The sequence below is a fragment of the Cervus elaphus genome, chromosome 24, assembly GCF_910594005.1.
Source record: "Cervus elaphus chromosome 24, mCerEla1.1, whole genome shotgun sequence".
Taxonomy (NCBI): Eukaryota; Metazoa; Chordata; class Mammalia; order Artiodactyla; family Cervidae; genus Cervus; species Cervus elaphus.
Genome location: NC_057838.1, coordinates 33,368,518 through 33,440,606, shown reverse-complemented (window position 1 = coordinate 33,440,606; position 72,089 = coordinate 33,368,518). Strand labels below are relative to the sequence as shown.

Here is a 72,089-nt window from a genome sequence, read left to right as displayed (position 1 = left end):
CTGTGTGTCAAGGGTTTGGTGGTGGTCATTCTGAGAAAAGGTGGGACCAATATCATTACCCAGAAAAGACAGTGAAGTTAGCATTTTATTAGGTTGACCAAAAGTTCAAATGACTCTCTGAGAAGTTCCCTTCGGGAATAAGGAGGAAGCTAGTGATGTCATTTCCACCAGATTGCAGAGCCCTCACAGAGGTAGCCCCTTTGAGGAAAGGTGATCTCATGGGAGGATGTCTGTAAGAACTGCATTCAAATATTGTAGAGTGCAGTGAACAGCTCCTTGGGTCACGGAAAGGAACACACATAATCTACGTTTCTTCAAGGAAGTGCTGTCTAGGGCATGAAGTGGGGCAAGCAAAAATCCACTTCTGCTGTCACCAGCCCCACTTGACAGACAGGCCATCAGTGGGGCTAGGGACTGTATGGGTGGTTGACATATTGAAATACTTCTGTAATGGTGGTTCCCGTAGCCACTGCTTCAATCCCCTGTCCCCTCCAGTGTCCTCTCTATTCTGACAACTCTGCCCTGGCTGCCCCCCTCACCTCCAGTATCGATGATCTAACGAACAAAGGTTAAATTCAGGAATGATGGGGGTCCCAGCACCTGCCCTGGCACTGCAGCTTGCTTGTCTTCTGATGGGTTGGTGCCATGCTACCCAGATGGTTCATTATTTTGGGTCACATTTGTAGTGGGTGATGAATTTCTGACAATGACATCAAGCAATAGCTTGGAACATTTGCAGCTCTGGTCAACTCTGGAGTGAGGATGCTTCCTGCTGGAAGTTGAGCAGACCCCCTTCTTGGATTCTAACGTCCCCTCTAGAATCTTGCATGCCAAGGCCAAGAGAGCACCCCCAACAGACAGATACCAGACTCCCTTCTAAACTTGATATATAGGCCTGTGAACAGCTCCTAATTCTATTTTAAAAATAAAGACATAGAGTCACTGCAAACCCCAGGGTCAGGAAGCAATTCATACAGGTTAAAGAAGCATAAGGAATTATTGCTTTTATTAAATTACCATGTATGTCACAGAAAGGTTACTGAAAACAGATCATCAGCCTGTGGTTTTCATGGCCCATTGGAAGTTCAGACCAGCAGAGCAAACATTCCAAGAGGGTTTTCTTTTTTCTGTTTTGTTCACTGAGATCCCATTGCCTAGGGCCTAGGACAGTGCCTGGCACATAATAGGTGCCCATCAAATGTTTTTTGAATGACACTACAATTTCAAAGGATACTCTGTTGTTTTGTTTCAGCAAAGGTAAGAATAAATAAGCAGGAGATAACAAATCTATTTTCTAGATGGAAATATGAGAATTTAGAATCCCTACCACTGTAACTGTGGAATCCTCTATTAGAACTTAAACATCCATGGCTTTGACTTGCAACCTCTGCTTTTGAGGCCAACTGCAATTTACTATATAGAGTAGTACTCTATATGTGTGCTCAGTTGCTCAGGCGTGTCTTACTCTTTGTGACCCCATGGACTGTAGCCCACCATGCTTCTCTGTCCATGGGATTTCCCAGACAAGAATACTGGAGTGGGTTGTCATTTCCTTCTCCAGGGGATCTTCCCAATCTAGGGATCAAACCCGTTTCTCTTGCGTCTCCTGCATTGGCAGGTGGAGTCTTTACCACCTGGCTACCTGGGAAATCCTGTGGTACCCTAAAGACTTGACAAAAACAAAAACAAAATAGGGATGTCCTCATTATTCCAGATGTGTACTTGAGCTCTGTGAGAGAGGCTCTCAGTAAAGGCTCACTCAGTGATGGGCTCTGGGCAGATCTAGACTCAGGAACCAAGCTCGAGAGGCCAGAGGGATTGATGGATGAGATGAAAGACTATTTTTTAATTAATTTATTTTTTAGTTGAAGGATAATTGCTTTACAGGATTTTGTTGTTTTCTGTCAAACATCAACATGAGTCAGCTATAGGTTTATAGACTTTTAAATTTTTATTTATTTTAAATTATTTTTTAAACTAAAGTATAGTTGATTGACAATGTTGTTAGTTTCAGGTATGCAGCAAAGTTTTATACACACACACACACACACACACACATATTATTTTTCAGATTCTTTTCCCTTATAGCTTATCACAAAATACTGAGTATCGTTCCCCACACTATACAACAGGTCTTTGTTGGTTATCTATTTTATATACAGTAGTGTGTGTGTGAATCCCGACTTCCTGATTCATCCCTCTCCCCTTCCCTCTTTGGTAACCATAAGTTCGTTTTCTATGTCTATGGGTCTGTTTCTGTTTGGGGATGAGGTGACAGTTTTTTTTTTTCTTTGATTTTATTAATTTTATTACTTGGCTTCTCTGGATCTGAGTTTCACCACATGAGATCTTTCAGTTAAGGCATGTGGAATATAGTTCCCTGACCAGGGATCAAACCTGGGCCCTCCACATTGTAAGCATGAAATCTTAACCACTGAACCACGAAGGAAGTCCCTGAGGTGAAAGCCTTTGGACTCGACCTCCTGTTGTCAGATTTCTTCTTTGCATTTCACCTGTTTTGCATTTTCTGTTTGCTTTTCTGAGCCTCATTAGAAAGTAGCTTAAACATTAGTTAGCAGCTATCTATTAATTCCCTCCTGTTACTGAGCCCACAAAATCAAGCCCTCAAAGCAAAATACCCAGAGAGAACTGGCAAGCCCTGTCAATTCAATAGATTTTAGTTGCATTAGGATGATTGCATTAAATGAAAACAAATAAACACACACATACACACACTCTTCTCTAATAGTGGTACACCTGACCATTAACTAGGAATGCTAATCAGGATATTAACAGTTGTAATTTCTTGAGTACTGACTATGTACCAGGCAGGTATATCACATCCATAAGTGAACGGTCATGTTGGTGAAAACATGGAAACTGAGGTTTAAAGAGATTATCTTGTTCAGTGAAATGAAGCCAAATTACAAGGTTACTTATAGGTTTTAAGTATAATATGCTTTTGTGAAAGTAGCCAAATTATAAGGCTACTTCTGGTTTAAAGGTGCCTCTAATGTGTTTAGTGAAAAAAGGCAGATTTCACAAAAGCATATTATACTTAATTTCATTAACAGAAATTGTACATAAACACATACACATGCACTCACATATCTTCATAAACACATGAGAAAAATCAGCAGAAATTTGCCCAAAACGAACGCAAATTACCCACCTTCCCTATGCCTTGGTTTTTACATCTGTAAAGCAGGTGTAGTAACAGTATCCATCACACGGAAAGGTCATACTGATTAATGAAGCAGTCTATATAAAGCATTTAACACAGTGCCTGACACATAAGTGAGTCCTTGATCCGTTTTTGCCATTATTATTTTTACTATCACTACTATTACTAAAGAGAACTCAGTTCAGTTCAGTCGCTCAGTCGTGTCTGCCTCTTTCCGACCCCACGGACTGCAGCACTCCTGGCCTCCCTGTCTATCGCGGAGTTTACTCAAACTCATGTCCATTGAGTCGGTGAAACTCACCGAACTGCCAATAGCGATTACCACCGCTGAGAGGGAGTGAACCTGAGGGTGCAAGGGGGCGAAGGTGATTCACAGACCAATCAAAGGCTGCTTCTAATTTATGCTTGTGTGTGTGTGTGTGTGTGTGTGTGTGTGTGTGTTAGTGGCTCAGTTGTGTCCGACTCTTTGCGACCCCATGGACTGCAGCCCACCAGGCTCCTCTGTCCGTGGAATTCTCCAGGCCAGAATACTGGAGTGGGTAGTCTATTCCTTCTCCAGGGGACCTTCCGGACTCAGGAGTGAAACCGGGGTCTCCTGCATTGCAGGCGGAGTTTTTACCAACTGAGCTACCAGGGAAGTCCTATATAATTTACATTATATATAATATAAATTATTTTATAAAAAGTACCGCTCATGTCAAAATGTATTTCCCCAAGAGCTTTTATCTTCCCTCACAAACATCCCCTACAATAATAATGAACTCTTAAAAAAAAAAATCTGAAAGGTCTATTCAAGTGTTTCTGTTCCACAGCATATTTTTGGCTCAGAGCAGTGTGTGGAACCCCAAGTCATTAACAAAGTTTTCCTTGGCTGCCTAGAATCAGTCTTCCCCCAGTACATCCGCAGGGCAGGCCACCTGCCTGAGTCTGGTCAACGCCGGGGGTGTTTTGGACTAACGCGTCTATTCTGAAAGCTTCCAGGCCGCCTTTGAACTTGGCTTGACAGCCGATGAAACTCTCCCGGAGCATCCCAGACGATCCCGCGGCGCTTGGGAGCCGTGTTCGTCTCTAGCTGCCAGAAGGAGCCCTGCAGTGCGCGCGGCAGCCGCCAGCTGGAGCTCAAAGGCAGCGGCGCGGCTCGGAGGCCGCGGGGAGCCTCGCGGTGGGGGCGCCTCCGCTCCCGCCGCCCGGCTTCCTGCGCGCACCCCGCCTGCGGGGACCAAGGGCATCCTTTCCAAAGCTGGACGGAGGTTCACTTACATCTCCCTTTTCTACGCCTGTCTATTCCATTATCACAGGTTGTTTTAGCGGTTTAATACGACCGAACTGGAACGTTGTCAAAGGAGAGAGATCCGAATGTGGAGAGGACTGGAAGCTGGCCATTACTTCATTCACTGGCAAACATTTACAGTTTCCCCTGCTAGGTCTCAGGGAAGATTGGATCTTGCCTGGTAGCTCAATCGGCAAAGAATCTGCCTGCACTGCCAGGGACACCGGTTCGATCCCTGGGTTGGGAAGATCCCCTGGAGAAGGAAATGGCAAACCACTCCAGCATTCATGCCTGGTAAATCCCATGGACAGAGGAGCCTGGCGGGCTACAGTCCACGGGGTCACAAAGAGTCAGACACGACTTTGGGACTAAACCACCCATCAGGTGTCAGACCTGAAGCCAGGGACTGGGAATGCCAAGTAAGGCCAAACCCACCTTCCCAGACAGTCCTAATAATAATAGGGTTAAAGATGGTTTCGATGAAACCGTTTGGTTCCGCTTTTGGCTGAAGCACCAAAAACAAAATTCATGTCACTTATCAATGAGATATGTGTGAGATCGCCCTGCAGGACTGCAAAAAGGGATGGCTTGGAGGTGCTGAACTCTTCACCCCTACTGAGGGTAGGAAAGGGACCCAGAGAGGGAAACTGAAGGAAAAAGTATTCAGAGACAGAGCTGTTGATGAGTTGAGTCTCCTCCCAAGTTTACATCCAGGGAGGAGGCATGTGAGGCTAACTCTCTTAACTTAAAACTGAGGGAAACGGGCTTTAAAGGGACCATTTAGAGAGGCCACCTGGGAAATCTAAAACATGTGGCCCTGGGTTGGCTAGCTGTTCTGACTGAAGAGGAAAATATGTTACCACGCTGGGGATGATCTTACCCCCAAAGTCTGTGAAGGCAAAGTACAGTGAGTGTTCCCAGGGGAGCGGATGTGGATCCCCAGTGGAGAGAACTGAGCTGGCGCTGCCTTAGGTCTTGTCCGTGGAGACCTCCTGGTGGAGTGAGGAGATCTCAGCAAAAAAAACGATAAGACTCCTGGGTGCTCTGATTCTAAAGGAAGGAATCCTTAAGGCACCTGCTAACACAGAGATGCATTTGCCTGAATCCAGTGAACTGCAAATAAGGTACTTCCAGTGTACCACGAGGGACACCATCAGCCTGAAACACCCCCACGCCCGGAGAAGGCCGGAATCCGCCATGGCCGTGTCAGTCAAGTCAGCAGTTTCTGGTCCCCACGCCTGGCTCCCTGCCTCCACTGGGTCTATGCTTCATGGGTAGGGTGACTATAGACCCCAGGTTGACCAGGGTGGTTCTGATTTACTTTCGAAGTTCTGGCATAATTATTAACAGCACCCCCTTTCACTCTCAAAAGGGTCCCATTTGGATGAGAAATTTCATGTTCATCCTATTGATGGGAGGTAGCCCCTTAGGCAGGTCTAACCTCCAATGCCTCAGACTGTAACCTTATTTGGAAATGAGGTAATCAAGTTAAGGTGAGGTTATTAAGGTGGCCCTCTATGACTGGTGTCCTTATAAAAGGAGGGAATTTGGACACAGAGTCAGGCATGCGCCCGGGGAAGATGCCATATGAGGATGAAGGCAGAGATGGGGTGATGCCTGTACAAGCCAGGCAACACCAGGGGCTGCCAGCAACCTACCAGAATCTACCAGCAATCTACCTCTCCTGCGGGAGAGGCCTGGACCATGCTCCCTTACAGCTCTCAGAGGAACAATCCAACGACAGCTCGATCTGAGACTTCTACCCATCAGACTGGAAAACAAAGCACCTCTGTTGTCTAAACTCCCAGTCTGCTATCCTTCTTTATAGCAGCCTTGGGACATGAAAACACCAGGAAACAGAAGCAGCCAATCTCATCCCCTTCCCAAAGGTCCAATCTGCAGCTCAAACTAGGCAGCAGGAGAAATTTTGCCTAAAATAATTTGTTTTTCCAGTTTTCTTAAAACTCCATATATTCATTACTGAACCTGAAGTATGTGCAGGTTATTTTGATGGTGTAAGAATGATGGGTGTTGGGGGAGAAGCCTAACCCTAACTATGCAGACCAATGGCATAGTAGCAAGGGGGTGCTGGGTGTCACCATAAAGGGGCTAGTTGTCTGGAGAGAAGACAAACCCAATAGCAAACCAACAGCAATTAAGCTGTTTTTAAGTTAGTATTTCTGTGCTGCAGTATTGAGCGAGGTTGGTGATAAAATAGTCCTCCTACCTGGGTGCCACTGCTGCAGCTCCCACCTCTCAATATACCATTGCCCCAGGTTGGATTTGAAAGACAGGACAGTGGGAAATAGGAAAAAACAAACACAAAAAAGTAACGTTGAATCCAGTGGTTTTTCAGCTGGGGGCAGTCTTGTTCCTAAGAGATGTCTGGAGCTATTTCTGATTGTCGTATCTGGGGTAAAGGTTTGCTACCAGTGCCTAGGAGATGGAGGCCAGGGATACTTTTAGAGATTCTATAGCACACAGAACAGGTGGCCACAGCTGGAATTCTGTGGCCCCCAGATGCCCACAGTGCTGAGGTTGAGAAGCTCTGGCTTTGACACTGAAACCACAAGATGTATCCTAAATGCTTCCAACATGTTCCTGCAGACAGACAGGATCCCCAGGACATGTGACTGTAGAATGGGAAGCCTTAGGAGGGGACTGTGTTGGTCACTTGCTGGGTAGCATGCCTGTCACAGGAACACACAACAGGGAACTTCCATGTTAGGCATTGGGATCTCAGACGTGAGAAGCATCAACAGTGGCATTTAAGGAGCACCTTCTGTGCGCAGAGCTGTGTGCTGAGAGGCAATGTTGCATTGTTTCATTCGACTCTTGTGACAACCCTAAGTTGTTGTTTAGTCTCTAAGTTGTGTCCAGCCCTTTTGTGACCCCATGGACCTGCCGGGCTCCTCTGCCGGTGGAATTCACCAGGCAAGTATGCTGGAGTGGGTTGCCATTTCCCCCTCCAAGGGATCTTCCCAACCCAGGGATCGAAATTTTGTCTCCTGCATTGGCAGAGGATTCTTTTCTGCTGAGCCACCGAGGAAGTCCAACAGCCCTGACAGGTAAATATTATTTCCATTTAGGCTCAGAGAGGTGCAGTAATTTGCCAAAAGTCAGAAGGGAGAAAACTGGGATGCAAACCCACTTCTCTTGAATGTGTGCTTTTCTTACCTTACAACTGGATTTGCCTCTTGGTGAGTGTTGAGCCCAAAGACACAACTAAGCCAAAGAGCCAGAGAAAAGAGGTTTTATTACTTGCAGCAAGTAAGGAGAACACCGGGATCTTTCTCGAAGCGGTGCCTCCTTGAACAGCAAAACTTTAGTTGAGTACATGCATAATCATGAAGGAGCTTGGACAGTGTGTGCATATTCATTAAAGGGCTTGAGCAGAAGAGAATTCAGCCTAGAATTGGGGCAAAGGTTGCCAGGGTCCACGTTTTGGTTGATTAAAGTCTCAGGAGTCAGAAAAGATCAACATCATCATTCCTTAGGTTCCCACCAGTCTGGGGTCTTAGCACGTGGGGACCTTAATTCCTGCAGAACTCAGAGATTTGTGTCAGATTGTCATGTATAGCTCTTGAAGAGGAACTGGACTCTGTTTTTTCCCTGAACTATTGTTTCTTGACTGCTTTTCCCTTGTTCCTGCCTTCCCTTGTTTCCTTAAGACCCTTCATTACTGAGACTTGCTCAAAAACAAACATTGTGGCCAGGCTTAGATCACAAAATGACTTAGGCCAAAGAATGGCTTCTCTTGCCACAAGAAAGAAAATAGACTGGTTCAAAATTGGGAAAGGAGTACATCAAGGCTGTGTATGGTCACCCTGCTTATTTAACTTACAGGAAGTGTACATTATGTGAAATGCCGGGCTGGATGAAGCACAAGTTTGAATCAAGATTGCCGGGAGAAATATCACTAACCTCAGATATGCAGATGACACCACCCTTATGGCAGAGAGTGAAGAGGAACTAAAGAGCCTCTTGAAGAAAGTGAAAGAGGAGAGTGAAAAAGCTGGTTTAAAACTCAGCATTCAAAAACGAAGATCATGGCATCTGGTCCCATCACTTCATGGGAAATAGATGGGGAAACAATGGAAACTGTGAAGACTTTATTTTTGGGGGCTCCAAAATCACTGCAGATGGTGACTGCAGCCATGAAATTAAAAGACACTTGCTCCTTGGAAGAAAAGTTATGACCAACCTAAACAGTATATTAAAAAGCAGAGACATTACTTTGCTCACAAAGTCCGTCTAGTCAAAACTATGGTTTTTCCAGTAGTCATGTATAGATGTGAGAGTTGGACTATAAAGAAAGCTGAGCACCAAAGAATCGATGCTTTTGAACTGTGGTGTTGGAGAAGACTCTTGAGAGTCCCTTGGACAGCAAGGAGATCAAACCAGTCAATCCTATGGGAATTCAGTCCTGAATATTCATTGGAAGCACTGATGCTGAAGCTGAAGCTCCAATACTTTGGCCACCTGATTCAAAGAACTGACTCATTGGCAAAGACCCTGATGCTGGGAAAGATTGAAGGCAGGAGAAGAAGGGGACGACAGAGGATGAGATGGCATCACTGACATGATGGACATGAGTTTGAGCAAGCTCCAGAAGTTGGTAATGGACAGGGAAGCCTGGCATGCTGCAGTCCATGGGGTTGAAAGTGTTAGACATGACTGAGCGACTGAACTGAACTGAACATCAGGAAAGTCTTGTTGGTTCTCTTTCTCCAGGACCCCTCCCCTTTCTTATCTGGTTAGACTTTTATCCCCGAAACCATAACAATGATCAGTAATCAACTCCACCAAAAAGCAGTGATGAACTGGGTGAAGGAGAGATCCATTTGAAAAAAGTTAATGCTTCTATCTTGTACCTATAGTCTTTTCTTTTTCTGTTTTTTTCCTACTTTGTTGCATTTTATTTCATTTCCTTACCTCCCTTTGTACCTTTCATAGGTAGTGGAAACTAAAGCCCAGAGAGGGGACATGACTTGCCCAAGGTCACCATTTAGTTTTAGCCAGAAGAAGAACGTTTTATTTAAGGCTTTTTCCTGTCATCAGAATGCTCTTTTCATCACCCAGGCTGTGTTGAGTAGCCTTGAAATTCTCTAATGATTGATTTTTCTTACAGTGAGGTTGACTAGCTCAGTTTTAAAATAATGAAGAGTGTTCCTTCTTAAGAGAACTCCCTGGGACTTCCCTGGTGGTTCAGTGGTTAAGAATCTGCGTGCCAATGCAGGGCATGCCGGTTCAGACCCCAGTGGGGGAACTAAGATCCCACATGCTAGGAAGCAACTAAGCCCTTGGGCCACAATTGCTTGGCCCATGTGCCACAACTAGAGAGTCCACATGCTGCAATGAAAGATCCTGCGTGATCCATCTAAGACCTGCTGCAGCCAAATAAATAAAAATAAATAAATAGAACTCCTAACTGGTTCTCGCTTCCTGTTCCTAAGGCCTACCCTCCTTTTAAAAGACAAAGCTGACATTCTTCCCCTTGTCAATTTCGAAGGACTCTCTCCATAACCTGGGCTGACATCCATGGCTAAGAAAGGATTCTGGCTCCTTGACTGACTCCGCCAAGATGCAGCCATGTCCTGTGGAGAAGGCTCAGGTGTTGGCATTTTAAGATGCTGTGAGGCTGATAGTCAGGCCAGTGGGAACATATGGAATGTGTCACACCCATCTTCTTCTTTGTCCAAAACCATTATCCTATTAGACAAATGTGAGGCTGACAAAACAGCTAAGAGATGAGACACTAACCACTCATTTTCTCAGAATGACTTTATTGGTTTAGATCAAAATGGTCCTTGTTCTTAGGGCGATTACAACTTAAAATCATGTCCCTAGCTCTGATATTTCCTCCTCTGTGTCTCACTTTTCTTTTTTGCCTTTTTTCTTTTCTTCTTGGTTATTTATTTTTGAGATTGACACAGTGCAAGCTTTGTTCAGTGGCCAAAGAATCAACTTCTCAACCACCTGGCAAGAACGATTCATTCTGTTTTTATTTTTAACTTTTTATTTTATATCGGAGTAGAGTGGATTAACGATGTTGTGTTAGTTTCAGGGATACAGCAAAGTGATTTACTTGTACATATACATGTATCTTCTTTTTCAAATTCTTTTTCTGATAGCTAAAACTAGAGTGGTCTTCAAGGATGCCTCTAGCTCTGATGCCATAGAATTTTCCTTTTCTTATACAACAGTTATATAGCAAGCGCATGGATCATTCTGACTTGCCTAGTTCTCTTCATCCATGTTCTCAGGACATTGGGATTCCTGACCTTTATATGTGACCTGGGAATGTATCTGAGCACATGATCTGGCAGTCCCATTTTTAAAACTTAATTCTAATACACACATAGGACTTTGTACACGATATTGGTTAAATATCAGATAAGGGTGGTATCTTTGCCCCTTATTTTTCAGATGAGAAAATGAGTCCCTATATTGTTAACTAGATGTCCAGAGTCTCTGTGTCCCAGGAATAATAACTAGCATTTAGTGAATGTGAATGCTGCGCCAGCTTCATATGGACTCATTCATTTGCTCCTCACATAACCCTTAGAGGCTGGTAACAATGATCTCACTTTACAGTGAATAGAGGCACAGAGAGGTTAAGCAACTTGCACAGTTCACACTGCTGATAGGTGGATGAGGTCGTATCACAAGTTTCCTTCTATACTATAAACGCTATATACGGTAAGTATATCATCTTGACTTTCATTACCTTACTTAATCTAATCCGCAATTATTTTATTTCATTCTCATTTTAATGCTATGAATTATGTGCTTACTATCAGTGCCAATAAATGTCTAATAACTGGCTCACTGGGGAAGGGAAGAGCCTAATTTGTAGTGTTTTCCAATTTCAGTGGTGCAAATATCCCCAGTAGTTAATCTCCAATGAGACATCAATGAACCCAGAGTTTTGAAAAGAAATGTTCTCCGTTATATGGTATTTCCATTCTGTGGATACATGTACATAGCTTCAAGAATAGCTAATAGTAAACCGTATTAAACTAATTAGGAAATGATGTTTTGAATATTTGACTATTTATGGTTTTATTTTTCATGAAATGTATTTAACTGTAGGTGAACAAAGGAAGCTCAGAATAATACCTACAACATGTTCCCATTTTTGTGCTTAAGAGAAAATTCTCTACCCCATATATGTGTATAAATGTTTGCTGGTGCTGGGTGCTTAGTCACGCAGTCGTGTCCAACTCTCTGCCACCCCATGGACTATAGTCCACCAGTCTCCTCTGTCCATGGGATCCTCCAGGCCAGAATACTGGAGTGGGTTGACATGCCCTCCTCCAAGGGATCTTCCCAACACAGGGATCGAATCCAGGTCTCCAGCATTGCAGGCGGATTCTTTACAGCCTGAGCCACCAAGGAAGCCCATAAATGTTCATTTGATCAATAAAAAAGTAAATTCTTCAAATGGGTTACATCAGAAATGAGGAAGTGAGGATGCCCAGAGCCAGATTACCTTTTTCTTACTATACCTCTGTACTAGTTGGCTGTTGTACAACCATCATACTGTGCTTTTATGACAAAACATAATTTATAAAGTTTTTTTTTTTTTTTTGGTTTTCTTTTGTTTTTGCTCCCACTGCACAGCTTGCGGGATCTCAGTTCCCCACCAGGGACTGAACCTGGGTCGCAGCAGTGGAAATGCCAAGTCCTAACCATGGGACCACCAGGGAAGTCCCGATATAAAGTTTTTTTTTTTCTTTTAACGTGAAACTAGAATCAGGAAGTAAGAAGTGACTCTTCTATTAAATGGAAAAGTGGTGGTTTGTTGGCCATTTCTTGGTGGTCCCTGGCTTGCAGCTGCAACGCTTCAGTCTCTGCCTCTTTGTCTGTGGTTTTCTACCCTTTTATGCCTGTGTATCTTCTCCTCTTCTTATAAGGACACCAGTCACTTTGGATTAAGGCCCTACTGTAGTCCGCTAAGACCATCTTAACTTGATTATATCTGCTTTGGTCCCTGTTTGCAAAGAAGATCACATTCTGAGGTACTGGAAGGTCGGACTCCAACATATCTTTTGCGGGGACACAATTCAATCCATAATGCCTTCCTACCATCATTGCTGCATGGAGCTGCCAGAGCAAACTTTTAAAAATATAAATTGGTTCACCTTCCTAGTTCTGTATCACACTGAGATCGAACTAGAGCCACCATGCCTTCCTTCTTCTGCTCCCAGCCTCTGCCTCCATCCGTATCACTTCCCACTCCTGTTTTATTAATCTGAGCTGACCGTACTGACTGTTCCTAGAGCATTCCAAACCCCTTTCCCTTCAGAGTCTTTGCTGTCCCTTCGGTCTGGAATGCGCTTCCTCTGGATGAGTGCCTGGCTCTCCTCATGCCCTCCAGGTCTTCACATGCCGGACCACCTCCTCTGAGAGGTGTAGTCTGACTAGAACAGGGGCCACTCCCTGTTTCTCCCTTCGTGGAAGGTAAGCTCCTCAGGGGGAGGGTTTTCTAAAATCTGAAAACCTTGCAGACATTTTAATGTACCTTTTAATTAAATTAAACTTTTGAACAGGCAACTTATTTACATGGCTTAAGTGAAAATGATATAAAAAGATATTCAGAGAAGTCTCATTCCCATTTCTGCCTTTGACCATCGAGTTTACCTCACCCCAATAGAAAACTGTTTTTATTAGTCTTCCAGTATTTCTTTATGCAACTATAATATGTGTTTGTATATATGTACATATGTATTCTTGTTTTCCTATATTATACCGAAAACATAATTTAATGCATAGTTGGCGCCTTGGTTTATTTACCTTGAAAATACTTCCTAGACATCATTCCATATCAGTTTACAGAAAACTTTCTCATTTTTTAAAAAACAGAATTCAGTTTTAGGAATGTGATAGTTTAATCACTTCCCTACTGATAAACACGTGTGGCTTCCATCTTTTGTTACATAGGACAGGGATTTTCATGATGAAACCCCCAGAGTTTTGAAGTCTTTCTGCGCAGAGCCGACAGTCAGTGAACAATCGTAGAGAAAATGAACGATGAATGAATCAACAGGAATGAGCCAAGGAGTAGAGTAGGAAACGAGCCCAAGGGCGGCACGCTGGTGCACGGTGCTGCGCAGAGGCTCCACGAGGTGGCGCTGTAGGCGGCGGGCGCGCCTGGCCCGACGGGCCTTGCCGCTCTTGCCGTGGGCGCCGGCGGCGGCGCGGGGACGAGCGTGGGGGTAGGGCGAGTCATATGACCCGCTCGGCTTCCTGGCTCCGGCCGCCGCCGCCCGCCAGTGTCCGCCTGTGTCGCGCCGGGGCCCAGAGGAGCCGTTGGGGGGGGGGGTCCGGGCCGAGGCCCGCTCGTGTGGAGGTCGCCGCCGCCGCTGCCCGCCCGCTCGCCCGTCCGTCTGTCCTCCCTCCCGGCCGCCATCATGCTGGCGCTCATCTCCCGCCTGCTGGACTGGTTCCGCTCGCTCTTCTGGAAGGAGGAGATGGAGCTGACGCTCGTGGGGCTGCAGTACTCGGGCAAGACCACCTTCGTCAATGTCATCGCGGTGAGCGCCCTCCCGCTTGCCCTCCCGGGGCGCCGCAGCCCGCGAGTCCGGCCCGGCGTCTGCTCGAAGGCCGGGCTGGTGGTGGTGGGGGAGGTCCCCTCAGCGCGGCGGGGCTCTGGGGAGTGTGCGTGTCGGGGGAGGGGGCAGCTGTGCTGGGCGCCTCCCCGAGCGTCAGGACCTGGACTTTCTCGCGTGTTGGTGGCTCAAGTGTATCGGTGAGGTCGGCAGTTGAAGAGTTATTTCCATTTAGTCGTCTTCTTCCAAGCACCGTGTCCTCGTCGCGGCCGGGGTTTGGAAAGGATGTAATTGGACTTGTCACATTTTTAAGGCCCTTGGGGGGACTGGAATTTCCTTCGTTGTTTGATCTTTGCGGGCCGCGGAGGGGTTAACCAGCTTGTCACTTTGCCGAAGGGTGGGATTTGGCGAGTTCGTGTGTCCCGTGAGAAAGCCTAAAATAATTGAGATTGTCTCAGCTAGCCACTCGGGACGGAAAGCACCATTGTGAGGAAAGCAGGGGACCAGTGTGGGTTCATCCCTGAATTCTTGGGGCAGCTTGTCTTGGGGCAGTTAATTGGCTTTCTCGCCCGTCCCCCGAGGGGCCGAGTGGATTGTGCTGCGTTCGCCGGTAAAGCTAAAGACAGGCATTTCCAGCCAGCCCATAATAGTGCACTACTTTTATTTTTTAAATTAGTTTGTTTATTTGAAGTATAGTTGACTTACAAGTGCACAGCTTTTATTAAGCGAAGAAGGTGAGTGGGTGGGGTCTCTATTTCTAGAGCTAATTGTCGTCGTCTAGGGGATAAGATTTGCAGTCAGCATAAAGTTGGAAAAGAGGTGTTGGTCTTCTGTAATGGTTTTTCTTAACATAAAGAGAAAGGAAGCGACTGGGTAGAAACATAGCTCATTCCACGCCCAGGGAATGAGTATCTGGGAGGGAAAGAAATTGCCCTGGGAACCTATATACAATGTGGTGTTTATTCATCGGTGATTGCGGGAAGGAGGATAATTAAATTTTGCTCGTTTGGTTGGCAGGGGAAGGAATAAGAGTGAACGATTCTCGTCAGTCTTCATTTAGAGCCCAGGAGTTGCTGTGACTCAGTCTTAGCTGATAGGGACTTGAGCTTGTCAGGGATGAACTTTCGAGCTACTCCAAAGAGAGATGGCAGCAGTTTCTCCACCGTTGAGATGATGGGTGAAATCCTTATTTTATAGGCGACCAGCTGTCCAACTGGTTTGGTTACTGGAATGATTCAAACACGCCTGTCTTGTTGGAGAACACAACTTGTGTAACTTGTGACTCTTAGTCCTTGCAGTGATAGAGCAACAGGAAGGAGAAGTAGAGATGAGCAGACCTCAAACTTCCTTTGAGGAATATTGCATGTAAGCGTAAGGAAAACTTGCCTACTTGTTTGGCTTTTGTAATGTTATTGGGCCGGAGGCTTGAGTCTTTTCAACAGGACTAGAAGAGTGGAATGGATATCTAATACCACTAAAATTAGTAAGAAAAAACTTCAGGCTTTGGCTAAATATCCATATTTGAAGTCTTATATGATGTGGAAAAGACAAGCTGAGCTCATTTAACTGTAAATTTTCTGATACTGTTTTGGGATAAGAATTGGTGTCTCTTCCTAAATCCTCTCTTTTTGAGAAGACTTACTTACAGTGTTTTGTAGGTTTATTACTACAATCAATTGTATTTGTTACAGGAAGTAGTTATGGTTGGGAAACCTAGAAAGATTTTAATAAATCTCGAGGAACTTCTGAAACCATAAACTCGATTTTCATGCTTGTGTTTTTAGTAGACGGTTTAGCTTGACATAATAAGCATGAACTTTGAAGTCAAACAACCCTGGATTTGCAATCTGGCTCTGCCACTTAGCAGCCTTGTATCCTCTTTCAGTTCTTCCTTTCCTGTCTATTAAGAGGAGTTAATAATAGGTTTCTTACAGAGTTGCTGTGAGTGCATGAAATGACAGATGTTAAGTGATCAGCATCATGCCTGCCCATAGAAGGGGCTAGATAAATGGTAATGCTGTATTATTTGTAGTGGATACAGTCATTTAATGCAGAAACGGTATTTTGAAAAATATTTAGAAGGGAATTAGCAGGGGTCATTCCTTTGCATTTGTGTAGGTATTCAAATGTGGACTGCTGTAGTGGATTCATAGATCACGACAAGTAATTGCAGCGTGTCCTCCCTCTCCCCCGATCTGTTAACATCTGGAAAGCTGTTGAACTCAAAGTGAACTATTTTTTTTAACGTTAGACTCTTATTTTTGTTTTGTTTTGGGCAAGCTGTGCAGCTTGGAGGATCTTAGGTCCCTGACCAGGGATTGAACCCTGATCCTTGGCAGTGAGAGCTCTGCATCCTAACCACTGGACTGCCCAGGAATCACTTAGACTCTTCTTTCTGAATGATGTAATGTGGGTTGCAGATGCAGTGTTAGTCACTCAGTTGTGTCTGACTCTTTGTGATCCCATGGGCTGTAGCCTGCCAGGTTCCTCTTTCCATGGAATTCTCCAGGCAAGAATACTGGAGTGGTAGCCATTCCCTTCTCCAGGGGATCTTCCCAACCCAGGGATCGAACCCTGGTCTCCCACATTGCAGACTGATTTCTTTACCATCTGAGCCACCAGGAGAGACCATAATGTAGGACTAGACTCTCATTAAGAAAAAAATTGTGACTGTGATTGCCTGTGGCCTTTAAGATGCTGGAAAAAAGTTGTCAATTACTAAGTCCTGTCTGACTCTTTTGTGACCCCATGGACGCCCACCAGGCTCCTCTGTCAATGGGGTTTCCCAAGCAAGAATACTGGAGTGAACTGCCATCTCCTTCTCCAGGGGATCTTCCTGACCCAGAGATTAAACTCACGTCTCTTGTGTTTGCAAGTGGATTCCTTACTGCTGAGCCACCAGGGAAGCCTGGAAAAAAGAGACCTCAGTAAATTTTATGCCTTTTTTATAAACCACAGGCTTTAACCTAATCTGTGGTTCTTATATATCAAGGGTTAGGAAAAAGTTAGTAATCTATAGTGAATTTACAGAGTTTTAGATAGAAACACTATGTCTGAAATAGTAAATTTAGCTTTATTTTTAAAAAATCAACTGCATTATTCTTTATATAAAATGTTTGATTTATAGATTCAGAGATTCAGACGTGTTGAACACTATGTGTCACTTTAGAAAGATGACCATTTATTTTTTCCAGATATGAAAAGCTTCAGGTGAAACTGGTTTTCTTAGGTAAAAATCAACTTTTTGTGAACATCACATTAAAATGTGGCTATATTTACTGCCTTAAAAGTTAAGAAAACTGAGAGATGTTATTTAACTTACTGTAGAAGTTTGTGAAGCTGAATTACTTACATGTAGGATTTGGTCTACTTTGAAATGAGGCAGTTTGCTTACAGAGTCTTAGTCCTCAAAGTCATATTCTTATGGTTTCAAACCCCAAGTGATACTTCATGAAATGTGATTTTATGTAGAGACATTTAATATATATCGTGTTCTCTTTGTTTTGAACCTTAAGAAAAAACACCTCCAAGTCTTTTAATTTTTTGATTAATGCTAGAAAATGAAATACTGCCCATTGCTAAGTATTACGGCAGTTATTGCATAATAAATCATGTGTCTTGTATGTGTAATTTATGTTGAGAAACCTCTACTATTAACTGAGACTCTTAGATGGGTTATAGGATAGTTACGAAGAAATGTTTGATAGGATTTACCAAAAGTTTTATAGACATTGTGTATTTTTGAAAGTAGTAGTATTATAAAAACTTCTCTACATTTTTGTGAAGTGTTGATAGCTCAAAGGTTAATCAAAGGAAAAGTTTATCACGCCTGAGAATTATGAAAAGGAGATACTTGGAAAGATTGTAGAAATTTGGACCTAGAATAATTTTTTTAAGTTTGTTAAAAAAAATTAAGTGGTCTCCTTTTATCCTCATTTTATAGATGTAGCCAAGAGATCCAGAAAGGTTAAGTGAAATTCCTAAGGCTAATTAGTAGCAGAGATAAAATTAGAACCCAGGGCCAGTGCATTTTCTCCTTAACTGCCTCTGTAGATCTACCTGAGATTAGAATCATAGAGCTGTGAATTGGGAGATCTTAATTCCTTAAATATCTGTTTTGAATGTAAGCATGCTCCTCTTATGAATATGAATGGCATTTTAAATCCAGCATCTTAAGCGTATTGACTACCATTTGAGGACTACACATGCATGCACACACACATACACCGTGTGTGTGTGTGTGTGTGTATTTGAAGACATGAATTAGGGGAAAGAATGATCTGCCCATGAATTAGGGGCAAGTAGGCACACAGGGACAGTGGAATATTATTATGTTTGGACATTTAAATAACTGGCTAACAGGCGTCACTGGGTTATTGAACGATGTTTGTTGTTAATGTTTAGTTGCCAAGTCCTGTCAGACTCTGCAACTCCATGGACTGTAGCCTGCCAGGCTCCTCTGTCCATGGGATTTCCCAGGCAAGAATGCTGGAGAGGTTTGCCATTTCCTTCTCCAGAGGATCTTCCTGACCCAGGAATCAAATTTGCATCTTCTACATTCGCAAGCGGATTTTTTACCACTCAGCCGCCAGAGAAGCTGACCTATGTTTAATGTCTTCAAAAAGGACAAATAATTCTGTGATCAGAGTGTTTCTTATTGAATTACTCTGGGGTAAAAATGCCAAAAATAGTTTTTATATTCCCCTGTAAAGTTTAGCAAATTTGAACCATGACTATAGGAGTTGGCCTTCCGGGTTGCCTTCAGATAGAGATTCAGAATTGTGGAACAGGAAGCAACTTGCTAAGGAGCTTTTCTTCAAACTTCTTTAACCTCTTCCCCTCACTCATTATTTTTTCCAGTACAGGCTTAGAATCCCAGAGCAAAATGTTCTTGTTAAGAAGCTGTTAAGAGTGCATTAAGGCATTTTAAATTACTACCTTAGAGGATATTTCACAACTTAAAAGCACTTACTAAGTTTCTCAAATGTTAAGTTTCTTTTAAGATAAAGAATGCCACTGAACATGAATACAAAATTCATTGTACTATAAAAAAATAGCTACTTACTATTTTTAGAAGATTTTTTTCTAATTATCAAACTATCGCAAAGTCATTAGTAGAAATTTGGAAAGAATACTATAACATAGAAACCACTTGTTATCCCCACCATCTACGGTTAACTACTGTCAGCATATCAAAGTATTTCCTTTTCATCTTAAAAAAAAAATTATATATCCAGACACTTTTTTTTTTTAAGTTTGAGATACTATTTATAATGTTTGTATCCTGGTTTGTTTTAATTATCATGTACACATTCTTCTGTTCTAAAACCATCGTTAATGCCTTCACAATTTGTCCTGTTACAGCGTATCTTGTGCACATACCATAACGTGTTTGATCATTTCCTCATTATTGGACATTTGAGTGGTTTCCAAGATTTTGCTGTTGTACATCAATTTGATCTGTATTTCCTGGAGATGGGTTCCAGAGTTGGCATCACTGAATCAAGGGCATGAACATATTTCATGTCAAATGGCCAAAATTGTTTTCCAGAAAGTATGCACTCCTACTTAGAAGGTCTTCTGGACAGATTTTATATACTATGTAAACTTGGACTTCATTTAAGCACTCTGTCCTATGGTATTTTTAGGGCATACTTAGTTTTGTTGTAAAGTTAACCAGCAGTATTTTTAAACTATCCTATCAGATAATTGCTCTGTTTTAACATTTTAAGAAGTACCATTTATGCTTCAGCAACTGCTAAGACTAAGGCTGTAGAAAACATAATTCCTTTTTCAATTTTCTTTTTTAATTGAACTTTTAGGCAACCCATAAAAATACAGCTCATCCCCTTTAGCTATCACACTAGTTTTAAACTTACTGGTGGATTGCATTAGGAGTTTGTATTCCAGAATTATGATGTATTTCTATGCAGTCCTTACCTAATCTTGACCTGTTATAGTGGGATGCTGCTTTTGGAAGGGAGGGGTGTTAGAAATATTTTTTTCTAAACCAGAGTCTAGAGAAGTTTGCTAGGTAGATCAGTTTTTGAAACTATAGTATATGAAATTTTTAAACGTATAACTTGAGTATCATTTATACTTGTAAAAGTTGATTCATGTCTTTTGAGCTCTTGTATGTAAAAAACAAAGGGAAAAGTATTAACCTGTTTGCTGACAAATGACAATTTAAGGATTTTAGTTTTTCTGAGATGGGACAAATCAAAATTGAAATCTGTAATGGAGTAATTTGAGTTCATTTCTTTCTTCAAAGTCAAAACCACAGGTCTTATATATTGTGCTATTTTTTTTTTTGAGGTTACACTGTTTCTTAAATTAGACATTGGATCTGCTATTTGGATCTGATTTCATAGTTTGCCCAGTTTTATCTAATAGAGTAACATTCTTATTTCATATCCTGACAGGAACTTAAAAAAATTAAAATAGTAATAAAGCTTTAGGGTTCATTTAGAAATGATCGTCACAAACACCGTAATTTTAAAAAATTGTAATAACTGGCAAAATAATTTTAGGATTCAGGTATCTTAAGTAGTGATACCTATCTTGAAAGTTGAGGCCTTTTCTCCTAGACTGGGGTTAGAAAAGTATTTGTTGTTAAAAAGGAAAAATTGAATGATGATTGGCAAGCTGATTCTAAAAATGTCCTTTGTACCAATTTACTTGATGGGAATTAGTTAAGCATCTGCCAGAATAGTATTACTATAAGAATATATTTTGAGCCTAAATTTGTTGGCATATGAATGTGGTATAGTTGAGTTTATTTAGAGTACGTTTAAATTAAGTGGCTACTTGAGTCAAAATGGCAAAGAGGTTAGGAGTTGAAAGCCAGACGATCTAGGTTCACATCCTGACTCTTGTGTTATTTTTGGTAAGCTATTCAACCATTCAGTATCTGCTTCTTTATTTGTAAAATGGGAATAGTTATTTCTTAGAGTTACTGTGGGTTAATACTTGTAAAACACTTTGAACAGTGATCAGAATAAGGCATGTTTTAGCTGCTAGGTTACTGTTTATATAATGTGATCCCCTTGGAAATTCTCTTTATTTGTTCTCTCAAGTATAAAAGTGCCTTAAACAGTGCCCGGCACATGCTAGGTACTCAAATGTATTTACCAGTGGACAAATATTGCATTTAAAATACAAAATTAAGAACAAATGTCTTTATGAACCCATATGCATATTTCAGTGTGTGAAGTGTAGCATAGTCAGGAATGAGAGTTCTGGAGTCTTGACAGATTTGGATTTGAATACTGACTTAGCTCTACATCACTTTTGTTAGCATCTGTGTTTCATTTTTTCCTTCTCTGTAAAAAGTAGATAGTCAAAGAACTGCCACCTGGAGTGGCTTTCAGAATTAAATGAGTGTTTGTGAAGCGCTGACCTTGTGCATTGAGAGCACTCAATAGATGTAGCTAAAGAGACGGGACTGCCGTGTGTGTGTCGGAGGAACGTTGGGTGTAATCGTCAGCTTTAGGTTAAATTACTGGTTAGATTTCTCTTGATTGTATTTAACTGTAGCTTTTGTTTAGGAAGTAGGCTTTTGTTTTGTTTAATTGTTTGAAAAATCTTGAACATGTTATATTTTATCATGATGAATATTTTTGATAGCTGAAGTGGGCTGGTAGGAAAATGTTTCAGCCTCCTGAATAGGCTAGTAATTTTTGATGGACCTACTTGTATAATTCTGTGTGTGTATATGTGTGTGTGTGTGTATGTAATTGCAGTTTTTGTTGTGACAACAGTTTAAACTGGAAATTGGAAATATGAGTTGTTCTTCTGTTTGTGCTACCACTGACTGATAGCAGGACTGTGGCCAACTCATTTAACTTCTCTTCTTCAATTTTGATGCTTGTAAAGAGTGAATAAGCACCGAGAACCTTATTATTTGAGAGTGCAGTGGTGTTTTCTTATATCTGGAATTGGACCTTTTACTCAGAAACCCGAGAATAAAATAAAAGCATAAGGCTCCAATATAAGATAATTATAAGATCTCAGCCTCTTCCCAAAAGAAAAATTGAGATGTAAAAGGTAGAAAGGTAGATGGACCCTAACAGGAAGAAGCGAGTGGCCCTGTTGAGTCGTACCTGCCCTCTAGGATATAGGTGTCCTGTGCAAGTGTATGCACAGAAGACTATTTTAATTTTGGACAAGACCATAGTATTGTTTCTTGCATGTGTTTGTTTTAATTTTTAAGCCAGGATTTAAGGGTCAGGTGGGTTTAAATCACCGTTGACAGCTGTAAATTTGCAAGTCCCAACAGACAGTTCTGTATCTGTGTTGGCCTGTTCCCCTAGATGAGAAGTGGGCTGTGTAGACTGCATGCAGACTGGGCCAGAAAGGGCTTTTGGCAGTTTCCTCTCTCAATGTGCCTTAAGGTCTGGTTTAGACACTCATCGCTAGGCCTACTTTTTCTTTATGTTTTTCTTGAAAGGTCATTTTGTCTGGAGAATGGTTTAGCAAATGTATAGATTTGGTCATTTCTGAATAGAAGGAAATTGAGTGGAGGAAATTCACTTTTTTGCCTCTTCCCAAATCTACCTGTTTCACTCCACTAGCTGTTGGTTTCCTTATTTTGATCTTGTTTGTTTATTCAGTGGCTGAATTAAAAACCTTAAAACAATGGGGAGGGGTGGGAGGGAGATTCAAGAAGGAGGGGATTTATGTGTACTTATAGCTGATTCACATTGTTATACAACAGAAACCAATTCAACATTGTAAAACAATTGATCTCCAATCAAAAACTTGAAAAACCAAGAAACCTTAGAATGTTTGTGGTTTTAAAAAAATACCCCAAATCCATATTGTTTAAATAGTGCTGATACAAATAGGAAATAATAATAATAATAATACCATTAAGGTTTAATTACTGTTAATATTAAGCCGGATATCCATCACAATTTCCCCCATCCCTTTGTATGTACAAATATATACTTTAAAAAATTGACATAGTTGACATGTAACATGAATTTTCGGTGTGTAACAATGATTCTGTGTACATATTGTGGAATAATTACCACAGCAAATCCAGTTCACATCACTAGCCTTACATCGTTACAGTTTTTTTTCTTGTGATGATTAACTCTCAGCAACTGCAAATATACAGTACAGTATTCTTAACTATTGTCACATTTCTGTACATGGCACCTCATGGCTTACTGTGTATTTTGTAATTGGAAGTTTGTATCTTTTGATCTCCTTTCGTCTGTTCCCAATCCCATCTGTTCTGTGCCTACAAGTTTGGCTTGTTTTGCTGTTTGTTTTAGACGCTGTATCTGTGTCTTCCTCTGTGTGACTTATTTCACTTAGCGTAATGCCCAGTACATGCTTTCTTGACAACAGTGATGGGATCATGCTATACAGACTGAGTGGTCTCGTGTAGTTTAGTCTGTTTGATTTACCTTCTGTCATGGTGAAAGGTGACTCAAGTTCAGTTAGTTCAAAACAGAACTCTTGATCTCTTCCCGTCTCAATCCAAGGATGGACATCTTCCCCAGTCAGGATTGATCATATTACCTCCATCATAATTTTCACCACACTTACACCACCATCAGAAGTTATCTTGCTTTTTGTCTTCATCTGTTTTCTGAATATAAGTTCCATAGGGGCTTTTTCCTTTTTTCAATGCTGCATCCCAATGCTAAGTACAGTGCCTGGCACATAATAAGCTTTCTAAATGTTGAGTGAATGAATGAATTTAACAGTAAACTAGTGTGTCTGTTCTGTTACACTCAAACTGTGTGCAAGGTATTGTGGTAGGAGATGATTTATAAATGTACCAGACAAGGTTATTTATAGTAGAATATGTGCCTCGTAGTAGTCCTGTATAGTTTAGAAATATTAACTGTCTTAAAATTTTCTCATAATACTCTGGAAATCTCCCTACCCTCATGGAAGACATCAGAGGAGTTCTAGAAAGGCAGTTTGCTGGCTTTTGGTGGGACCATGCTGAGAATGGCTGTCGAGCTAAGCTTAGATTAGAGTAGTTTTCATTCATTCAGTAGTTATTTGAGGCATTGTTCTAAGCAGCATGTGTATAATGAAGAACAAAACAGACACGTTCACTTTCCTTCTGGAGCTTCCGGTGCCCTGAAGGAACAGTAGGAGAAACGAAGGAGAAGCAGAGACATATCTGAGGGCAAAAACTTTTGTCAGATTAATTGTAACCTGTGTGAGTGTATGCTCAGTTGTGTCTGATTCTTTGCGACCCCATAGGACTGTAGTCTGCCTTCATGAAGGAAAGAAACAAAAGACTGGAAAAATAGGCTGAACTAGTTCACAAAAAGCCTTGACTAAATTTGAATCTGTAGGCATGGGGAGGCATTGAAGATTTTTGTTCAAGGGAATGAAGAACTGCGTTTCCAAGGGATTAACTTAGTGGCAGTGTAGAGACCATCAAAAAGTTATCAGCTTATTACAAGGATCTAGATGAGAGATAATGAAATGGGGATAGGGAGTCAGGGAAAGTAGTGAGCATTATTGTGAAAGTGGAGTGAGTACAGTTAAGCAGTTGAATCAGATGGGTCGAGCAAGGGGAAATTCGTAGTCAAAGACCTTTTTAAGGATTTAAGTGAATGGTGGGAAATGTGATTGTGTGATGAACAAGTAGCCCATATGGGGTAGAGAAGAGAGGGTATGGTGAAGAGAAAGGGATGCGTTGAGTATAAAATGTATTATATAATTAATGATACAAAGGGAATGAAGTTTGGGAATTAGTGCCATGTTTAAGTACAGTGGAACTAAAACTGAAAATTGAAATTTCATTCCATGTCTTGTCAATATTTTGTACACAAGGACCAAGCAGGGTATCTCCACTTCTTTGAATTGCGGTTGGACTATCTTGACTTATTTTTGGTGCTTAGGGACGTTAATCTGTGCCCAGAATGCAGGCTGTCCATAACAGGTCCTTTAGACAGCTGAATTCAGTGACTCAGACTCTTTTATAGTCTTGGAAGCTTTTGCTGCTTAATTTGAAGGGGATATTTCTATCCCTGGAACATATCTGGTTTAGTGTCTTTCTTCTGGAGAGAAAAGTCGGTATGTGTTATTTGTGTGCTTTCAGCATGCCAGGCTGGATGAAGCACAAGCTGGAATCAAGATTGCCAGGAGAAGTATCACTAACCTCAGATATGCAGATGACACCGCCCTTGTGGCAGAAAGTGAAGAGGAACTAAAGAGACTCTTGAAGGTGAAAGAGGAAAGTGATGAAGCTGGTTTAAAACTCAACATTCAAAAAACTAAGATCACGGCATCCGGTCCCGTCTCTTCATGGCAAATAGATGGGGAAACAGTGGAAACAGTGACAGACTTTATTTTTTTGGGCTCCCAAATCACTGCAGATGGTGACTGCAGCTATGAAATTAAAAGATGCTTGCTCCTTGGAAGAAAAGCTATGACCAACCTAGACAGCATATTAAAAAGCAGAGACATCACTTTGCTGACAAAGCTTTGTCTAGTCAAAGCTGTGCCTTTTCCAGTAGTCATGTGTGGATGTGAGAAAGGGAGAAGTGGAAGTGAAGTCTCTCAGTTGTGTCTGACTCTTTGCGACCCCATGGACTGTAGTCTACCAGGTTCCTCTATCCGTGGAATTTTCCAGACAAGAGTACTGGAGTGGGTTGCCCTTTCCTTCGTCAGGGGATCTTCCCAACCCAGGGATTGAACCCGAGTCTCCCGCATTGCAGGCAGACGCTTTTACCGTCTGAGCCACCAGAGAAGTGGATGTGAGATTTGAACCATAAAGAAGGCTGAACGTTGAAGAATTGGTGCTTTTGAACTGTGGTGTTGGAGAAGACTCTTGAGAGTCCTTTGGACTGCAAGGAGATCCAACCAGTCCATCCTAAAGGAGATCAACTCTGAATATATCGTGTCCGACTCTCTGTGACCCCATGGACTATATATATAACCCACCAGGCTCCTCTGTCCATGGGATTCTCCAGGCAGGAATACTGGAGTGGGTTGCCATGTCCTTCTCCAGGGGATCTTCCCGACCCAGGGATCGAACCCAGGCCTCCCGCATTGCGGGCAGATACTTTACCCTCTGAGCCACCAGGGAAGCCCGAATATATATTAGAAGGACTGATGCTGAAACTGAAGCTCCAATACTTTGGCCACCTGATGTGAAAAGCCAACTCATTGGAAAAGACCCTGATGCTGGGAAAGGTTGAAGGCAGAAAGAGAAGAGGATGACTGTGAATGCAATGGTTCGATGGCATCTCTAATTCAACGGACATGAGTTTGAGCAAGCTCTGGGTGATGGTGAAGGAGAGGGAAGCCTGGTGTGCTGCAGTCCATGGGGTTGCAAAGAGTTGGACATGACCGAGCAACTCAACAACAACAAACATATAAAGGGTATCTGATCTTTTGTGATTTAAGTTGGGATTTTTTTTTTAGGTGTCAGGTATGCTTGTGGATAATATTAGGCTCAGAATATTGTTTTTTCTCTGTTATTTTACTATGTAGTTGCAAAGACAGAATGTAATCCTCAGTCCTCATGTCTCAGGCTGTTTGATGTCTACTTAGAAACTCACTTGGTGTGGTCTGTCGTGGATTTATGGTGCTCGCAGTGTTCGCAGACACCAGTTCATTTTGGAACATGTGGACATTACCATAAAACAAGACAGGAAATGGCTGTGCCAACACCACCATGTTGTTCTCAACGGTAGTTAACATGAAGAATGTTCCTAAACATCCTACTCTTTATCATCCTTTTCCTTTATCTCCATTACACAGTGCATTCAATAAAAATCTTTTCATTTCATTTATTTAGTTAAGGAAACTTAAGAAGTGCTTTCACACACAAGGTGCTGTACTTTTTTTTTGGCTCATTTGTTGAGTGGATATTAATTATGTAGGGTAAAGAAAGGTGTAATAACACAGGTTTTAGGTAGAGCTGGGATTCAGCTCTCAGGTTGAATGTTCTGTTCCATAAAAACGGTGCGCTGTGATGAATCCATGTTTCCAGACAAATCCTTTGGGCTTGCTTTGCCGCCTGATAAGTACTGCTCTTCCAAGTCCTGCAGCTGAGACTAGTTTGGAAATTTCATGGATCTTGTGGTGGTCCATTTGCAGTTTTAGCTTGCTTTGGCTGTTTGTTGCTGTATGCTTTAAGTCTGCTTTACTGGTCCCTGTTTTATTGTTCCTAAGAGCATTTCTAAGTCTTAGTGTTGTGTTGTGCTTTTGTGAGACTTCGGAAGGGGTCTTAAATTTGCCAGTGAAAATCAGCAACGTGGATGTGGGGGAAGGATGGAGGCATCAGGCCTTTGGAGTACATGTTAGACTCTGGTAATGAAGGAGAATGAGACACCCGTTCTTTTTTGGCCTGCACCTTTCTTTGTTGGACTACAATACAGTCTTTATCTCCCAGCGTTCCTTTCCCTTAGATGACTCTGTCTTATGTGTTGCTTAGGGCCCACGTTTGTGAGTGCTTGCCCCAGCTCTTCTCCCGGGGGGGTAATTGTTTCTCGCTCTGTTCTCAGAGTACTTTGTTCAGAACTGTCTTTGTGCCCGTTATCTGTTCCTCTTTGCAGACTGTAAGCTTCCTTTTTATTATTATTTTGGCCCCTCTGTGTAGCTCTGGGCCTGACTCAGTAGGTACTTCATAATTATTGACTTAACAGAGTGAAGCAGTGTTGGGTCATGTTTAAATATGTTGGATCAGACCTGCCTAAATTTGAATTCTTGCTCTGCCCAAGTTCTGTGACCCCCTCAGAGCTTCAGTTAGCTCATTGGCAATTTGGGAGTGACCCTAGGTATTCTGTACACTCATGGTATGAGGTAAGATAATCAGCGCGGTCCCTGGCATAGAGTGCCCCACGGTTGGTAATTATCACTGTGGTTGATGTGACATTTGGGGATTCGGACAGGGGCATGTGCTCCAGTTAAATGGTAGGTGAAATGGAAACCCCTCACTCCTTACCTGAGCCCTGAGTAGGGATCCTGTTTCAGTGACTCCTGAGCTTTAGGGTAGAGGTGTAGTGGCCTCAGAGGACCAGTTTCTGAATGTTGATGTCAGTTTTCCATTATTGTGAGAGAGAAAATAACAGACTATCCTTTGCCATAATCCACTATAGATGTGCTAGGATGTTTGGAGTAACCCTTTGAAAAATTTGCTAGTTTGTTTGGTTTGTCTTCCTGTTTGTAACTTTGTGGTCACTAATTTTGGCTTGGTGGAAGAGCTTCTGATTGCTCTAAGTCGCTATTTTATTGCACATGCTAGTAGATTACTAACATAGTATCTATTGATGTTTACAACCTCTCAGTTGACCACTAAGTGTGTATTTTGTTATTGCTGTTATTGAACACCCTAACACTGGTTTCAAGCTTCTGTACAAATAATGACCCTTGTCTATCAAATAACCTTCAAATGCCCAAAGTACTTTTGTTTTAACTGGAGTGTAGTTGCCGCACTCGAAGTATTATACTGGGATAGAGAGTAACATTATGGCTTTGAAATTTAGATCTGGGTTCAGATGCCAGTTTTGCCCCTCTTTAGCTGAGTATGTGATTTTGAGACCTTGACTTCCGATTTCCTTTGCTGTAAAATGAAAGATGTTGTGCCACTATTGTTATTTTTATTGTTATTAATAGGGTAAGCCAACAGCATGTATCCTAGCTAATAACTAATGATTTCTTGATGCAGTAGACACATATAACTGGAGAATAGTCTCGTTACTTCAGTCCCTCTCTGCACTTGCGGCTCCCTGCCGCACTCCCCGCGGGATGGCAGTAAGCGGGGCTGTGGACGGCTACCGAGTAAACCGTGATGTCAGCGTCCAGAAGGCGCTGCAGGTGGGCCTGAGCAGCGTGCAGTGACTCAGTGTTTCATGGCTGGCCGCCGTCTAAGAGCTGCATTTCAGGACGAAGCAATCCTGATAATACTGACCGGGCTAGCGGAATAACTTCACAGTGTGTAATGTTTCTCTGGGGACCCCGAGAGCCAGAGGGTGAAGAATGACCAGTGAGAGAGAATGTCTTCAGACCAGGCGTTTGTGCAGCCATGCCACTATACTGCCAGACTGATAAACGTTGAATCAGAGATGTCTCTACTGATAACGCAGATAAACAGATAGCTAAAAGAATCGATACACTCTAGTTTAAAACATTGAGGCTGAATTACTGACTTTAATTTTTTAAAAGGTAAACAGTGCTGCTAAACATTCTACAGTGGGGGAAGACAAAGCAATCCCCATGTTATCAGCAGGTGAGATAAGGTTGTAAATCCACAGGCTGGAAAATTTTACAAGTAGGCAAAAAGGGCTAGTGAATTTAAATCCATGTTTTAATGTATCCTAAGGATAGGTCTCACAGTTTCTTTTCTCAGAGTCTGACATCACAATTGTGTTTAGAAACATTTTCTTGCCTCCACTACTGCTGTGAAGAATAAAAGATAAAGGAGTCTTGCCCGTTTTTTGAAATAAAAACCTGTGGAGCAGGATTTCAGTAGCTTCATTTATACTTCCAGATGGAAAAGGAAACTGATAAGAGATCATGCATGTGCTGTCATCTGTCATGATATGCTGTAATCCTTGGTTATATTTAGAGAATTTTTCATTCTAACATTTAAGGGTTCCAAGTAGCAGTAAGAGTCATGGGTTAAATTGTAAACTAGGAGACAATTTCTTGGTACTTTCTCAATAATTGGCATTTGTTTAATTGCAGATCTAAAAAGCTGCTAATGGTTATTACAGTTTCAGTGAACAGTGAAATTTGTTTCCCTAGAAATAGAATGAGGCAGACTCAGAAAATTGTGTTAAATGTTGTCAACAGTTACATGGCTCAGAACAACACCCATATAACTTCCCTTAAAGAAATGGAGATGAACAGGAAGCAAAAGTAGTTAATGGATATTACTGGACCTGGGGGTTCTGAATGAGTCAGTTCAATTCCTCACGGGTGTTTTGTCTGAGAGAAATTAGGGCGGTTTGCGACCCAGCTCGTGGGGCCCCCAGTGGCCTTCCCAGTCATGTTCTGTCAGAGGTGGCGGTGGTCACGGCATCGTCTTCCTATACAGGGCGTGATTAGTTGTTTTCTTCACTTTGGGGACCATGTGTGTGTGGCAGTTTTATTTATTTATTTATTTTTTGTGCAGTTTTAAAAATAATGCTCTCATGGTGCCTCAGGAACTAAACCTCATGGATCATTTCCAACACAGATTAATCTTGTCTTTAATTCTCTATGTAGTGAATGTTGGAACAGATTTTAACACTGCTTAAAACTGAAGCATGGGTACAGTCAGAAGAGAAAAGACACTCTCAGAGAAGCAGCTCTATATGTGGAACTGTGATTTGCTGTATTTTGAAAATTAGAATTAATTTCAGAGATGTTACCACCAGAAGCCAAGGGGCTTGGCATGCTCCCGCTCCCCGCCCCCCTCCACCAGCATTTGGTTCAACAGAACTGACAGTTTTGACATGTAGACCATTGAGCATATCATACTGGTGAGCCATTCCTCTTCCTTCTTGTTCCTGTCTTACATTTTATATTTCTTTTCGGACAGAGTATCAACCTTTGTGTATGTTGTAAACTATTTTTTGGTATCATGGACTTATAAAATGAGCTGGAAAATATTCCTATCTCTTATTTTTAGGGAAGAGATTTTGTAGAGTTGGTATTGTTTTGGTAGAGTTCCCCAGTGAAACTGTCTGGGTCCAGAGATTTCTTTTTAAGAAGATTTAAAATTAATAATTCTATTTCTTTAATAAATCACTGCTGTTGTTTAGTCACTAAGTCGTGTCCGACTGTTTTGCGACCCTGTGGACTGTAGCCCGCCAGGCTCTTTTGTCAGAATTCTCCAGGCAAGGATACTGGAGTGAGTTGCCATTGCCTTCTCCAGGGGATCGTCCCTACCCAGAGATTGAACCCCGTGTCTCCTGCATTTGCAGGCGACTTCTTTACCACTGAGCCACCAGGGAAGCCCTCTTTAGTAAGTAGAGGACTGGTAAAAAGGTTTTCTTCCTGGGTAAGTTTTGGTAGATGGTGACTTTTAAGGAATTGGTCCATTTCACTGGAGTTGTTGAATTTGTGTGCATAGAGTTCATAGTATTTCCTTATTATCCCTTAACTATCTACTATCTACTGAGTTTAGTAATATCTCCATTGTTGATGTTTGTAATTTTTATCTCCTCTTTTTTCCTTTGGTCAGTTGTTCATCAGTTTTATTTATCTTCAGAGAATCAGCCCTTGGTTCCTTTAATTTGCGTCAGAGGATTTTCCGATCAGTGTTATTAACTACTGCTCTTACTGTTTCCTTCTCCTTGTTTTGGGTGTTTTTTTCTCTCCCGCCCTGCCTTCCTGATTTCATTGAGACAGAATTGACGTAAGCACTGGGTATATTTCAGGTATACAGCATAATGGCTTAACTTTCATATATTGTGAAATGATTATCACAAGTTTAGTTAATACCCATCATCTCAGTTAGATACAAAAAAAAGAGGGAAAGCTGTTTTTTTCTTGTGATGATTAACTCTTAGGCTTTTACTCTCTTAGCAGCCTTCAAATACACCGTCCAGCAGTGTTAACTGTAGTCATCGTGTTGTACAGATTTGTTCTTTTTTTAAATTTCTCACATTGCTAATTTGAGACTCTTCTTATTAGAGAAGTATATAAACATTTGAGTCTTCCTTCTAAGCATTGCTTTAGCTGCATCCTACAAATTTGGATATGTTTTTTAGTTAGTTTAAAATATTTTGTAATTTTCCTTGAGACTTCCTCCTTGCCCCATAGTCTATATTTGGTTATTTCCTGATACTTTTGTATGAATTATTTCTAGTTTAATTCTATTGTAGTCAGAGAACATAGCTTCTATGACTTGAACCTTTTAACATTTCCCCAGTGTCGTTTGATGGCCAGTATTTGGTTTATCTTGAATGTTATATGTTTACTTAAAAAGAATGTGTATTGTGCTCTTTTTGAGTATTCTGTAAACGTCAGTCACACCTCGTTTGTTGTCGGTTATTTAACTGCATCCTTGCTGGTTTTCTTGCTGTTTGTTTTCTCAGTTAACTTGAGAGTAATTCCAAAGTCACTATGATTGTGGGTTTATTTCTCCATTACTTTCATTAGTTTTATTTTTTTTTTTCATTTATTTTTATTAGTTGGAGGCTAATTACTTTACACTATTGTAGTGGCTTTTGCCATACATTGACATGAATCAGCCATGGATTTACATGTGGTCCCCATCCCGATCCCCCCTCCCGCCTCCCTCCCCATCCCATCCCTCTGGGTCATCCCAGTGCACCGGCCCCGAGCACTTGTCTCATGCATCCAACCTGGGCTGGTGATCTGTTTCATGCTTGATAATATACATGTTTCGATGCTGTTCTCTCAGATCATCTCACCCTCGCCTTCTCCCATAGAGTCCAAAAGTCTGTTCTGTATATCTGTGTCTCTTTTTCTGTCGTGCATATAAGGTTTTAAATTTATGTATTTTGAAGCTTTGTTAGGTGCATACACATGGGGGGATGTTATATGCTCTTGGTGGGTTGATTCTTTTATCATTACTTAGTGTTCCTGTTTATCCTTGGTAATTTTTCTTGCTCTGAAGTCTGTTTTGTTTGATATTAATATATTTACTCCAGCTTTCTTCTGGTTAATGGTTGCATGGTGAAACTCTTTCTGTCCTTTTTCTTTTAACCTACCTTTGTCATTTTATTTGAAGTGGATTTCTTGAAGATAGCGTATGGTCGAATCTTCTTAAAAAATAAATATCTGACAATCTGTTGTTTAGTTAGTGTGTTTAGACTACTTTTACTGTCATTATTGGTATGCTTGAATTTAGTTCTACCATTTTGTTTATTTGTCTCTGTTTTTTATTCTTTTTCCTCTTCCCTGTTTTCTGTTCATTTGGACTTTTTTAGAATTTTAATTTATTGAGGTTTTGACTGTTATCTTTGTATAGCCCCTTTAGTGGTTATCCTTGGGATTAACATACATATACTTTACCTAATTTACTTAAAATTATCATTTCATGTGGAAAGTAGACACTTAACGACCATATAGATCTGTTTACTTTCTTCCCTGTATATGTGTCATATCGTATCTATATACGTTGAGAATCATACCAATGTTATAATTTTTTCTTTCAACTATCAAATATTTTATAGTAAAGAGAAAGTGAATAGTTTATTACATTTATCCAAATATTACTATTTCTGTTGCTTTCTTTTAATTACTAAACTCTAGGTTTCCTCTGTTAGTTTCTTTTATAGCTGAAGAATTTCCTTCAGTATTTCTTTTAGAGCATGTCTGCCAGGTGCAGGAATTCTTTTTGTTTTCCTTTCTTTGAGAATGTCGTTATTATCTTCATTCCTGAAGGACATTTTCACTTAATATACAGTTCTAGGTTGATAGTTCTCCCCCCTCCTACAGCACTTTTGAATAGACTTTTATTACTTGTGATGAGAAATTCGTAATCATTCCAATTGTTACACATAAATGTTCTAATTGCTATTTTCATCATTTCTCTCTGGGGCTACTTTCAAGATTTTTCAGTCCGATTTCAGCAGTTCAGTTATGATGTATCTGGGTATGGATTTCTTCGAGCTTACCCTGTTTTGGGTTGGTTGCACTTCTTGAATCTCTAAGTTTGTTTTTTCACCAGATTTTGAACATTGTCAGCCATTCTTCTCTTTTTCTTTATTGTGTAGTTGGCATACAATGGTTAGTTGTGTGATCTGAAGCAAAATGATTAAATATTCATATGCCTTGCAAAATGATAACCACAATAAGTGTAGTTAACCTCTATCACCTTTCATAGTTGCCAAGAAACTTTTTTTCTTGTGATGAGAACTTTGAAAATTTACTCTGGGCAACTTTCAAATATTTAATACAATACTATTAACTTTTGTCACCATGCTGTACATTATATCCCTATGACTTACTTATTTTATAATTGGAATTTTGTAACTTTTGACCCTTTCACCCATTTCTGGCAACCACTTGTCTGTTTTCTGTATCTATAAGCTTATATTTTTTGCTGTTTTGTTTTTAGATTCCACATATAAGTGAGATCATTTAGTATTTGTCTGTGTCTGACTTTTTTCACTTAGCATTACTCTTGAGGTCCACCTGTGTTGTTCCAAATGGCAGGGTCTCATTCTTTTTAAAGACTGAATAATGTTCCATTGTTTGTGTGTGTGTGTGCGCAGCACACGTGTATGTAACTGTCTATCACATTTTAAAGATCTTTTCATTTGTCACTGATACTTAGGTTGTTTCCATATCTTGGCTTTTGTAAATAATGCTGCACTGAACATGGGGATGCATGTATCTTCTTGAGTTAAAGTCTTCATTTTCTTCAGGTAAGTACCCAGAAGTGGAACTAATGGGTCATATGGTAGTTCTGTTTTTAATTTTTTGAGGGACCTCCATATCATTTTTCAAAGTGGCCAATAGTGCCAATTTACATTACCACCAAAGCAAGAGGTTCCTTTTCTCCAGATCCTTGCCAACACTTGTTATTTGTTGTCTTTTTGATAATAGCCATTCTAACAAGTGTGGTGATTTTTTTAATTGTAATTTTGATTTGCATTTCCTTGATGATTAATGATACTGAGCACTTCTTCATCTGCCTATTGGCTATCTGTATGTCTTTGGAACAATGTCTTCAGATCTTCTGTCTGTTTTTTAACCAGTTGCTTTTTTGCTAGCTGTTGAGTTGTATGAATTCTTACATTTTGACTATTACCCCTTACCAGTTATATGATATGTACATATTTTCTCCTGTTTGCTACATTGCTTTTTCATTTGTTGATGGTTTCTTTTGCTTTGCAAAGGCTTTTTAGTTTGATACAGTTCACACTTGTTTATTTTTGCATTTGTTGCTTTTCGTGTTAAATTTTAAAAAAATGTCAGCAAGACCTGTCAGGGAGCTTACTGCTTGTGTCTTCCAGGAGCCCTACAGTTTTAGGTCTTACGTTAAAGTCCTTAATCCACTTTGAATTAATGTTTTCAGTATGGTGTAAGATGGTGGTCCACTTTCGTTCTTTGGTCAGTGAGACTGGACCACTATCTGGTTTTATGGTTGTCCAGTTTTCCCAGTGCCATTGATGCTGGAGTGACTGTCTTTTTTATTGTATATCCTTAGCTCCTTTGTTGTAAATTCGTCTTGACCATGCATGGGTTTATCTCTGAGTTCTGTATTCTGTTCCATTGATCTTTGTTTTTTATGTGCATACCATTCTGTTTTGATTACTGCAGGTTTGTAACAGAGTTAGGAATCAGGAAGCATGAAGCCTCTAGCTTTGTTCTTTTTTCTCAAGATGATTTTGGCTATTTGAAATCTTGTGTGGTACCATTCTTTTTCTCTTATCCTGGGATTTGAGTGACATGAATGTTAGAGATTTTTATATTATTTTAAAGATCCTTGAGACTCTGTTGACTCCCCTCTCCCCCAGTCTTTTGTTAGTTCAGCCAATTTCTCTTGTTCTATCTTCAAATTCCTTGAGTTTTTTCTCTTTTTACCTCCATTCTTCTATTAGCCCATCCAGTGAGGTAGTTTTTTAAAATTTTGGTTATTGTATTTTTCATTTCTAAGATTTCCATTTGGTTCTATTTTATGGCTTTTGTTTACCTGTTGAAACTTTCTATTCCGTTCATTTCAAGAGTATGTACCCTTCTTGGAGTATGGTTATGATAGCTATTGTTATTTCCAATATGTTGGTCATCTTGATGTTGGCATCTGTTCATTGTCTTTTTCCCTTGCTTGTTGAAATTTTTCTTAATTCTTCACATATTTACTTACTCTGGATACTTAGAAATGAGACTCTGGGTTTTTAAAAACTTCTTTGGAGAATGTTTTTTGTTGTTTTGTTTTAGCAGGCAGTTGACCCAGTTAGATTCAGGCCACAGGCTCTGATTTGCCTTCTTCTGTGGGCTTTGGTTCTCACGTCAGTGCAGTTTGCAGTAGCACTTTTGGGATCATTCCTGCCTGTACACTGCTGAGGGGTTAGCTGGAAATCTGGCTAGTGGTCTACCTCATAGTTTAGTTCTCAAGGCCTTTGATAAGTTGTTCAGGGTTAGATTCACATATCACAGTTTGCGGATGAGCTCAGGAGTTTGTATACAACTTTATGGGGTCCATTTACCTAGTCCTTTCCTTTATGAATCTCTGATACTCTCTGACTCTACCCCCATCCCCATCCCCACCCCCTCCCACTCCCTATCCCCTGCTGTCAGAAAGTTGGAGGGGGATGGATGGGTTCAGTCTCTATGCCTTGTTATGCCCTTCCCTCAGCTGAATCTGTTCTCAAGGACTAAGTGGTAGAAGAGAGAATGAAGACCCTGCTCAAAAACCGCAACAGGGATTTCTCCTTCTATTTCTCCCACCACCTCCCTGTCCATCCCACTCCCAAGTACTATTTGGACCACATTTCCTTTGGTTAGAGAAGATTCCCTTCTCTCAAGGTACTTGCCTGGGCATAGCTGCTCTTAGGTGCTCATGGCTTCCAGACTTGACTTGTCTGGGGACTATGGCAGAAGAAAGGAAAAAACCCAGAGGATTTCCACTTTCTCTGTCCTGTTATCCACCCTCTCCCCCAGGAACACACACGCACGCACAAGCACCCATACACAGTCCTCATACCAAAATCAGAAGCCTCCTCCTTGAGCTTTTTCTGTTCATGCTTGGTACACTTTTCTGGCAATGGGGCTGCCTTTGGTCCAGGCTCTGGGAGATTGAGAGGGAGGGAAAAAGCAGCTAGGAATAGCGTCAGATTGCTTGTGTTTTGAGTTCTGATTTCCTTGTCTGATCTATCTGCTACGCTTCCTTTCAGAGTTCCCAGTTAGCTGCTGCGTGTATTCAGGCCTTGGTTTTTAGTTACATTCAGTCAAAGAGCCAGGGTGGAGCCTGTTTACCTAAACTTAACCAGAACACTGTGAACTACTTTCTAACATCACATTTCATGGACCCTGTGTGATGTTTGTTGATGGTAGCAAATATTCAACGCTTCCATTGTACCTGTAACCAATGCCTGAAGCGGGCATTGTTCTAAATGGTGTATATATTTTAATTTATTTAACTTGAGATAGAGACTTGTTATCTTCATTTTACATTGGGAGAAAGAGGGACATTGCAAAGGTAAGGAACATGCAAGAAGGACCTACAGCTAGGCAAGTGGTAAGACCAGGGTAATAACCCAGTATGATTCTCTCCAGAGTCACAGGCATAACCAGAAGACTAGCATAAACATCCATTACCTGAGAAAACAAGCAAAACTTCTTACAGTCAATCTACAGCCACTGGGGTAACTTAAACTATTCTCAAAAGATTGTTAATCAGTTACCTGGCTTTACTTTTCTGTGATGGGCCTTTTTAATTACATTCAAAATACTCTTTTTTTTTATTCTTTTGATTCTGGCTTACTGTAATAGATCTTCAATAGATCAATAAAGACTTGTCTTTCTTATTTTGTTTTAAAGAGTTCAAAATTCATTTTACCATTTGTGGATTGCATATTTGTTGTGATTTCCACCAGTGTTTTGCTTAAGACTAGGGACTCTTGTTACATACGTAACTCATTGATTTTGTAGCTTTTGGTTGGTTCTAGGAATCTTCCTTTTAAGTTTAATCATGGAAGTCTATTTCAGGATTTGAAGGAAAAATTTTTGTTTTTATACTTTTCTTTTTTTGAAACAGGCTCTATGTGCACACATAGAAGGGCATACAGTGGAAGATAAGCCTCTCATTTTAGTTGCCTAAATACCCAATTCTTCACCAAAAGAGGGAGAGAAACTTTTAAATATAGGAAATTACTTATTTGCTTAGGGCACATGTACCCACGGTGCAGAAAGTCAAACTCTTGACAGTGGTAGTTCGCAGCAGAGTTACAGGATGCCACGCAAGGGAGTAGGAGGCAGGCCTCAGATCCACTCCACTCAGTGTTGTTAGGTTTTATTTTCAGATTTCTAAAGGAGGAAGAACAAAGAGGCTGGGATTAATCATTGTCATGTGACATTTCTGTGACATTTCTTAATTGTAGATTTGGGAGTCTGGTTTATGACTATTTGGTCAAATGGTCCATGGCTTGGGGGCCTGTTAGCTCATTTTGCCTGGAGAACAATCTGAGTTTATATGTTAGTGATGATATGTGTAGTAGTAGTTTTAGGACATTGATGATGTTATCAACAATAGCAGTTTTAGTCATCCAACTCTGGTTGATTAGTGTTCAGTTAGCATAGGATTGAGGTCAGAGGTTACATGAAAGGGAATAAGGTTTTGGATAGAGAGAGTAATCATAAACTTGGTAAGTTTCAAGTGTGGGTTCATCTCTGGGCTCTCTGTTCTGTCCATTGATTTTTGTGCCAGCACCATAGTGTTTTGGTTGCTGTAGCTTTGTGGAGTAGCTTGAAATCAGGTAGTGTGACATCTCAAGCTTTGTTCTTCATTTCAATATTGTTTTGGCTCCTTGGGGTCTTTTGTGTTTTCATATAGATTTTAGAATTACTTGTTCTAATTCTGTGAAAAATGTCATTGGTATTTTGATAGAGATTGCATTGAATATGTAGATAATCTTGGGTAGTATAGTTATTCTAACATTTACTCTTCCAATTCACGACCACGGTATGTCATCTTCCATCTTGTGTCATCTTCAGTTTTTTTATTTAACTAAGCTTTTTATTTTGTATTGGGGTGTAGACAGTTAACACTGTTGTCATAGTTTTAGGTGGACAGCAAATATTCCATTTCTTTAACCAGTGTCTAATAGTTTTCTGAGTAAAGGTCTTTTACCTCCTTAGGCAGACTTATTCCTAGATATTTTATTCTTTTTGATGCAGTTGTAAATGGGATTTTTTTTTTTTTTTGCTTTCTCTTTCTGAGAGTTCATTGTTAGTGTGTAAAAACGCAATAGATATCTGTATATTAACTTTGTATCTTTCACCTGTACTGAATTCTTGATGAGTTTTTTGGTGGTGTCTAGGATTGTTTTATATATAGTATCATGTTATATGAAACAGTGACAATTTTACTTTCCAATTTGGATTCCTTCTATTTCTTTTTTCTTGTCACTTTCTTAATGAAAAGGTATTTGTTAAAAAGGAAGGTAAAAATGAAAACAGTAGGTAAATTGTCTAGAGACTTAACCAGTATGATAGTATGAAGGCCTGAAATGTGGAATTGCAGCTGAGCTATTTCAAATCCTGAAAGATGATGCTGTGAAACTGCTGCACTCAATATGCCAGCAAATTTGGAAAATTCAGCAGTGGCCACAGGATTGGAAAAGGTCAGTTTTCATTCCAAACCCAAAGAATGCTCAAACTGCCACACAGTTGCACTCATCTCACACACTAGCAAAATAATGCTCAGAATTCTCCAAGCTCGGTTTCAATAGTACGTGAACTGAGAACTTCCAAATGTTCAAGCTGGATTTAGAAAAGGCAGAGGAACTAGAGATCAAATTCCCAACATCTGTTGGATCATAAAAAAAGCAAGAGAGTTCCAAAAAAAAACATCTACTTCTGCTTCACTGACTACGCCAAAGCCTTTGACTATGTGGATCACAGCAAACTGTGGAAAATTCTTCAAGAGATGGAAGTACCAGACTACCTTACCTGTCTCTGAGACATCTTTATGCAGGTCAAGAAGCAACAGTTAGAACTGAACATGGAACAACAGACTGCTTCCAAATTGGGAAATGAGTACATCAAGCTGTATATTGTCACCCTGCTTATGTAACTTATATGCAGAGTACATCATGTGAAATGCTGGATTTGATGAAGCACAGGCTGGAATCAAGATTTCCAGGAGAAATATCAATAACCTCAGATAAGCAGATGACATCACCCTTATGGCAGAAAGCAAAGAGGAACTGAAGAGCCTCTTGAAAATGAAACAGGAGAGTGAAAAAGCTGGCTTCAAAAAAAACGAAGATCATGTCATCTGGTCCCATCACTTCATGGCAAATAGATGGGTAAACAATGGAAACAGTGACAGACTTTAGTTTCTTGGGCTCCAAAATCACCTCAGATGGTGACTGCAGCCATGAAATTAAAAGACACTTGCTTCTTGGAAGAAAAGCTATGACCAACCTAGACAGCATATTAAAAAACAGAGACATTACTTTGCCGACAAAGGTTCATCTAGTCAAAGCTATAGTTTTTTCAGTAGTCATGTATGGATGTGAGAGTTGGACCATAAAGAAAGCTGAGCATCAGAGAACTGATGCTTTTGAGTTGTGGTGTTGGAGAAGATGCTTGAGAGTCCCTTGGACAGCAGGGAGATCAAACCAGTCAATCCTAAAGGAAATCAATCCTGAATATTCATTGGAAGGACTGATGCTGAAGCTGAAGCTCCAATACTTTGGCCACCTGAGGCCAAGAGCTGACTCATTGTCAAAGACCCTGCTACTGGGGAGGATTGAAGGCAGAAGGAGAAGGGGACAACAGAGGATGAGATGGTTGGACGGCATCACTGACTTGATGGATATGAGTTTAGCAAGCTCCAGAATTGGTGATGGACAGGGAACCTTTGTGTGGTGCAGTCCATGGGGTTGCAAAGAGTTGGGTGCGACTGAAGTGAACTGAACTGATGCTAATTCCCCGCTACCCTCACGCTTCTGACTTTAGAATCTGCTTGATCCCACATGTGAAGATTATGTAGGATAATCTTTTTTTAATGTAAAGATACAAGTGTATTTTACAGATGTATAGTGAACTCTTGATGTTCATGGGAAATACATCCAGACATTAATGACTTGACACGTTAGCAAATACTGTATGTGCTGAAGCTCTCCAGCACTGATTTCTTTGGGAGCCCTTTTTTCACATTGTTATTATATCATCAGAATTTCTGACTGAGTGAAAATGCTGCACTGTGATGTGGTTGCCCAGTGGTTGACTAGGATGCTCACTATCAAATTGTTCTACAAACAGTTTGAGATTTGTTCAGCAGTTCTTTAGAGATACTGTGTTGGCACAAAAGTTCTTTTCACTTTTTCCGTAAGATGGTACAAGACCCTGAATGAACATTTTGGCCAATCCAGTAGATGTGTAAAACCATTACTAATGTGCTGTTAATGCAAGTTATGATGAAAATTGTGATGGGTATATGAAATAGTAATTAGAGACTTTTCGAAGTGAATTTTCTTCGGAAATAGAGGTTTGCAGGAATGAAGGTTTTCAGGCTCCTGATAGAAGTTGTGGGTTTGAGGACATTTACTCCTCAGGAGTCGTCTTTGTAGAGGAGATTGCTGCAGAGGTGCTGTCTCGGTATTAGCAGTGCTGGTGGAGAGGACCCGCCTGCCGATACAGGAATCATGAGACGTGGGTTTAATCCAGGAGTCGGGAAGATCCCCTGCAGGAGGGCATGGCAGCCCGCTCCAGTATTGCTGCCTGGGAAATCCCACGGACAGAAAGTCCTGGTGGGTTACAGTCCATGAGGTCACAAAGAATTGGTCATGACTGAGCAACTAAACCACAGCAACAAAACTCCCACTGGACCATGAAGAAGGGAGTGAGCAGTCACAGGTGTTTGTGAATCAGTACAACCCAGATTCATCATCTGTGTCTGCGGCTGCTGATTGGCTCATCTCTGCAGCAGAGTTTTAGAACTGGCCTGCCTCCATCAGAACATCCAGACCAGAGTTCATACGTGCCTCCTCTGCGTGGGTGAGACGGATGAAGGAAGGGCGCCGCGCTCACTGTGCCCAGGGGCACGCCGCTGCCAGTCAGGTGGAGTTGGCAGAGCAGATGGAAAATATTGACTTCTAGAGCAGAGTTTACCCAGGGGGCCTGTCCATGCCAGATCCTGAGGATGCGTTTATCTTTTTGGCTAGTGTTTTTGAAAAGTTAGAAACTTTTTTGACTGTTAGTGCAAATTTTGTCCCTTTTTGAAGGATAATATTAAAAATTTATGATTTTGCTGAAGGTTTTTATTACTTGATTTGCTTCAGAAAAATAACTTAGGAGTTTAGTTTATTTGGAGTGATAGCTGTTTTTCAGAATTTGGGCCATTTGAAGATGAGAGGCCTTAATTGACCATGCCTCTAAGAAGCCTGAAATTTGAAGATTTTGCGTGCTACTTAATTTTGTTTGGTAAGGACTGAAGAGAATCCCTCCATCTTAAAACAAACTAAAGTCGAAACCCACTGGGATTTTGAGAGATGTTATTTTTTGGTTAGTAAGATTTAACTCTCAAACGAAGCTTAAAATATGTCTTTTAAACTGATGTCCTGTGGGGAGGAATTATGTGTATAGTTGGAAGTAATTCTGGGTTTGCACTTAAAACTGATAACAAATTACAGTTTTTTTGGAAATTAAGGAAAATTATCCAAAGATTTCTAAAATAGAAAATGAACATGATATGATCTTTGAAATACTGCTGTAGTGAATGATTATACCTTTTCTAGCCCTTTAAAAAAAAGAGAGCCTCAGATATGATATATGTGTTCACAGTGGAAACTACTCTATGAAGTGCTGAGAAAGAAGAGAAGAAGAGTATGTATTAAGTGGGATAGTTTTCACCCAGACTAAGAGGAACTTAGACTTGGGAGAGCACACTGTGTTTAATTCATTTCCCAGCTTATACATAAATATTAAGATATAGAAAATCAGAGTAGGTTTTAAAATGCCAGTTTCAAAGCCTAGAGGCTTTTCCTTTATACAGAAATGATAAAATATGGATTTTTCTATTAGAAGACATTTGTAAGTTAATATCCTTTTTGAACATTGAAGGACCGAACTAGATTAGCAATGATTTGTTCCTGAGCTAGTTGTCATAATTTCTTAAGATTGAATCTCTTCATGAGTTTCACGAATATTATAGTAGAAAATTTATTTTTTTAATTCTAGATGTGTCCTAGATACGATACACAAGAAGGTGGTATTTGATTATCTTGTTTAAGAAATCTTTCTTTGGAAACAATTTCAAATTTACAGAAAATTTGCAGGAATGAAAGCACTCCAAAAAACATTTATATACCCTTTGTTGAGGTCAGACATTGTACCTCATTTGCTGTATCATTCATGTACTGTGTATGTCACCCTATATAAGTAAGATCTGTGTGCCATGCCCGTTGTTTCTAAATGTTTACATTTGTATTTTCTGAGTTTAGGAATATTCTCTTATCTGACTAATTTAGTTGCCAACTTTATTATGTTTAGAAAACTTGATATCTCATAGATGTTATCTATTCAGTTGACCCAATAATGTTGATAGTTTCTTGCTCCCCAGTAGAGGATCCAGCCTAGGGTCAGGTACCGCATTTAGACATCATGTCTCTTTAGCATCTTCTGTCTAGTCTGAAACCTTTTAGAGTTTTGATCTTTTATGACATTGGCATCTTTGAAACTCCTCCTCTCCACCTGCCTTTTAAATAGACTATTCCTCTGTTTTGGGTCATCTGATGTTTCTTCATGATTAGATTTAGTTTACGCCTTCACAATTGAAATACACGGAGGGATGTCGTGTTCTCTTGGTAATACTTCTGTGGGCACATGAGGTCCATTTGAGAATTCCACATGAAGTCAAGATTTTGTCTTGATTTCTTCATTGTATAATTACTTGCTTTTCCCTCTGCAGCTGATGAGTGGTTTGTGAAGTGTACTTTAAGACCATTTAAGGAATGGAAATACCTTATTCCTCATCAAAATTTTCTCCTAGATCTACCTTTCATTTTAAATAATTCCAGCAAAAGTAGGTTGCCATCCTTTTTTTTTTTAACTATTGTAATTTGAAATGTAAGAGTAATATTATTAGCAGTAATTTCACTTATTAGTGAAATATAAGAACCATAGTAAAAATGGGTATTAGTAATAAGAGTTTTCTGATTGAATTAAACGTTCTTGGAAAGAAAAGTGAATTACTTGTATATTTATTTGCTTTATCTTCTCACTTGTCAAATGTGTAAATTTTGGCGATTTAAACGATTTGAGTCATAGTGTATGTTGTTTAAAATGAGAGAAGACAGCTCTGCTTAGCATGGGAAAGTAATTTCTTCTCGCTGAGAGGAGAAATGCAGTCTGAGTCTTGTTTTTGCTCCTTATTTCATCCGGTCTACAAAGTATCTTGATAACTAAAGCCTTAAAAAATAAAAAGATTCTTAGAGCAAAACCTGTGAGAGATTTGTCAAAGCAGGTATTTTTCCACTTGTGTTTAAAGTTTATTGAATTGGATCGGACTGCTACTAAAGAGAAACAGATCAAGCAAAGAGAAACTTCTCCCATGTTGTTCATAGCTTGATTTCTGCGTTGGTTCATTTATGAGAGCAATTGTAAAATCTGATCTGTTGTGTTTGGAATCTATTTTACAGCACTGAAATGTATGGGTATCTCACTGTGTTCTCACACGTGTCAGATACCATTGTGTATGAGCAGCCGGTGCTTGCGTGGTGCATTTCTACCGTAGTCTGGTTACAAGGAATGAGCATCTTCCCCATTCTTACTGAGTGTGGTCAGTGGGGTGTCCTTTCACTAGTATAGGTCCTCTCCCTCGGGTTTTCTGCCTTCCTGGGGTTAACCGTGGCTCTTCTCTTTCCTTTCCTTTTTCATTTTGCCTTGCTCCTGTGATCCGCAGTAATAAACTTAGGTAAGCTCTGTGTACTAGAGTTGACACAGATAGAACTTTATGGGACATGGTCTGCTTTTAGCCTTTGGTATACTAATGATTTGTGGGGGGGAGTCACATTTTTCCTACTCTTGATGGCATTCATCACTTAACTATATTTTATTCAATTTTAATTATTTTTTTTAACACCAAGAACATTTTGTATTGGGTTATAACTGATTCACAGTGTTGTAGTAGCTTCAGTTGAACAGTGAAGGGACTATGTACATGTATCCATTCTCCTTCAAAACCCCTCCAGTCCAGGCTGGTACATGACACTGAGGAGAGATCCGTGTGCTATACAATAGGTCTTTGTTGGCTATCCACTTTAAATATAGCAGTGTATTTTAAATGAGAGGCCTGTGAAGAAGCATAAAATAGGAAGCAAAGACATTACTTTGCCGACAGAGGTCCTTCTAGTCAAAGCTACGGTTTTTCCACTAGTCATGTATGGATGTGAGAGTTGGACCATAAAGAAGGCTGAGTGCCAAAAAATCGATACTTTAGAACTGTGGTGCTGGAGAAGACTCTTTGGAGTCCCTTGGACTGCAAGGAGATCAAACCAGTTAACCCTCAAGGTTATCAACCCTGGATATTCATTGGAGGGACTGATGCTTAAGCTGAAGCTCCAGCACTTTGGCCACCTGATGCAAAGAACTGATTGATTGGAAAAGACTGATGCTGGCAAAGATTGAAGGCAGAAGAAGGGGACGACAGAGGATCAGATGGTTGGATGGCATCACCAACTTGATGGACATGAGTTTGAGCAAGCTGTGGGAGTTGGTGATGGTCAGGGCAGTCTGGCGTGCTGCATTCCATGGGGTCGCAAAGAGTTGGATAAAACCGAGCAACTGAACTGAATTGAACTGATGAATAAACATAAAACCATAAATGCTAGAGCTGTAAGTGACTTTGGAGATAGTCTTCCAGTTTCCTTTTCTTCTAGTAAGATAGCTTAATCCTGAAGGTAAGATGACTTGTGTGTGTAACTCGTAATAAGATTCCTTGATCTTGAAGGTATTTTTCTTTTTACCGTCTTATTTTGCTTCAAATTTATTTCGTCCCACCAAACAAATTCCGGAGATACAACCTTGTGAGTCTAGGTGTGCGTAACAGCTGCAGTTTCATCCATTGTCACAAATCACTGTGAGTGCCACTCATGATCTTGAATTTGTGTTAGGTGAAGGTCAGTTTATATTTGATATGCTATTTAGGAAGACAGCTTTGAAAGCATATTTTTATTTCTCTTTACAGATCTTAAAAATAATGTGACTTCGAGCAAATGGCTTAACCTGTCATTGCTTTGGTTTTCTCATCTGAAAAATGAGGATATTGCTACATACTTCATAGGGTTGTTATTAGGATTAAGTAAGTTAATATTGATTAATATTTACTGAGTATTTAGAACAGTGCTTCATGCTATTTAAGTATTTGTTAAAATAAAGAGCATGATACACAATTAAGTAGTATTTTCCAAACATCTACTTGTTTCCTAAATTGCTAGTCTCAGTTTAGTGGCATTTTGACAGCATAGAAATAAATTCTGTTATTTAGAGCACAATTGCCAACTGAGTGGTTTAGTCATTCAACACAAGCTTTGAAAAGTGACAATTAAGATTTGACACTAAGAAAGAAGTAGAAAATGCTTCCAATTCTGTAAAGTTGTTATACCACAAAATCCATTCGTCAAAGCCAACAAATGTTTTTTGAACATTGTGCTGTACTCAGGACATTTGGAATTAAAAACCCAAAGATATGATTACCTAATTTTCAGCCTTTGCAGGTTATCAGTGGCAGGTGAATGAGGGAAAACGATGGTTACCATCTGCCAGCAGTGAGAAGTAGCAGTGAAGAAAGAGATGAACAACTAAGACAGTTCAGGGTCGGCTGAGTATACTGCAGCCCCTACCTCATGATCATAATCACAAAATTTTACTGCCAGAAGGGCCCTTGAGGATTATGGAGTTTAGTTTTCTTGTTTTACAATTTGTAAAATGACCCTGAAACACCAAGAACATATTCAGTCATATTCCAAGGATTGTGAAAAGTCAGACAAGTATGTACTGCACTTTAGAAAGCTTTGTGTGCAAGCTGTTTTAGAAGTTTTGGTATGACGATTTCTGCCTGCCTCATTATGTATAGCTTCTTTTCCTAATGATATCAAATAAATGAGGCATTATCTCAGACCTCTCCTTAGATATTAATTAATTATGGCCTATTATAATTCACAGTGGTGAACTTTAAGAAAAATAACCATTGTCGAGCAGTGTGACCTTGGGAATTTATTTCCTGTTCCATAAAATGATAATGATGGGAGAAGGAAATGGCAACCCACTCCAGTATTCTTGCCTGGAAAATCCCATGGACGGAGGAGCCTGGTAGGCTACAGTCTATGGGGAAAAAAAAAAAGAAAAAAAAAAAATGATAATGATGATTGCCTTCATTTACATCACATAATTTTCTATAATTGTAAAATGCACAAGATGTAAAATTTACCCTCTTAACTATTAAGTGTATAATTCAGTACTAATAAGTTCATTCACATTTCTGTGTAGCCATCACCACTCTCCATCGATAGGACCTTTAATCTACCCAACCTGAAATCCCATACCCACTAAGCATTAACTCTCTGTTTCCACCGCTCTAGCCTTTGGCAACTACCATTCTACTTTCTGTCTTTATGAATTTTAACTGCTGTAGGTTTCTCTTATAAATAGAATCATGAAGTATTTATCTTTGTTTGTGCCTGGCTTGTTTCACTTAACATAATGTCCTCACAGTTCCTCCATGGTGGAGCATGAATCAGGTTTTAAGGCTGAATAGTATTACATTGTGGGGATAGACCACACTTTGTTTATCATCAGATGGACTCTAGGTAGCTTCCACATTTTGGTTGTTGTGAATAATGCTGTGAACATGGTTGTACAAATATCTCAAATTCCTACTTTCAGTTATTTTGGGTATATACTCAGAACTGGAATTGCTGGATCATGTGGTAATTCTATTTTTAGTGTTTTGAGGAACTGCCATGTTGTTTTCATTCTCCCACCCCTGACAACCACTGATCTTTTTATTTACTGTTTTCTTTTTTTCATAATATCATATTGTTGGAATCATGCAGTATGTAGTCTTGCCACGTGGGGTCTTTCATTAAATATACATTTAAGATTCCTCCATGTCCTTTGTGACTTAGTTGCTCATTTCTTTTTAGTACTGAATAATACTGTATTGTCTGGATGTACCGGTCTTATCTGTTCACTTACTGAAGGGCATCTTGGTTGTTTTAGGTTTTAGCAATTATAAATAATGATGCTGTAATCATTTAATGTGTGGATTTTTGTGTGGACTTAAGTTTTCAAGCCCTTTTGGTAAATACCAAGGAGTGTGATTGCTGGGTTGCATGGTAAGAGTGTGTTTGGATTTGTAAAATACTGTCAGCTGTCTGCCAAAGTGGCTGCACCTTTCTACAAACCTATCAGCAGTGACTGAGAGTTCTTCTTACTCCCCATCCTCATCAGCGTTTGGTGTTATCAAAAATACCAGGTTTGGGCCACTCTAAATGGTTTGCAGTGGTATCTCATTGTTCTGAATTGCATTTTCATGGCAATGTATGATGTGGTGCGTCTTTTCGTGTGCTTCTTTGCCATCTGTATATCTCCTTTGGTAAGATCTTTGGCTCAGATTTTAATTGGATTGTTTTCATATTGTTGAGTTTTAACAGTTCATTGTATATTTACAGTAATAGTCTTTTATCAGATGTCTTTTGCAGATATTTTCCCCCTACTCTGTGGCTTGTTTTGAGTCTCTTGACATTGTCTTTTGCAGAGCAGAAGTGTTTAATGAAGTTAGCTTATTATTTCCTTTATAGAGCATGCCTTTGATGTTACCTCTGTGCATGTTTTAATCAGGTTATATTTTTTGTTCTTTTGTCATGGCTAGTTTTGATATATGTAGTTATAATATCACAACTAAATCTTCACATATAAATCACATATGTGAAAGTTCTGAAAATTATACTGTTTGACAGGTATAAATAAAATAGTGATTATGGTTGTGTTAACATTTTTTCTGAGATTAGCCCAAACGCCACTGAACAGTAGGGGAAAAGAAAAAGAAGTAGAACATTTTTGGGGTTATGTAGAAGAAATTAGCTTGTGAAATTGGAATTCATTGTGCTCAGTACTTGTAGACATTTTGAAGTGAATGTGTGGCTAACAATTGGCTGATGTTAGGGCCTTTAAAATAGTCCCATTTGTTTAATGAGCCCCATGTTGATATATTTCATAGTCCCAAGTCAGATCATTTGAGAAACATTTCGCAAAATACATAATATATAAAATCAGTATTAATGTGACTCATTAGGTGTACTTCACTGGAGGATATAAGGAACGTTGGAGTAGACAGACATACGTGCTTGGGTGGAGAGACTTTGTTCAGTGTCAGGTTGACAAAAGGCAGCCAAAATGGTAACAGAAATAATTACTTTCTAAAGTTTATTTCAGATGTGAGAGATCAACCACATTTCTAAACATTCCAAATTCTTGATCTGCTATTTAGAATAATATATGGTTAAGCTACAGTAATTTGTGTAATCCTAATTTATTTCCAGTTGGAAAAAAACAGCCTAATGGAAAAGAATTGAGAACTCAGATATAGAACTGCTGCTATGTGAAATTTGCCATTTCACATCAATCTAGTCAGGAAAGTGTGGATTTATAGATCCATTTGTAAAATGGACCTTTGTTATACTGTGTAATCAAATTCCAGATGGATAAACATTTTAAAATATAAATAGTATTAGAAGATACTTAATTTTGGTCTCTGACAGCAAGGTTATAAACCAAAAAGAGAATGGAATAGAGTAGAATAGAATCCTACATAAAAGGAGGATCATCTTTATGAAAAAAACATTTTATAAGCATTATTAAAAAGCTGACTCAGAAGAGCAACAGTGAATTTTGACAGTATTGTCAATATAATTTCAGTGCTACAAATAGAAAACTTTAACCATTTACTTCTGATTTACTTCTACCCTGTATACAAAAATGTATGTATAGGTGGAGGAAATTTACATAACAGATTTCTTAAGTAGTTGTACAGTATTTTTCTTAAACTTAAAAATAGATAAAATTTGCATTAGTTTTGAAAATATCTTTAAAAGGAGAATGTCTGTGAATGAAAAAAATGCATCTCTTCAAAATCTATGGCTATCAGGAGTATTTTCTTAAGGTTACCATCGCTAAAAAATTAGTTATTTGCTAATATGGGTACAGAAGTAATGTTGATGTGAAAGGTTATACAGTGTTGCAGTTTTAATAAGTAACAATTAATCTAACTTCAAATGTTTTCTTTCATTCAGTCAGGTCAGTTCAGTGAAGATATGATACCTACTGTGGGCTTCAACATGAGAAAAGTAACTAAAGGTAACGTCACAATAAAGGTACGTCAGCTGCTTGCCATACTTGATATAAATTGTTAGCACATACAAATTAGGAATTTTTCTGTTTGTTTCTTTGGTTTTTACATGAGTATTGGCAGTTCTTAATTGGGCATGTTCCAAACGAGTGTAAATTTTTTTCCTTCTTTCTCTAATAGATAAAAATGTTTAAGTGTTGAAATGTTAAGTCCCATAAAAAACTTTGCATATGGGTTGACAGAAGTAATATTTGAGATTTAGATGTTCCTTGGAAATAAAAATCCCATCTTCAGAGTGTTTGGAATGTAATATTGCATATATTTCATGAATAATTTATGTTGAAAGAGACTAACTGTTTATAATATTGGTAATTTAGTATTGTATTTGTGGTAGCAAATACGGTAACCCAGTTTTCCCTTTCTTTGCTACTAAGCCCTAAAATTAAAACTATAAAACAGTAAAAATTAACTAGTTTAACATAACTTTGTTTCTAGAATAAGTTTGGTAGGTTTGCGTTGTGGACTGTTGGACCGGTTTTTAATTTATTTTTATTATTTTTAGCTCCTTTGTTCATGTGGGGAGTTTTGCTTCTATAGCCTGAACCCTTATGGCCATTTTACCCAGTTCTTGTGGCTCACAGAAGCTGTTTGCTAAATTCTTTCTGTAGCTTTTCTAATGAAGCTTCTAATGTCTCATGTATGTCATTATGCATGCGTCCAGTGTCTGTAGCTAAATTGGAAGCCTTTTGAAGATAAACATCATGACTTAAGACCTTTACATAGCCCTACAGAGTAGCCATAATAGTGCAATAACTGTAGTTGGTGGCTTTCATATGGATAAAGTAACTTTATATAAGAAAAGCACCTAGGTAGGAATATTTTCTATGTTATATACAGAATAATTTAAAATGATTACATTCTAATATATATATACCCCATCAGACAATTAAACTTTAATAGATTCTGAATGAAGAGTTTGTTTTTTCTCTTGGACTTCAAATGTGGATGATGTGTGATCATGCAGATTCTAAGAGTTACTATTTTTTTAAAAATAGGTTTTCAGTATTGGAAATCTATTGGTTAATAGGCAAAGAAAGTATTGCCCCAAAATGAAATCTTTGCTCAGGCAGCACCTATTAGATCTAATGTAAGTGTGTTAAATACGAACTTCAAGTTCAGAAATGGCCCCAAGAACTTCCAGGACAAGACCTTGTTTGAGCTCGGATTTTTCCAAAGCAGTTTGACTCTAACATTGTGGAGCTGAGCATATCTGCTTCTTTTTTTCCTTCCATCTGCCGCTTTTTTCTTCACTGTGTTGTTTGAAATATTATTATTAAGATTTGTCTGTCTTGATTTGAAGATTTGGGACATAGGAGGACAACCCCGCTTCCGGAGCATGTGGGAACGGTACTGCAGAGGAGTCAACGCTATTGTGTAAGCTGCCTCCCTTCCACCCCCACCCCCCTGTCCCCCACCCCCCCTATAGTCAGTTTAGGTTTCAAGGAAATAAGGCATTTTTCATACTTTTAAAGGCTTAATTTTTATTTCTGGCAGTAAAATCTTTTTTAGGTATTAGTATAATTTCCTATTAACATCAGACTTTAAAAAATGAATCATCAAATGGGAGTTTTGTTTTTTTCTCTATGTTGCTGATGGATATACATGTTTTACCCCCTAGAACAGTCTGTTTCTCTGCTTATTTTATTGGTGTTTAGTTGATTAACAGTATGAGTTTTAGGTGTGCAGCATAGTGATTCAGTATTTTTGCAGGTTATATTCCATTATGGATTATTGAGAGATAATGGGTATAATTTCCTGTGTTGCATAATATATCCTTGAAGCTTATCTGATTCCATATATAGTAGTTTGTAGGACAGTCTATTAAAAAGTATTTTGGGGTGACAGCCTTTTAAAATCTAGTACTTAATTTTGATCAACAGTTTCAGTAGTATAAATTAAGAAAATTAAAAATTTGTTCATTGTGATCATCAAAGAATATGGTGGAGGCATTTTGAGATCACTTTTTTTTTTTTAAGTTACATGATAGATGCTGCAGATCGTGAAAAGATAGAAGCCTCTCGAAATGAACTACATAATCTTCTAGATAAACCGCAGTTACAAGGAATTCCAGTAAGTATGGTTAATTTCACATTATATGATTATAATATTTGTAGTTATATTATTAAAAGTTTAATTATGCATTTTTGTTAATTATGTTTGAAATCAGTAGAGTGTCTTTATTTGTTTTAAAGTCTGGACAGCTTATATTCACTGAGTATCCATCACATGCTGGGCAGTGTGCTATTTAGTCATTTCTTAACAAGCTGGTTAGTGAACTGTATGTAGTAGAAGCAGTGCTTAGTCCTGGGGAAATAGTAGTGAAGAGAAGTAGATAGAAGTAGATGCTTCCTGCCATTATGGAGCTTATGGTTTAGTAGGAAACTAGGTAGATGATATGAAAATGGCTTGAATAATGCAGCTCTGATAAGTGCTATGAAGGAGAGATACAAGGGGCTTATGGAGTTGTAAGTTACAGGGCAGATTTGGTATAGTTTGAGGGAAGAAGGAAAGATTCCCCAAGAAGTGCTACTTGAGCTGAGATGTGAGGGAAGTGACAGTTGGAGGGAAAGAGAATTGCAGGCAGAGGCTCTTAGGTAGGAGGAAGTAGGGTTTGGGAGGAGGCTGGTGTCTCTAGAGCGCGGAGCCCACTGGGCGGGTAGAGCATTGTCAGCCTCTGACAGCAGGGGTACTTCAGGAGGCTGTGCTGGGGGGGACTGGGTATTTTAAGTGCTCAGACTTATTATCTAAATCATTGTTATTTCAGTTTAAAAATGGATTGCATGGGGACTATTCCCAGGTGGCGCTAGTGGTAAAGAACCCACCTGTCAGTGCAGAAGACGTAGGAGACACGCGGTTCGATCCCTGGGTTGAGAAGATCCCCTGGAGAAGGGCATGGCTACCCACTCCAGTATTCTTGCCTGGAGAATCCATGGACAGAGGAGCTTGGCGGGCTACAGTCCATGAAGTGGAAAAGAGTCAGACACGACTGAAGCAGCTTAGCATAAGGAGGACAGTTTTAGGAAGCTGTTGAAACAGTTTTCAAATTCAAGACAGTTTTGAACTTTTCTTGGCAAAATAGAGTACCATGGATTGGGGTGGTCAGAGACAAGGTTGTGAGAAGGAAATAGATGTGGAGGCTGTTTAGGACGACCGTCCACCAGACTCAGAAAGGAAGATAAACAGGACAATTCCTAGTTCCTGGCTAATGTGGTTGGATGGAAGATGGTGCCACTTGTGGAGTGAAAGAAGCTGGAAAAGGCCCCGGCTTTACCCTCATGACGAGGTCGTGTGTGTCAGATCCCTGAAGTATGTTATCTCAGGTGATCATTACAGTGTGCTGAGGGTGATGGTGTGATCCCTCCTGGTGACACTTGTTATTTGCGCAGGATCACATGGCGACTAGTGCATTGCACAACCAGGTTTTGAATCTATTTATTTGTGACTTCAAGGCCTGTCCTTTTTCTTTTGTATTAACTAGTCCTGCATGTGTTGTTGTTCAGTCGCCTAGTCATGTCTGACTTTTTGTGACCCCATGGACTGCAGCATGCCAGGCCTCTCTGTCCCTCACCATCTCCTGAAGTTTGCCCAAATTCATATCCATTGCATTGGTGATGCCATCCAGCCATCTCATCCTCTGACACCCTCTTTTCCTTCTGCCCTTAATCTTTCCCAGCATCAGGGACTTCTCCAGTGAGTCAGATGTTCGCATCAGATGACCAAAATATTGCATACCATAAGTAAAAAAAAAAAAAAAATCTTGTTCCCCATGAGAGTTCTTAGTAGCAAACAATAGAAAGCTGTTTAAGTAGAGAGGAATTCATTGAAACAATATTGGGTAGTTTACAGAGTCTTGAGAAGGCTGCCCTTAACTGTGTTGAGAAAACACTGGAACAAGGGAAAGCTGAGCAGCTGCCAGGATCACATCCACATTGACATCATGTAGTCAGTCTGGTGACCCCATGCAGTTTGTGAACACCAGACTCAATTGCTCCAGTTGGAAGGTCATTTAGTTGATACCCCTTCCATAGCAGAATGGGTTCAGTATTCCTGCTTTCTTGAAAAACTGGCTCTGCATTCAGAGTTTTGGTTGATCGTAGATTGTATGTCCATTCTCTAGCAGAAAAGAAGGCTGGAAAAGAAATTATCTACAGAAGCAAGTAGCTTTATTGGGAGGCAGAGTCATAAGGTGGAAGATTTCTTTGTTTTTTTCTTTGAAAGACTACTTAATGTAGGAAGAGGACTAAGATGCCAGGCAATCCCAAAACTGAGAACCGATCACAAATGACCAGGATGTATTTTTTTATTTAAACTCACATAGATCCGGGTTGAGAACCTGGGTGACTTAGTAAGACCTAGTGAAAGGGTTAGTCACTCAGTCGTGTCTGACTCTTTGTGACCCCATGGACTGTAGCTGCGAGGCTCCTCTGTCCACAGGATTCTCCAGACCAGAATACTGGAGTGGGTTGCCATTCCCTTCTCCAGGAGGTCTTCCCAACATAGGGATCAAAACCTGGTACTTGCATTGCAGATGGATTCTTTACCTTCTGAGCCACCAGAGTTTGGAGAGGGGTAAGAATGAGAGAAGGGCGGACAGGCTGCCCAAGGGTGCTGAGATTTGGCTTTTGACTCTCTGACCCCTACGATTTTAGCATTCTTTGGAGAGCTCGTGGTGCTCCTTGCATTCTGTGGGTCTATTCTTGGCTCTTTCCTCTTTCTGAGAATGAGTCTAGGGCCTGTGAGGAGAATCAGTCACAGTGTCTGGCGTTGAGGGTGGGGGTGGGACTTGTATTAAGTGAAAGACGTAGGTTTGACACGTGTTTGATGAGCCGGCCAGGTAGACATGGTGTGCACTTTCTTAGGCTTGGTCAAAGATACAAGTTCTTGGAGAACATTGACTCGGAGTAAGGATGTTATCAAATACATTATGTGTACTCATAGTTTTTGCTTTTTGTAAGGCAGAAAGGAGATACCTGGGAAAGACAGAATGGTTTTGGGATGCCCCTCTCCACTTTGCTCTTTTTTCAAAGCACATTGAGTAATCACATGACACGTTTGTTCTCAGAGTTGATGGCTACTGTATTTATCCTGATTCGCAAACTTACCCATTGTCTTAATATTTATACATGATACTTTATAGGATGGATGTAGAATTTTAAAGTGTTATTTACATGTTTACTGTTAGATTAATGCCTAACAGATAGCAGTGGTTGAAAATCATGCCTCCACCCTCGGCAGTTAAGATCATACTCACATTTTGGTAAAGATTTTTTAAGAAATAACAGAATGCATACCATAGACATCAGTTCAGTTCAGTTCAGTCACTCAGTCGTGTCCGACTCTTTGCAACCCCACGAATCTCAGCACGCCAGGCCTCCCTGTCCATTACCAACTCCTGGAGATTACTCAAGCTCAAGGCAGCCTGCTCCAGTAGTCTTGCCTGGAAAACCCCATGGAAGGAGGAGCCTGTTAGGCTGCAGTCCATGGGGTCGCTAAGAGTCGTACACAACTGAGCGACTTCACTTTCACTTTCATGCATTGGAGAAGGAAATGGCAACCCACTCCAGTGTTCTTGCCTGGAGAATCCCAGGGACAGGGGAGCCTGGTGGGCTGACATCTATGGGGTCGCACAGAGTCGGACACGACTAAAGCGACTTAGCAGCAGCAGCATGTCCATCGAGTCGGTGATGCCATCCAGCCATCTCATCCTCTGTCGTCCGCTTCTCCTCCTGCCCCCAATCCCTTCCAGCATCAGGTTCTTTTCCAATGAGTCAACTCTTCGCACGAGGTGGCCAAAGTATTGGTGTTTCAGCTTCAGCATCAGTCCTTCCAAATGAACACCCAGGACTGATCTCCTTTAGGATGGACTGGTTGGATCTCCTTGCTGTCCAAGGGACTCTCAAGAGTCTTCTCCAACCCCACAGTTCAAAAGCATCAATTTTTCAACACTTAACTTTCTTTATAGTCCAACTCTCACATCCATACAGGACCACTGGAAAACCATAGCCTTGACTAGATGGACCTTTGTTAGCAAAGTAATGTCTCTGCTTTTTAATATGCTGTCTAGGTTGGTTATAACTTTCCTTCCAAGGAGTAAGCGTCTTTTAATTTCATGGCTGCAGTCACTATCCACAGTGATTTTGGAGCCCCCCAAAATAAAGTCTGACACTGTTTCCACTGTTTCCCCATCTATTTCCCATGAAGTGATGGGAACAGATGCCATGATCTTAGTTTTCTGAATGTTGAGCTTTAAGCCAGCTTTTTCACTCTCCTCTTTCACTTTCATCAAGAGGGTTTTGGTTCCTCTTCACTTTCTGCCATAAGGGTGATGTCATCTGCATATCTGAGGTTATTGATATTTCTCCCGGCAATCTTGATTCCAGCTTGTGCTTCTTCCAGCCCAGCGTTTCTCATGATGTACTCTGCATAGAAGTTAAATAAGCATGGTGACAATATACAGCCGTGACTTACTCCTTTTCCTATTTGGAACCAGTCTATTGTTCCATGTCCAGTTATAACTGTTGCTTCCTGACCTGCATATAGGTTTCTCAAGAGGAAGGTCAGGTGGTCTGGTATTCCCATCTCTAAGAATTTTCCACAGTTTATTGTAATCAACACAGTCAAAGGCTTTGGCATAGTCAGTAAAGCAGAAATAGATGTTTTTCTGGAACTCTCTTGCTTTTTCAGTGATTCAGCGGATGTTGGCAATTTGATCTCTGGTTCCTCTACCTTTTCTAAAACCAGCTTGAACATCTGGAAGTTCATGGTTCATGTATTGCTGAAGCCTGTCTTGGAGAATTTTGAGCATTACTTTACTAGCGTGTGAGATGAGTGCACTTGTGCGGTAGTTTGAGCATTCTTTGGGATTGCCTTTCTTAGGGATTGGAATGAAAACTGACCTTTTCCAGTCCTGTGGCCACTGCTGAGTTTTCCAAATTTCCTGGCATATTGAGTGCAGCACTTTCACAGCATCGTCTTTCAGGATTTGAAATAGCTCAACTGGAATTCCATCACCTCCACTAGCTTTGTTCATAGTGATGCTTTCTAAGGCCCACTTGACTTCACATTCCAGGATGTCTGGCTCTAGGTGAGTGATCAAACCATCGTGATTATCTGAGTTGTGAAGATCTTTTTTGTATAGTTCTTCTATATATTCTTGCCACCTCTTCTTAATATCTTCTGCTTCTGTTAGGTCCATACCATTTCTGTCCTTTATCGAAACCATCTTTGAATGAAATGTTCCCTTGGTATCTCTAATTTTCTTGAAGAGATCTCTAGTCTTTCCCATTTTGTTGTTTTCTTCTTATTTCTTTGCGTTGATCACTGAGGAAGGCTTTCTTATCTCTCCTGGCTATTCTTTGGAACTCTGCATTCAAATGGGTATATCTTTCCTTTTCTCCTTTGCTTTTTGCTTCTCTTCTTTTCACAGCTATTTGTAAGGCCTCTCAGAGAGCCATTTTGCCTTTTTGCATTTCTTTTCCACGGGGATGGTCTTGATCCCTGTCTCCTGCACAATGTCACGAACCTCCGTCCATGGTTCATCAGGCACTCTATCAGATCTAGTCCCTTAAATCTATTTCTCACTTCCACTGTATAGTCATAAGGAATTTGATTTAGGTCATACCTGAATGGTCTAGTGGTTTTCCCTACTTTCTTCAATTTAAGTCTGAATTTGGCAATAAGGAGTTCATAATCTGAGCCACAGTCAGCTCCCAGTCTTGTTTTTTGCTGACTCTGTAGAGCTTCTCCATCTTTGGCTGCAAAGAATATAATCAATCTGATTTCGGTGTTGTCCATCTGGTGATGTCCAGGTGTAGAGTCTTCTCTTGTGTTGTTGGAAGAGGGTATTTGCTATGACTAGTGCATTCTCTTGGCAAAACTCTGTTAGCCTTTGCCCTGCTTCATTCCGTACTCCAAGGCCAAATTTGCCTGTTACTCCAGGTGCTTCTTGACTTGCTACTTTTGCATTCCAGTCCCCTATAATGAAAAGGACATCTTTTTTGGATGTTAGTTCTAAAAGGTCTTGTAGACCTTCATAGAACTGTTCAGCTTCAGCTTCTTCAGCGTTACTTGTTGGGGCATAGGCTTGGATTACCGTGATACTGAATGGTTTGCCTTGGAAATGAATAGAGATCATTCTGTCATTTTTGAGATTGCATCCAGGTACTGCATTTTGGACTCTTTTGTTGACCATGATGGCTACTCCATTGCTTCTAAGGGATTCCTGCCCACAGTAGTAGATATAATGGTCATCTGAATTAAATTCACCCATTCCAGTCCATTTTAGTTCGCTGAGTCCTCCTAGAATGTTGACGTTCACTCTTGCCATCTCCTGTTTGACCAGTTCCAATTTGCCTTGATTCATGGATCTAACATTCCAGGTTCCTATGCAAAATATTGCTATTTACAGCATCGGACCTTGCTTCTATAACTAGTCACATCCACAGCTGGGTATTGTTTTTGCTTTGGCTCCATCCCTTCATTCTTTCTGGAGTTATTTCTCCACTGATCTCCAGTAGCATATTGGGCACCTACCACCTGGGGAGTTACTCTTTCAGTATCCTGTCATTTTGCCTTTTTATACTGTTATGGGGTTCTCAAGGCAAGAGTACTGAAGTGATTTGCCATTCCGTTCTCCAGTGGACCATGTTGTGTCAGACCTCTCCACAATGACCTGTCCATCTTGGGCCACCCAAGATGGACAGGCATGGCTTCATTTCATTGAGTTAGACAAGGCTGTGGTCCTGTGATCAGATTGGCTAGTTTTCTGTGATTATGGTTTTAGTGTGTCTGCCCTCTGATGCCCTCTTGCAACACCTACCGTCTTACTTGGGTTTCTCTTACCTTGGGCGTGGGGTATCTCTTTACTGCTGCTCCAGCAAAGCGCAGCCGCTGCTCCTTGCCTTGGACGAGGGGTATCTTCTCACAGCCGCCCCTCCTGACCTTGAACGTGGAGTAGCTCCTCTCGGCCCTCCTGCGCCTGCCGCAGCAGCCGCTCCTTAGACATGGGATTGCTCCTCTCGGCTGCTGCCCCTGACCTCCAGCATGGGGTAGCTTGTCTCGGCCTCTGCCCCTGACCTCGGGCGTGGGGTAGCTTGTCTCGGCCTCTGCCCCTGACCTCGGGCGTGGGGTAGCTTGTCTCGGCCTCTGCCCCTGACCTCGGGCGTGGGGTAGCTTGTCTCGGCCTCTGCCCCTGACCTCGGGCGTGGGGTAGCTTGTCTCGGCCTCTGCCCCTGACCTCCGGCATGGGGTAGCTTGTCTCGGCCTCTGCCCCTGACCTTGGGCGTGGGGTAGCTCCTCTCGGCTGCTCCTGCACAGTTGCAGCCTGGTGCTCTTGGTCGCCGCCCCTGGCCTTGGGCGAGGGGTAGCTCCTCTTGGCCACGCTTCTGCGTTAAACAGAAGTTGGTAGCCACATATTGAATTAGACATCTGCATGGCATTAATAGAAGTTAGAGTAAATGCTTATTTGAATTATGAAGTGAAATGAGATAGGCCACTGGTCATGTAAATATGCTTTTAATACTATGGCATGAGGTAACCTGATTTTACTGTGTACACATATGAATATGCTTCTGTGATGTTTTCTTACATAAAATTTACTCAATGACTTTTCTTTTTAAAGGTGCTAGTACTTGGAAACAAGAGAGATCTTCCTAATGCGTTGGATGAGAAACAGCTAATTGAAAAAATGTATGTCTTAAGAATGAATGATGGGTTTTTTAAAAAAAATTGGTTCTATTTTGCCCATAAGATACACTGTTTTGCCCACTGTTTTGTTTAGCTTTGCTCCATTATTTAGTAATGATCATAGCCCTATTTTGGGGTAGGTAAACTTGACATACTAGAGAAGTAAACCCGTAAATTTTATTAGTAATAACATTTCTTCAGTATAATTATTTAAAAGAACAAGTAAAATTGAGCATAGATTGATAAGATGACAATTGTTTTAAAAGCCCAGACTTAACTTTCCTAATTCTGCTTTTTACAGGAATCTGTCTGCTATTCAGGATAGAGAAATTTGCTGCTATTCAATTTCTTGCAAAGAAAAGGATAATATAGGTAAGAAATGACTGATATTTGTGGAGAAGTTGATACCAATAGAAGGGATGTCTCATTCTTTTTACTGTTTATTACCTTTATTTCTGTTTACTTGATTTCTCCTATAAAGTACAATTGCTTTTGCCTCAGGAAAAAGAGTAGGCATTATACCTTTTAGCAACAAATACAGTATCCTGAATCTGCTCTATGCTATTTAAAGAAGTAAATGAAATAAAGACATGAAATTAATTATGTGCTATCAGCTTATTGTATTTTTGCAGAGCTAGTGTGTTAACTGTGCTTTATAACAGAATGATGTTCTTGAAATAAGACTTAACAGAGGTTGGTTTACAGGCACTGTAAGGATTTTTCATTTATCAAACCCGTATATTACTGCAGTATGTTAGCACTCGCAAGTATAAGCCAAAAATAACCCTTTACCTACTTAATGTTCTGTATTAATTTCCTAGGACTGCAAAGTACCACAAACGGGGTGGCTTAGAAAGAGCAGAAATTTATTCTCTCAGGTTTAGGAGGGTAGAAGTTTGGTGTCAGCAGGGCCGTGCTCTCTCTGACGGCTCTAGGGGAGGATCTTTCCCTGCCTTTTCCTGGCGTGTGGCTGCCAGCAGTCTTTGACCTTCCTTGGTGGTAGCTTTGTATCTCCACCCTCTTCCTCTGGCTTCAGCATGGCTTTCTCCTCTGTGTGTATGTCTGAGTGTCTATTTTCTCTTCTTACCAAGGACACATGTTACTGGATTAGGGCCAACCCTAATCCAGAATTACCTCATCCTATGTCTGCAAAGACCCAATTTCCAAATAAATTCTGAGGTTCCGGGTGGATGTGAATTTTTAGGGGTCACCATTTAATCCAGCACGGTATCCGTAAAGAATAAATATGTCTGACTCAACTTCAGTCTGTTAATTTGGTGAGGGATTGTTTAATTAAAGTGTATTGGCATAGAGAAGATCAGAAGGTTAAAAAAAAGAAAAGAAAGAGAAGTGTTTGACAAGATGAAAGGCTTTTCAGTGTTAGACAGCTGCTCAAGTGAAAAGACCAGTAACAGTGCAATAAAAAATACTCCCTAGTAAAAGATAACTTTGTGACGCAAGCTTCTCAAGCCGTCTTGTCTGGCATGACAGACTCCACTGAAGTCTGAAAGGAGAGTTTGATACGTGTGCCTTAAAGCAGATGGGTAGGAACCAAGGGATTTTCATGGCTCCTTCACTTCTCCCAGTTGGTGGTTACTGGTGAAAAAGTTTCTCTCAGTGGGTCACTGTAGAAAAAGAGGCTCTCCATCAGGGCTGCATAGTGGCTAGAAATAGCGTGGGCTTTGGAGTAAGGCAGCCTCAGCGTGGAGCACCTGGTCCTGTTACTTTCTCACTGGCCTTGGACAGAGCACTGAAACTCCCTGATTTCTGCGTTGTGCTCATCTGTAACATGCGGATGGTGGCAGCAACTTCAAAACTCTCTTACAGGAGTGAGTAAAAAAATGAATTGCAGTGTTTAACCTGTGGGGGACATCACAGGAGTATATTCATTTTCTCTTGCTGCTGTCAGTCAGAAGCCTGTCACTGACCTCACTGAGCTAAGGTCTAGGACTAAAATTACAGGCGAGCTCCTTCTGGAGACTGTAGAGGGGAGAATCCATTACTTGGTCCTTTTCCGCTTCTAGAGACTGCCTGTTCTCTTGGCTCATGGCTCCTTCCCCATCTTCAAATTCTCTCTCGCTCACCATTCTTCCATAGTCATTTCACCAATTAACAAAGTATATCAGAATAAAATGTAATAAATCAGTAGTGCCAAAACAGTGTGTTTAAAGAGTTTTTTGACACTTTTTCTTTAGCTTTTATTCAATATGTATTGTTTCTCACCATACTTAACTTTTTTCCCCCAGTCATTTCCAATCTGTATCTTAGCTCCCGCCCTTTTCCCCTCAGACCTGCTCTAATTAGCTTATAGTACTGATGGTTTTTCTCACTGGTTCTGGGCTTCCTTTAAAGACTACCCAGAGAAGTCTGAGCCCACTACATTGCTGATGGACACAAACTCTCCTGTATTAATTAGAATAAGTGACTTGTTATTTTGGGATCATCTAGCTCATTTGAGAACAGACTGTTCCAGCACTTAGGGTTACTTCAAGTTTATTTAAAATGTTTTTCCTATGTTGAGGGGAACTCTTGTTAAGTTTTAAGTTGTGCCCTCACGAGAGCATTTACTTACACAGCAGAGGTTTTCACGGAGGGATTATTTTTCCCCCAGAGACATTTGGCATTTTTCCCCGGAGACTCTCTCTTAGTGAGGAGCACGATGCTGGCATCAGGTGGGTGGAGACCAGGGTGGTCCTAAACATTCTGTCGCCTCCAGAGCTGAGTTGTTCAGCCTAAAATGTCAGTAGTGGCAAGATTGAGAAACCCTGTTCTATACTAACCATGATTTTTAGTTCATTGTGCTGTTCTGTAAATCCATGACTCCCTTAAATTTCCTGTGGAGTTTTCTGACATGGGGGAGGGGAAAGTGTTGGAAGCGGTAGGAAAAAAAACCCTTATTTTCTGCTGTGACAAACTAGTCAGATACTTTGCTCATTTATGAAGGAAATGCAGGAGAACTGGTGAGACCTTCTTAATGCTCTTTAAGCCTAATCTTCACAGTTCATTTTATATTATTATCAAGCTTAAGGAAGCTGACCTGCACTGTTAACTAGATTCAAAATTAGTTTGTAAGGCCTGTTTATTTGGAGTGAGAAGTGCAACAGCCAAGTCAAGCTTTTTGAGTAAAAAATCTCAGAGTACTCTCCTTAATTTCAGCTTTTGTAATATATTTTAGTACCAAATTTACCAATTTTCTAAATTGTTCCCCAGAGTATTCATTGCACATGGGTTGGGTTGTATGTTATACTTGCAGGTTTCTAATGGGGAACATGAGGTCCCTTAGTTTCATTAGTAATATGTCCTCAAACTACGTGTAGTGTAGATTATTTCAGGGAAGATGGTCTTTTTGAAGATGGTTGATACTTGCGGCCTTTTTTATCATAGAGGTAACTACTCCTTCATCTGAATATCTTACTTTTTGCCTTTTAGTCTGGTCTTAAGGATTCATCTGTCTGTAGGGTATGACGTAAGTCCAGTGTCCATAGGTTTGTTTGTTTTTACAGTGTGCTTCTTAAATATTTAAACCTAGTCATTTCACTTTCACATTTCCCTTTCCCCCCTTTCAATTGCAGTGATTGCGGCTTTGCTCATTTTACACACTGCTGTCCTCCTCTTGAAGTGCAAATTACCTGCTTAACATTGTTTCCCCAACTCTGAACAGGTTGTGTCTGTTCAGATCTCAGCTCTAGGCTCTTCTTTATATACAGTGTTTGGCTTACAGTTTCTGTAATGAATGTTAGCTGGAAAATTGGGAGGTTGAACATTCTCCAGGCTTATAGAAGAGAGCGCTGCTTCTAGTAGATGCTCACATATCCTTTATGTGGGTAACACATTTTAAAGAACTCAAGGGATAGTAATTCAGTGTTTTGATTTAGCTGCCTTCTGTCAAAAGTGCTTTTCCTGACTCTTCTCAGGCACTGTAGCTTCAGTTGCCACCTCCACAGTGGTATCTCCTTTCTTCCTCAGATCTGTACAGCTGAAAGTACCTGCTGAACGTCTCCACGTGTTACCCTTCTGTGCCTCAAACCTCATGTGCTCACTGCCGAATTCTCAGTCTTTTTCTTTCCCAGATCTGTTCTTCCTTTAGCCACTGGGTTAGTCAGCAGCTCCATGATAAACACACACTTACTCAGGCGAAAAGATTCTTTCTCACCCACTGCATTTGGTCAGTCCTGTTAGTTCTGTATTTTAAATATGCTTCCCATTTTATTCCTCTGTTCTTACAACACCCGATTTGCTTCAGGCCTTCGTCCCTTTCCTGTTCCCGTTGTGAATGATCAGTCTCTGTACCGGCAGCCCTCCCAGGTGCCCTCCTCCGTTGCCATTGTTGACCTTGCTACAGTGAACTTACAGTTTACAATAGACAGTATAGCTTCCCTGCTTAAAATTCTCCAATGACTTCCTATTGACTTGAGAATAAAGTCCCAACTTCTGAGCCTCTTAGAATGGCACATAAGGGTGTCTGGCTCTCTCTAGGTCTGTGGTGCTCAACTGAAGCCAGCCGTGCTCCACTGGGGCTGTTTGGAGGTCCCTGGAGACATGACTCGTTTTCACAGCTGAGGGTGGGGGGTGGTGGTAATGGCATCTTGTGGTCAGGGTTATAGATGTTGCGAACTATTCTGCTATACACAGGAAAGACTCTCCCCTCCACCTTCCTAGCAAAGAATATCCAGCGCCCAACGTCAGGGTGAGCTTGAGGACCCCTGCTCTCGCCTTAGCAGTGGGCGGCATCCCTTCCCCACCCCTGCGCTTCAGCTACCTCTTACCACCTGTCATCCATCTAGAGCTCCACACGGTTTCCCGCCTTTGTTTATTCTTTTGCGCTTTCCTGTGCCTGGAATTCTGTGAGGGCCATCCTCCAAATCTAAACGATATTTACGTATTTTCCAACTATTATATGCTGAAGACCTTTGAAAGTAGAGAGGGGTTCTCCCATCTCTTTGCATTTCTGGTACTTCACATGCAATACCTGATCTTACAGGCAATCATTAAACTTTTGAATGAATAAAGAAAGGCACATGCTGTTCTGTACACAATTTAACTTTTAAATTGGAGACTGTTGAGTTCCTCGAGTTTCCAGATTAACCTCTCAAAGGTCAGGTAATGAAGAATGGCAGTACAGGTACAGATACCTATGTATTATAGTAGTAGAGAGGCAGAAAAGAAGAGGGCAGGCCTGACATACGCTTTGAAATAGCCGTATTTTAAATATTATCTCTGATATCTAGTTTCTTCACTTTGATATCTTAACATCTTCACTTTTTTTCCCTCCATCTTTAGATATCACACTTCAGTGGCTTATTCAACATTCAAAATCTAGAAGAAGCTGAAGCATCTCCTGAAGTCTTCCAGTCCTTCCTGGCTCTAATCCTAGAATTATTGTCCGTTCCTCTGAAGTACTTCCCAGAATACGGTCCTTCCTAAACCCAAGAAATTGCCTTTTTCAGAGTTTATTTCTCATGTGCACTGCTGAAGATGTATATCCCTAATCCTTCATAAAGAATCAGCTAGAGTTGTCATGATAAAGTCAACACACACAAAAAGACTTCCTATATGCTTGTCTTTAACAGTGTGTAGAGCTTTTTTTTTTTTTTTTAAAAAAAACCAAACACACTTTTGACCATCTTAAATCAAGAAAAATTGCATACTTCTGTTCTGGTCTTTCTGGGCCAGGTTTTTCTATTCGTTTTCAGTAAATGTCTATCTATGATATTTCATTATAGAGTCCAGTAGCTTAATACTGATACTGACTTGATACAGCATGATGTTTCTAGTGCCACACACAGTATTTAGCAAACCTTTAGCTTGACTCATGTGGGATAGAAACATAATGTTTATATATCTCACAAATGCATGTGAAATGTATAATTACACCTTAGGAATTTTTAAAAATGGTCTGCAAAGAGTGAGCAGAGGCACCAGATCAATGTTGTTATTGGTTCTTTACACTGGGAAGATCTTAGGCAATGAATTTTAAACACATTCTGCTCTGTGAGAATTCTTCATCTCCAGAAAGCAGTTGGGGGTACGGGAGGAACTGAGGCATGCTGTTTTGTATCTGTCCAGATCATTACTTCTGTATTTTTTCTCCTTTTTTTTCTCCTGGTTCAACACACTTTTTTAAGGGGTTGGGAATTGAAGATTTTCTCAAAAGCTTTCATGAATTTAGAGCATTCCAGCCAATATAATAAAACGTGTTAAGAATGTCAGACTGTTCACACACCTGTTTGTTCTTTCTCTGTCCAGTTATTAAACCAGTGTTGCTGCATGACACTCTAACTCTTGACTTTTTATATTCAGTCATAAAGTTGACTTTCAGCACAATAGATACTTAGAGATAAATAGAAAGTCTTATTTTTCTCTCTTACCGACACAAGCTTTGTCACTGTTCTGTCCGGTGCCCTTGGACATCCTGACTATTGTGACAACTCTAGAGCTGCCTGCTCTCTCTGAGGTCACCATGCCCAGTCCGCAGGTTGTTGAATAATCACACAGAGCGGAGGAACCAGTGCCGTCTCTTGTTTGCCTCTGTGCTACAGAGATGTGTCCAGACTTCCATGAACATGTTTGGTAGCTTAGTGATCTCCAAACACATAAAGGGACATATGAAAACTGGATCACTTGTGAATCATTACTTACATAGCCCTCTGTAGTAGCTAAAAGTCTGTGGTACACCTGCTTATGTGTTGCCTCACACTGTGTGTGATTTTGTTTCTTTTGTTAAGCAGCACTCATGTAGACAGTGCATTTCCAAACGTGTTGAGCACTCAGAGTGCAGTCAGCCGTCAGTTCTTTTAATGATAGCAGTTTTACTTTACAGACTGCCATGGCCTTAAAAATATTCTGTACAAAACACTGCACCGTGTTGCACAGACACTACTTGCTTTCCTCCACTCACGTTTTATGAGTAGAACCTCAGCTTTTAAAATTCTGTTCTTACTCTTTGATGCATGTTGCATACTTCCCTGATGGGATGGATGGTTCTGTAAACAAAGGGATATGTAAACTTGCTACTGTATCTCAACACCGTTAATGGTCACTGTGAACCATTACCAAGAATGTGGCAACTTGCTTGTGCCTAAAAGGAGGAACCAGAACTAGACTGTGTGACTTTGCGGGGACCGCATAGGTTCGTTTAACTGACCTACAGCTGAACCGTAATGTGTTTGTGTGTCTCTTCATTGCTTCCAGCATTTCAAGACATCCAGACACTACTACCAACATTTTCCTGTGCATTAACTTCTGCATGTGAAACCTAACAGTTACTGAACTTTGTAAATACGTGAATTTTTTTAATTTAGGTGGATGCATTTTTTTGTCTGTTTACTGCTCTTCTCAGCTTTATTCAATAAACTTGCATTTTGAGGGTTGTATTGACAGTTTGAACTTAAAATATGCATCATGATGGAACGTGCTGACACATTGGAAAGGGGTTGGAAAGGTACCATGAACACAGTCTATAGACCATGTGCTAGAAGGAAATCAGCTCAGCTTTCAAAGAAGTGGGTCTGTGGGCCAGTTAAAATTGAAATAAGCACTTAAGTATTCATAGGACTGACACTGCGATTTGTGGGGTGGGATGGAGGCAATGATATCACTTGTACTGGGCTTCCCTGGTGGCTCAGTGGTAAAGAATCCACTCCCAATGCGGAGACTTAGGTTTGGTCCCTAAGTCGAGAAGATCTTGTAAACTGTCATAATACACCAAATTTAGGACTTTTTGAAAATAAGTGGCAAGAGCTAGTTAAACATTTTGTAATCCAGTTTTTAAAATCGTAACAAAACTATTAATAAACTGAAATTACACGACATGTCTCCTTACTGACTTCAGTTCCAGAATGGAAAGATTTAATTAAAGTATCAAACATGGTGGTTTTCGCAAATAGGCACACCTCTAAAGTAAAACATTTGATCTGTTTTGTTTAGTATGTTATCTTTCACACTGTGAATGTGAGCATTTATTCCATCAAAGCTATTGGGGAAATGATTTTATGTATTTTTTTCAGAGAAGTTCAACTTGGCTTTTCTTCCATATCTACACTGTCACTCTGTACAACCATACAGTGCTGGTCAGTGACGTGTGTGTTTTTACATTTCTAGGATAGAAGTAACTGGCTGTCAGCTTTAAGTTTTCAGTTGAATTGGTGGAGCCATAGTCAAGCTATCAATCTGGTCCTCAGCAGCTTCCTACTAAAGTGGTACTTTGAAGGAGGAGTGTTCTAGGAGCAGGGTGGGGAGAGGATATAAATTTAGCTTACTTTACCCTCTGTTCTAAGTCTGTATTTGCTTTGAAAAGTTGAGACTTCTAACATTAGTCCCTTTGATTCTGTCAAGTAAATTGGATGAATTGGACTGTGTCTGCTTTTGTGTTTATTGTGTTTGACTAAGGAACTAATTGCCTTGTGTATTCTTTTCCTGTAGGATCCAGTTACACTGAAATGTTGCTTTGGTATTATTCAACCTTTTCAGGGACTGGAGGATTGAGAACTGGAGCATGAATTTTACTGTAGTTGGAACCGTATCTGTAACATCCAGTTGGCTGAATGTGTGTGCATGTGTGCTAAGTCGCCTCAGTCGTGTCCGACTCTGTGCTATCCTATGGACTGTAGTCCACCAGGCTCCTCTGTCCCTGGGATTCTCCACTCAAGAATACTGCAGTGGGTTGTCTTGCCCTCCTCCAGGGGATCTTCCGGATCCAGAGATCGAACCCACATCTATTAGGTCTACCTGCATTGGCAGGTGGGTTCTTTACCACCAGCACCACCTGGGAAGCCCAATTGGCTGAATGCTTTTCTCTAGAAATGTGTCATTGGGGGAACCACTATGTTCAGTATGTGAAATATTTTCATTTTGTTCCAAACTTTAAAGGTTGTACCTTCAGTAACATGTACATCAGTGAAGATACTTGAAAAGGAAGACAGTTAAAGCAAACACTAGGCTTGCCTGATTTCCCTTCAGTTTGCGGTTCTACAAATAACGCAACCCATGGCAGGTGCTTCCTGTTGATTAGTAAATATCTTCCATACAATTTCTGTTTAAAATTCAGCTATTAATAAAAATAGGTTACTTTTGTAATGGCTGCCTCTTGAATGTTCTTAGGAAGACGAGTCATTGAGGTACTAGACAGACTCAATGGAAAGTTACTTAATCTGAACAACAGCCAAAGTCATTTATTATTCCATTTCATTAACAAGCTCTCTCCGTAAGGTAATTCTATTTTAAAATCCCAAGGTAGCCGGTGATTTAGGTAATGTAGATTTCCGGGAAGGAATTGGGAAGGAGGGGATACCTTAACCTCATTTTACTGGGACTTGCAGGTCTTGTATTCATCAAAGGACTGTGCTGGGAAAAAACTGTCACCTTAAAATGCTTCCTTAGCTTGGTTCCATGTGCTGGATGGGTGTTTAAGAGAATGAATTCTTTGTTTTGTGTGACTGGTGAGTTGCTGAACCCCCTTTGGCTCTGCAGTTTTCCCTTATGAAGAGTAGAGGATTTCTAATATCATTTCTCATATCATTTCTCCCACCAACAAGCTCTGGTTCTAGCAGTCTAGAGATCTGGATGGTGGTGAGACAGAAGGCAGGAAAGAGATGAAAATGCCCGCTGGTCCTAGTGTCCCAGTGATTATGTTAGTGTTGTGTGTTCCTCTTAATCCTAAAACCACAGAAATGTTTACATTTCATAACTTTAATTTTAACATAGTTAAGGGCTAGAGATCACATTTTACAGAATGACGTAATAACATTTTGTTTGAAGGAAATGCTGTAGCCACATGGGCTTTGAAAGCCATTAAAATTTTTCAAGCATTTCTCCCAGACTGCAAAAAAATATATTCTGGTATACAATGTGGAAAAATGTAAACCATCCAATTTGGGGGTGCATGTTTAGAGTGAATTTTTAATATTTGATAACTCCTGTGTTGCTAGGGTTCTGCTGGAATTTAGAGCTTGGAGAAACCTGGGGCAGTTAGAAAATACTTCCTTTAAAACAGTAAGGGAGGGGGAACTCCCCCAACGAAACTTTTGCTCCCTTTTGAGCTGGGGGGAGTAGAACATCAACAGATTGCTAATTATAGTATGTCTCCAACCAGCTCTTACATAATCTACAGCCTTCAGTTTTGTACAGTCTGTATTACATAATGTACTATCTTGTTTCTATGTTTTAAGTGAGTCCATCTTTTCTACTATTACCAATACATGAATTAGATGACTCCTTTTTCTACTTGTATAATCCCCTAAGGAAAAAGAAATAGTCTTACCAGTAGCCAATTTATGAAATTGCTAGTTCTTCTCACCCTTAAGAGTTAAAAATCTGTATCATTCCTACTTTTTCTGGATGCATCAATAACTTAAGGGCTGGGGCCTGTGGCATGAATGGTGGTGATGAAAATTATTTTTGTTGGAAACTTGCTGTGTTTGATTTAGCAGTTTAGCAGTTAGAACATGTGGGCAAGGAAGCTCACCACGTTTTTTCTAAATTCCATTTATTTTCCCAATAATTTAATTTTTTTCATATGTAAGCTCCATTATTCACCCATGACTGAGTTACCACTCTCCCACTATCATCACTCTTAATATCAATTTCTTATCTTTTATTGTTTTCTTATTGAAAAAACAGAAGTATAAATGTTTTGCTTTTATGAACATTACTCCAGTGGATCATTATGTCCACGTGCAGCAATTCACAGAAACATGACTGGGTCAAAAGGTAAATGCCTTTGCATTTACTCTGGGAATTGCCACTTTGCCCCCCTCAGGGGATGTACTAGTTTTTATTTCCACTAGTCTCTGTCCCCTGTGTCTTTCCAACCTAGTGTGTTGATAGACTTTGGGACTAATGCCCTTAAAACAGGTACGAAGACTAGTTCTCTACTGTCCAGTTTTAAATGTGAAATTTAGCTTTTCTTACCTAGCTAAGGAAACAGTATTATGAATTATGAAGTTGGATCTTTACCAAATCAATCATGGGGTTACAGGTATTTCCACCCCCCCCCCCACTCTTTATTGTTTGTTTATTCTCCCTTACCCCCACCTTTATAAAGCAAGTATATATTGCTTCAGAAAGAAGCAGTAGTCAGAATTTTGAAAGTCATCATCACTTCTTTTTTTCACATTGTTTTGTGTAATCACTTATAACTTCTTGGAGTAGAAAAATCCTTCCTTTTAATAGACTGTTTTAGTCCTGATATTTCACATAGGAAGTTCTGGGACTACTCTTTAGGGTCATCAAAAGGCCAGAGGTTTATTTCTGGCATTGCAGTTTTAGGAGGCTAGTGCATTGGTTCACCCATGCAGCCTTATAAAACATCCCCAAAACTGTAATGTCTGTTTACAGTGGAGGATATCTCTGAAGGAACTGAAATAGATGTAAGCAGTCATCTTCAGCTATCAAAGTAGGATGGAGATTGAATGGACCCTGATGTGTGGAAGCTGGACCAGGTTGAGTTAAATAGAGCTGGAATTAGACTTGATTCAAAGCTTTTTCAACTGTTTCTTAGACGATGGTGAGTTTTAGCCGTTGTCCTATTTTATACTCTGTTTCCTTAGACACATTTTTTTCCTCCTAAAATAATGCTTTGATAATAGGGGCTTATTTATATAATTCTTCCAACAGACCTCAGCTGTTTATGTTCCAGGTACTTCTACTAGGTGCAGGTCTTACAGAGTTCATGTGTCGTAATAATAAAGCTCAAGCTGCCTAGGTGGATCATTGGTAAAGAATCCGCCTGCACTCAGGACACACAGGTCTGATCCCTGGGTTGGGAAGATCTCCTGGAGAAGGAAATGGCTACCCACTCCAGTATTCTTGCCTGGGAAATTCCATGGACAGAGGAGCCTGCCTACAGTCCGTGGGGTCACAAAAGATTCTGACATGACTTGGCAACTAAACAATAGCAATGATAGGGCTTACCATGTATGCGACACTGTTGTAGGTATACTATATACAATAAATCTAATTCTCAAAACTGTATGTGGTAAGTACTGTCTTACCACCCTCATTTTACAGATGAGAGGACAGGTCCTGAAAAATAACTTCCCAAGGTTACTCAGAGGGCAGTGCTAAGATCTGAAGACCTGGCAGTTGGACTTCTGAGTCTGGGTTCTTAGCTGTTATCTCTAGTGTGACCCATTTTTCCCATAGTGCATTTCAGTGTCCCTTAAATCAGTCCCCTGATGCTTTTGTGAGATTATGTATGTATGGGAAAAGCTATCACAAGACAGTTACTTAAGTTGATTTTTAAGATTGGCTTTTCTTGTTAAATCTGGGTGTTGTTCCAGTCTTAGCTACATTTACCTTGAGGGGAGTCTAGTCTAAAAGGCTAGCACAAGATTTTTGTTGTTACTGTTCAGTTTAATTGGAGAAGTAAACACT

General features: G+C 40.3%; 1 protein-coding gene across 1 annotated transcript; it reads left to right on the top strand.

Moving 5' to 3' along the window:
• The first annotated feature begins 13,646 nt into the window (after positions 1 to 13,646).
• ARL8B (ADP ribosylation factor like GTPase 8B) lies at positions 13,647 to 67,090 on the top strand. The gene is made up of 7 exons (XM_043885891.1): positions 13,647 to 13,993; positions 49,918 to 49,998; positions 51,334 to 51,407; positions 52,010 to 52,103; positions 59,653 to 59,720; positions 60,019 to 60,089; positions 64,998 to 67,090. Exons 1-7 carry the CDS (start codon positions 13,871 to 13,873, stop codon positions 65,045 to 65,047), a joined length of 561 nt encoding a protein of 186 aa, XP_043741826.1. The 5' UTR covers positions 13,647 to 13,870; the 3' UTR covers positions 65,048 to 67,090.
• The last annotated feature ends 4,999 nt before the right edge of the window (positions 67,091 to 72,089 follow it).

Bases quoted from the DNA above. Each gene is read 5' to 3' on its own strand.
- ARL8B (XM_043885891.1), top strand. From the start codon at position 13,871: ATGCTGGCGCTCATCTCCCGCCTGCTGGACTGGTTCCGCTCGCTCTTC. The intron at 49,999-51,333 runs GTACGTCAGCTG...CTTGATTTGAAG, and splicing joins AAGGTAACGTCACAATAAAG to ATTTGGGACATAGGAGGACA. The intron at 52,104-59,652 runs GTAAGTATGGTT...TTCTTTTTAAAG, and splicing joins CGCAGTTACAAGGAATTCCA to GTGCTAGTACTTGGAAACAA.